The sequence below is a fragment of the Lethenteron reissneri genome, chromosome 27, assembly GCF_015708825.2.
Source record: "Lethenteron reissneri isolate LAM-NWPU_2019-01 chromosome 27, ASM1570882v1, whole genome shotgun sequence".
NCBI lineage: Eukaryota > Metazoa > Chordata > Hyperoartia > Petromyzontiformes > Petromyzontidae > Lethenteron > Lethenteron reissneri.
The window spans coordinates 18,420,931-18,493,019 of record NC_083805.1 but is presented as its reverse complement, the minus strand read 5'-3'; the positions used below and the strand labels follow the sequence as shown (position 1 = coordinate 18,493,019).

The window sequence follows — 72,089 nt, the reverse complement described above, 5'->3', positions numbered from 1 at the left end:
CTGAAACATTTTCCAGGGAATCATGTCTGCATTTAGTACAATACTTGTGGCCAGAATGCAAACTAAAACATATTCTGATAATATATACATTGTCTTTGAAACTGATTATTCCACACCAGACAGCTTTCTTTCGAGTCTAGTCTCAAACGGTGTTAGATCATAAAAAGTAATGGTACATTATAATATCAGTATTATGCACTCTACTCACATTCTACTGCACTTTCACAAGGCAGCAGTGCGAGACAAGGTTTGAGGAGCTGCTGCACTCCCAGTCCGAGTTTTTCTCAGTGATGAACCCCAGCACCTCCGTGATCTTAGTGGTGCCCTCAGTCTACATTTATGTGGGGGGGTTTATTTTTAGTGGAGCCTGATACTCAATTTTGGTCTCTCGCCTTGCACATGGCCTACCACAGATCACCACCACGCTAATACTGAGAAGTAAAAAAAATCGATACAAGTTTATCGATTAATTTTTTTAAATGTATTTGTGACTATGAATGGGGTCTATTTGGCTGCCTGCTGCTAGTAGGGCCAGTCTTGACTTTCCTCCTCCTTGAAGTCAGCAATTGCCTGGCGGAGGATGTGGCGTCATTGAGGTCGGTTGATGGCTTGCCCCAACCAGCTTGTGATATCCACGTCAATTATTTTAAGATATACTGTCAGTGTGTCTGTAGTAATTCCTCTGACAAACATAGGAATTCTCACTGTAGGCGAGCTGGGAGTCGACGGCTTGTTTGGTGAGATGAGAATCCGGCATCCACACAAACAATATTTGGTCCAGCGAAGTTTGTGCGTGAGGACCATTTTCTCAATGCAGGTGACAATTGGCTTCAAAGAGGATAATCGAGTTTGTCCACTGATATTCCCACTCGATGTGATGAATCTTCCAAAAGCATCGTTTGGCGGTACCTCTCCAAATTGGTTTAACCAAATTGGTTTCACATCCCTCAAGGAATATAGGGATGATGACTGCATTATACACCTGAATCTTTGTATTCTTCCGTAGGTCACAGTCAAGTGAAAACCCATTGTATAAGTTTTGCAAAGGAAGCACTTGTGTGCTGGATCCTGTGATTCATATCAGTGTCCATGTTGGCACTTTGAGAGAGATGGCAAGTGAGGTAATGTTGATCTGTTGTGGGTCATGTGCACGGCGCGAGGCAAGCTGATAGAGCATCTTTGTCTTTTCGATGTTACATAAGAATCCTAGGCTGTGATAAGCTTGTACAACAGGATCCAATGTGTACTGGAGGTCAGTCTTTGTATTTATGCGAGATTGGCACAGCCAACTGATGATAAGGAATGAATGCCTTGGATACTTTAGTCTTTGAGCAGAGACAATGAAGATTAAAATGCTGCCCATTCATTCTCTATTTGATGTCAATTCCAGTGAGGAGACCGTCTTTAATGTGAATCAGAATGACTGCTAAGAAGATAGAGAACAGTGTTGGAGCAATAACACCTCCTTGCCTGACCCCAGTTTTCATTACGAATTAGCTCCTGTTCAGTTCTAATACAGAAAACAGTGGCAGTCATCTGATCGTGAATAAGCCTTAGCACCTTAATACATTTGGTATGGAAGTCAAATATGGCCAGTACATTCAACAGTGCGTTATAATTGAATCAGAATCATAATCTGTATTTTTCCTGAAAAAATCCGATGAGCTATGAAGCTCTTTTTCAAAGATGTCCAGTAAATTGACATGAAGCCTTGTAAAGAGCCATTGTTAAATCGATGAAGACCATGTACAGGTTCTGATTGTATTCCCGACACTTGTCCTGGATTTAGTAAGCAATGAAGATAATATAAGTGGTTTCGCGTGATGGCCTTGACCTGCACTGAAATTCCGGCAATATTTTCTCTGAGAATATTCCCTGCAGTAGGAATCAAGGCAGATCAAGCAAATACCTTCATAATGTCCACATTCCAATGTAGCTCTTACTTCTAAATTATAATAATGATCGCATTGTATCAAGTCCTCCGGAACCTTGTCATTGTACCAGAGTTGAAGAATGTTTGTGGAGCATCTCTATCAGTTCTTCACCTCCGACCTTGTAGACTTTCACTGGTATGCCATCTGGTCCTGCAGACATGTTCTACTTGGCTTGAAAGATAGCACTTCTTACTTCTTTGAAGGCAGGGGGGAGGGGGGAGGTTAGCGAGAGGGATGGATTCAAATAGTGGAATCAATGACCCACGGTTCAGGATTATTTCGAAATGCTCCTTCCATCTGACTTAATTTACATTAAGGAACATTGACCAATAATTGGGCTCAATGTGGTGTGGGACCATAGGTTCTTGGACCGTAAATGGCCCTTGTAGCCTAGAATCAAGCTCCTCATGACATGTATATCAGTGTGAAGCTCGATCGTTTTGTCATTTTCTTGCCACAACATGTTTTTAATATGGATTTTTGTTTGGGCTTCAACATTGATTTCCTGGTTTGACTGTTTCTTCTGCTGGTGTCAGATGTCATTTTTCCATATACGAGGGGATTACGTTTTTTAGTCGAGCAGGTCCTGCATTTTAGAATGATTCTAATCAAACCAATCTTGGTTCGTACTTCACACTCGTATATTGGGCTAGCATCTCCGATTAGCAAGGTTGACTACATACAGTGTGAGAGCTCAACATACATAATACATATCTCGTGCTTGAGAAATATCAACCCTCATCTCAACACTGCAATGAGGATATGCCAGTCTGTGGTGGTGTATGCCTGTATTCCTGCACTGTTGAGGCAAGGGTTCATGAAACCCCCAAATATTGTGAAAGTCACTTCGTGGAATTTAGGTGCCGCACCATGACATCCCAGAAGATGGCAGTACAGCTAGTGGACTAGTTGACATCTATCTATACAGGGATAGTGTAACCCCCTCACGTGTGTAAGTTTCTCCAGGTGCTCTGGTTTATTCCCACGTGTATAAACACTCATTTATTGGCTGAAAACATCTGAATCGAAACGTCCGATGCAGGACCCTCCTGAAAAAGAGTCCCACAACTCAATGCAGCTTTCCTGGATATATAAACATAATAACGGAACACTTAAAAGCAATATCAACTGCATCACTTCCCATCCTGCCTACCGTACTCCACTGGTTATCTGCAGAAATCGTCGAACAGCCTCTGGAATCAACTGCAGCAGGTTAAACTGGAGCCTTCGCATCCACAAGAAGCTTGAGAACCCTCACGCTGGCCCCATCTCAAGTCCGATAAACCATTTTGGGACCATGCAATAGAGATGGAGATCGGCATGGGACAGTGCTGAGGTCCACAACAAACACCTTGTTGTTGCAGAAAAATACAACTGAAGAATTTCGACCTGCTTTGGAATATCAAAGATATCAATATCAAAGATATTCCAAAGATATTTCACTATGTGACTGTGGATATGGTAGCCAAAGGAACACAATTTAACTCTTGCCTGTAAAAGATGCGTTACAGAAAAATTTGAGAGTATCAGGAAAACCACCATGCTAAGTAATTATGTAGCTCATGAACCTCAAATTTCAGGTTTAGCTTTTCACCCATAATCTCGTAATATGCTAGAAGAACGGCTCAACTTTGGACATTGGTGGCACCATTTTTTAAAATTTCTAATAATTTTGCTCAAGTATATTTTGCCTTCAATGAGTTATTAGTTGCTGTGATCTTGGAATTTTGGAGCTGTCAGCCTTGCTTTCATATCATGAAATGTGATAACTCATCATGTGTTTTTAATTATTCCAAAGCAACCCTAGTAGTGTGGTTAAAATGGTATTTGTGTTGGTGGTAATGATATTGTTACTGCTAATGATGATGATGCTTACAGAGTATTAGAAATATGAGAAGATGACACCGGTCCATTATTTAATGAATGCAGGTCAGGAGTCCTGTAAAAGAATAAAAAAAAGTTAACACAGACACCCGTATCTTCATTGTACTGTGTAACAGGTGTGGGATTACCTGTGATGAATCACACGCAAAATTGATCACTCAACAGCATGTCAAAGTCCCCCTGTAGAAATTGAGAGTTCGGTACTGCATCTTGCTGCTGCATGTTACGTGTTCAGGTAAAAATGTCACGTGAATTAGGGAATAAAGTGCACCATACAGTTGCTATAAATAAGGTGAAGGTTCACGTAATGCATAGTGACTCAGGGATTGGAACCTAAGTAACAAATTCACATTAGGCCACGCCCAGACAGCAGTTTACAAATTCATGTTGGACCGGGCTGAAGATGGGTAAGCGTGCATTGTCTTGGAGCTTAGGTGTACATTTTAAAATTAATAATATACTTGAATGATAATTATGAGACATCAACGTTAATTAACTGTTGGCCAATTGGCTAATGGAGGTTAATTTATGTATAGTTAAATTTTATATGAAAATAGATTTTTCTAATTTTATATATAAAATAGCTGTGGCATGTGGGCTGATGCTGTGTCTCTTGGTCACTGTTGCAGGCACGATATGTTATTTTAAGCATTTTTTGCTATTGCCTGATTTACCATTTTTGGCACTGAAGTGTAAAAGGAAATGGCGTCAGCGATCTCATTGTCAGTTCGAGGTGCCAGCCATCTGGGTTCCCCTTGGAAACCTCTCAACCCAAAGTCCTTACCATGCCCAACCCTCGACAATGGCCATCCATCTGCTGAAGCCATGCGGCACATGATCACCCCCCTTCGTCTCTTCCACCTCATTATGGCTGACGCCATTTCAGCACAGAGAGGCTGGTTGGTAGGGTATACCATTCGGAAACACGTGCCACGTGCACGTTTATCAGGCAGGTCGTCAGTCCCACCTCAGCTTCCACGAGTATGCATTAGTTTAATATAAAGTCAACCCAGCAATATCCCCGAAATCGTATGAAGGATTTTGTGACAAAAGAGTTAAGTTTTAACTTCAATGCCTTATTAAGTGTCCATACCTGTCAACCCCTTATCAGTGCCTACTTTATTACAGATCAATTCAGACCTTATTGGAACCCCATTCCCTTGTGTATCTCAACGTTCATCCTACAAATATACATACGTTTGCCTGTATTGAAACGGCTGTACGCCGTATGGATCTAAAAACTAAATTTCCCTGTACATGAATACGGGAAAACCATATGGGTTGACAGGTATGAGTATTCAAGTCTCTTCTTCGTAAAGGAGGACTATAGCTTTGAAGACCTGAACCTTTATCCTCCAGTCCAAATGATGGCATTGCCAGACACTATTATTGGACGTTTCCATGGCCTCTTTCCACGTATTTGGACGTCTTTAGACGTCTAGGCCTGGCTCACAGGGCCATAGGAACGCTTTGGGCGTGCAGGAGTCTTTGGACCTCTGTCCCTGAGCTCCTGTTGTCCTGAATAACACTACCTAGGTAAGTTAATCTCTTCATCACTTCTATATTTTCGCTTACTTTTACTGGCCATATAGCTTAATTCACGAAGTGACAAAATGCCTATATTTTGGCTTCATCCATCAGATCTGTAATCCCAAAGGTTTTAGTTACAATTCCAGGATCTCAAGCGCTATAACAAGGACTTCGAGAGACTCAGCAAAAATCACAGCATCTTCAGAAAAGAATGTAATTCTACCAGTAGATAGGGCAGCTATGAGTAGTTGTTAAAAATGCTCAGCCAATTCTTATCGTTCTGATAAGAGCCTTATATTGCTTGCATTGATTGAGGTCCCCTATTCCTGAGGCTTTGCGTGTAGACGTTGTAGGGCTAGGTAAGCAGGTCTAGGGTTCCCAGTCCACAGGCGACCCTCTACATCCCCTCAACCAATCACTTCTTGTCCTTTCTCAAGAGGACCTCAACTCGCCAATCAGGTTCCTGTGCGCTTCCATCTTACCATTCAGTCTTGCTGAGTGGCTCTTTTCAATGGTCTTCAGCGTCTCTACAGATGTAAAGTGCTATTTTTGGAGAGTTTCACTCCAAGGCATTATTTCAGTAGTTCTTAACTTGGGGTGCACGCACCCCCTGAGGGTGCGAGACGTGCAAGATTGTTTTAGAAGTTAAATAATCGAAAACACAAATTTATCACGGGCACGTAAATACAGCTTACTTTGTTTCATCAAACCTAACATTATACCTTTTATAAGATTGAGAACTAAAGGGTGCAGGCCGCAGTAAAAATGATAAGAACCACTGCCTTATTTGAAGGCTACCCACAGTTGACCGGGGTCTTTTAAGCTGCTAAGCACCTCAAACCTGTTCAGACTGCAATCGAAATTTCAGAGGTCTTCTAATCTCGGAGCGTCTCGAAATGAAGTATTTTTCTGAGCTTCGGTCAGATCCTGCGGGTTTATATCACCAGTTTGTGGTACGAGGTAAGAAGCTCAGTGCTCTGAAACACCCAAGTGCTTATGAGTATTTGGTGTATTTCCTTTACAGCGTTTCCCATATTGTAAATCCATGTCCACCAGTGCGAGTCAGGATGCTGAAACCAGGAACCTGCGATTCTCAGTGCCCTATCCTTTGCAAAGTCTGGCAGAATCGAGCCAATGGTGTTCTGTTTTAAAGCTTCGTGGGGACCCAATACAAATTTATAGCCAGCTCAATTGATGCCACCGAATGTGTTAAAGTCACACAATGTGGCCAATGGATTAGTGTAGAAGTGTTCCTTCTCGAGATCACTCTCTTCGGTAGGAGCGTACACTGAAATGAAAGAGATGCATCCCAAGGAGTGCCTCATTCTCACGTACATTATACCCTAATCAATGTCCTGGATCTTCTTGACTGGCAGAACCAGCCATGAGGAGATTGAAAATGCTATTATTCTCCGATGCATGCCCCCAGCACATCCAGATCAGGGGAAGGTGTAGCTACCTACACTAAGAAGTTCATCATACGCATGTAATAAAGCTCGTTGAGGCGATTTTTGGAATCCATCTTTAATTCAACTTGTATACAGCTTTTCCTTCACGCGACTGACAGGCAGCGTGAGAGGGACAGATAGAGAGAGAGACACTGCCACGTGGCAACCCGGAGCCCCGCTCCCGCGTGGCCCCCTTCCTCTGTTCGTTCCCGTTCCGACCACGTGTCGTTCGTCTCCACCCCTATTTAATACCCGGGTCACGTGGTACGTTTCCCCCAATCCTGGTTAGCCTCCATGGAATATTCCAGGCCCCCTCGTAAGCTGCCGGGACCACGCCCCTGACTCATGTCCCCATTGGCTGTGGCCAAAGCCAGCAGAACCAATCCCTTACTTACAGCTGTCACCTTTCCATTATGTCAGGGCCAAGCCCCTAGGCTTCCCCCCATTGGCTATAAACCAGGACCGGCAGAGCCAATCATCATGACGAGTTGTGATACGTCATTGAGCCGGATATATCCTCACATTACACGTACTACATCTCGCCAATGCCCGGACGGTGCACCTCGGACAGAGCGTCCACTTCCATTCTGAGGTCACGCAGCTCCCTCGCCAGTAATGGTAGCTTTCCGTCGTCTTTGACGGTTAGTAGAGTCCAGGAGCCAAATCGGATGTCCTGCTTCAGGTCTACCCTAGGGTGAAGCGTTTTAAGTGGTTGTTTCCTGAGCACCAGTTTGGCATCACAAGTCCCCACCCGCTGATAAGTGATCATTGGCGTGGGTCGCAATGGTTCACCTGGGACAGATAGTAAGAGATCTTGATCTTGGATCGTATGCTCTCAACAGACTGACTTTTAACAAAGCCGAGTTCCAGGCCTGAGCTAAACCCATAACTTGTGGTTATAGAGTTTTAGGAATCTGCTCCTCCCCCCCCCCCCCCCCCCCATCGTTGGGGGTGAAGAAGGTAGATAAAATGACATCAAATTTTATATATATTTTACATTTCACAGTGGCATGTATGACGAGTTATTCGGTTGAGCACGGTACGGTGGCTAGTGGCAGGGGGCATGAGGGTGTTGGTGAAGTGCAGCGTATGATGAGAGATGTGATGAGATGTGTCTCAGTTGTATCATTGTTTTACGAGCATTATTAACGTTTGTTTTGGGTACTTTTGGTCAATTAATATATCTATAAAGCAATTTGACTGTGATTAAAACCTTGTGATGGTAAAATAGAATTAATTTTATGGCAGTTATTTTAATTCACGTAATGAAACTTTCTCAGTACTATTGGATACAATGGACAACATAGCCACTATGCAGACTCGGATTTAGCACTGAGCTCCAGGAGTTTTGGTGTGAACACAGTTTACCCAGTGTTTTGGCAGATTCATTTGGCTGTTGATTCCGATAGGGAACAACATATATATTTTATACTCATGTTTAGCAAAATATGATTTGCCTCATTTATCTCCATATATGTAGTGCCTGAAAGTACGCGTCACACGCTGAAGTCGGCGTACACGCGCACGGCGTACAGTGGGAGCAAACGAGATCGAGGTGTTGCTGTTGCTAGGCGTGAGGAGAGGGCCAGAGATGAGTAGGGAGCAAATAAGGACACGGGGCGCTGATTGGCTGGGAGTTGTTGTTATCGAGATGTGCAGCCGCGCTGTCTGAAGATGGTAGCAGGTGGTAGGGAGTAATTAAGGACACAGGGTGCTGATTGGCTGGAGGTTGTTGTTGTCCAAAAGGAGGTGACATGATGTCTGAGGACGGTAGCAGGTGGTAAGAGGTAATTAAGGACGCAGGGCGCTGATTGGCCGAGATGTTGTTGTTGTCGCGGAGTGGCCCTGCATTGTCTGGAAAAGCATGCCAAGTGGCAGGGGGGCTGGGGGCGAGTGGCGTCGCGAGGGATGCCCCTGATTAATTGGGGATTAATTGGCTCGGGGATAAAGAGAGGGGTTTTTGGAGGAGACGGGAGTTCGCGCCTAGGAGGAGACAGAGGATGGAAGAGTCGGAGCAGCAGAGCTAATTACAGTGTTGGGTAGCAGTGGAGAAGTGTAGGGTAGCAGTGGAGAAGTGTAGGGTAGCAGTGGAGAAGTGTAGGGTAACAGTGGAGAGTGGAGAGTGTAGAGTAGCAGTTAGACGACGAAGCCAGTAGAAAGCGGCTGGAGTGTGGGAAGAGAAGCTGATGTAGTTACGACAGAGTGGGACGGCGGAGCTGATAAAGAGCAGCCGAACTGTGGCGGAGAGAGTGGAGAGGAGAGTCGACGGAGGAGTGAGGTGGAGCGAGCGGAGAGCGCGGAGAACTGTGGATTGGTGTTAGAGGAACGTTGAGCGATGTTGGATGGAGGAGAGTTGATCGAAATACGCGAAATAAAGTAAACAAGAAAAACAAGAAGCTGTCGTGTCGGTTCGAGCACTACATATATAAAAGGCAAGGTTGTGAATGTGTGTCTGTTCAAAATGTTTAGCGTACTTCCCGACATGCAACAAACTGCTAATTTGCCATGTGGGTACTTTCCAGACTGTACTGCATGCAAAACTTCCAAAAATACACTTTTTTTGAGGGGGCGGGAGAGCTCAATAATGCACATATTTTTTGCACAGCAAGTGAGCTGGGACGTCAAATCTGGCACATGTGGAAGCGTAAGGCATTGTCGTGTCGTGGTTCGCGCACTTCGCTACGAACCTGGCGACCCGAGTTAGATTCCCGCTCATGGTCAACACCAGTCTCGATTATTTTAACCGGTCCTGGGCCTCCCCTAGGTCGACTCAGCCTCAAACGAGTAACTGCTTGTGATGTGTGAACATCGCCACTGGGGAGACAAAGGCGGCTGGGCGTGGTGGATCCAAGTCTCGGGCGAAGCCGGGTAGTTAAAGCTAATGTAATAATACAATTAGATATTACATCTTCTATACGTATTATTATGATTGCATGTCAATAATATGCTTAAATTAAGTAGACATTTCCGTGGGAATTAGAATTTTTTATGTACTTTTGTTCAAATGTTATAAATGTATGTAAGTTTAACTTATTTCATAGTGTGTAACCCAGCCGTGCTAATCGGAGTTGCGGGGAATGTGTTATAATTTCGCGAGCTGGGCAAGCATTAGTAGGGTGATTGAGCAGTGTGGGGTTTTGTGGCACGTGGGCTGACGCAGAGTCTCTTGGTGAATGTCGCAGAGACATGAAGGCTCCCAGTAAGAGAACATTTCGAAACAAAGTGTTGCTGTCACGTGGCCTACTCGTGTGTGTTCCTGCGCGAAGCTGTCCGGTCATCTCAAGCAGCCGTGTGACGACGAGGAAGGGGACATGAACACAACGCAATCTTAACATCACTCGTCTCTGAATAGTCTTCATCCGGCCCGTTCTCCCGTTACGAGCACGCCGGGAGAGGGGCCAGACGGGCTGGCTACAAGGACACGATTCAACAGGTGGCATGATTACATAACGGACGTCGGTTATTAATGGTAATTTATGTTAATAGACTGTCACGTGGTTAAATAAAGAACGTCAATTACTTGAGACATTAATCCGAATGGTCTTTCATCTGATTAATTAATAGCTTAAGAGACAATATCAATGGGCCTTCATTTGGTAAAGTAAAGTATGCCATATACAACAGGAAGGTAATTTCATTGAGCTATTTACTGGTGACAAGAAAAGTACATTACATTTTACACTATGATCCAATACAACATTTCAAACATTTCAGTTTACATTCTGATACGCGTAAACAGTGATCATCAGCCATGATCAAACCACTGCTGGATGAAGTTTTTCCCAAGCCATCGCCATCTCTCACGATCCCAAGATGCAATAATCCGCTAAGCGTCTGGACACGAGCTGATTCAATTGCTTACAGATGCATCTCATTCCTTATTTGCCACTTCGTAGTCATTCTTGCTTTCGGCCATTATCCCTTTTAACAATATATGGCGACCAAACTTTGGATAATGCCGTTAACTCGCATACATTCTCTAAATTTACATGTTCATCTGTCTGCCTCTTTGTAAATCCAAGCATGCATCTCTCTATTCTTCGTATTTGGTAATGGCCATGTCCCTGTTCCTTGGGAATTTTTGCTGTACTAATATGACGATATCGGGGCACATTCGAGGTGATTTGGGCATTGTGGATTAGAACACACACTCGTGCATATGCGTGCTTGCTAATAGCAAGCACGTATATACACAGACTACAGGAACAAGTGCTGTTAGCGAGTAGCAGCACCTATGAAGGCTGGTACAGGACACGAGGGGGTGGGTGGTCAGCACAACGCCCGGCCGCCTTTGTCTCCCCTTTGGCGATATTTTCAAATCGCACCACTCATATGAAGCTGAGTCGACCTAGGGGAGGTTTGTAGTGCAGCGCGCAACCGTTACACTACCGCTCTCCATATACACACAATATATCAATATAATACCCGCCATTCACAACTAAGTGTCGGTGACATCACCAATGCACTTATGCCAGGCCAGGTGAACTTTGAGGCCACGTGAAGTGTCGAAGGCTCGCTAACAGGAGGTCTCGGGACAGACCCAGGTGCCATGGGTGGGCTGACTGAGAAGATCGGTAGATGCACCAGGTGTACCCCCTACTGTGCTAACTTCGCCCGGTGGCTAAAAGTTACAACAACCGCCGCCGCCATTCGTCACTAAGTGGCGGTGATGTCACTATGGCGCTTGTGCCAGGCTAAGTCAACAAAGACAAAGATCCCCCGTATAGCCTTAGCAGACTGTAGGGACAAGCGCTGTTAGTGAGAACCTATGAAGGCTGTAACGGTACACGAGGGGGTGGGTGGTCAGCACCACGCCCGACCGCCTTTGTCTCCCCAGTGGCGATGTTTACACACTGCACCGGGTACTCATTTGAGGCTGATTCGAACTAGGGGATGCCCAGGAACGGTTCAGACAATCGTCACTGGTATTTGCCGTGAACGGGAATCGAACCCGGGTCGTCAGGTTCATAGCGCAGCGCGCTAACCGATACACTACCACTCCCCGCTAAGTCCACACATACTCATACACACAACAACAACAACTGCCATTCGCCACTAAGTGACGGTGACGTCACCACGATGCTTGTGCCAGGCCATGTGCACCTTGAGGCCACGTGAAGTGTCGAACGCTCGCTGGCAGGAGGTCACTGGGCAGACCCAGGTGCCACGGGTCGACTGACCGAGATTACCGAAACGACTGGCTGATGCACCACCTGTGCCCCCTACTGTACCAACTTGCTGTGCTTTAGCCACCGGGTGCTCCACTCGTTGTTGTGAGCGTCGCTCCTCCGCCCTCCGTTGTTGTTGGAGGGCGACTCCTCCAACTTCCCAGTAGCGTCCTTCACGAGCCTCCTCCACAGAGGCCAATCTTGACACCGCTGGTACCAGTCATCGGCAAGTCCACTCAGCTCCACGTCCTACTGTACCACATCACTCCATCTCTTCTCTAGCCCGTGCCGCGCCCGTTTAGCCCCTTCGATCCGGCTGAACAAAAGCTGTTTAGGCATGCGGTGGCTGGGCATGCGGGCTACATGACCCAGCCAACGCAGCCTTGCCTGCCGGAGCTCACCGATGGGACTTTGCCCAGATCTTTCAAGGATTTGTGAACTCCTCACACAATCCAGCCTGGTTAAACCCAGGATGGATCGTAGGCAGGCCAGCCTAAATGTTTCCAACCGGCGAATGCTCCATTAGGGGGGTCCACGTTTCGCCAGCGTAGAGAAGAGAGGGAATGACTGTGGCTGAGAAGACCTGAAGCTTCGTGCGGAGCGATAGACCAGGTAGCTTCCACACAGCGTTACGCAACCGATGAAAAGATATTGCCGCTCGACTGATTCGGAGTGAGACCTCTGCTGTTAAACTGGAGCCGGTCATAAGCACACTGCCCAGGTATGGGGAACTCTCCACTCTCTCCACTACTGCTCCATCACCGATTGGGAGTTGTGGGAGTGGAGTGTCCGATGGTACAAAATACCCAGGCAGGTGCTTATTTTTGGTGGGGCTGATGGTAAGGCCCCACCTCTTAGTGGCACGCTCCAGTCTCAGCAGTAGCGTCTCCAACTCCTCTTCTGAATGAGCAGCTATTACCAAATCATCGGCATACATAACGTGGTTGACCAATAGGGAGCCATCCCTTGATCGCACCCGGGCATCGATCAGCCTCCCATTATATCTGTACCAAATTGAAATTCCCCCGGTACAGCTATTGAAGGCTTCACGGATTACGCGGTCAAAATAGATGTTAAATAATGTGGGAGCCAGAGGACATCCCTGCCGCACCCCAAGGTGTACAGGAAAAGGCTCTGACTCCCGGTCACGTAGTTTTACCCGGGCCCACTCACCATCATGAAGGTCCTTAATGATCGAGAGCAGAGGGTGAGGGACTCCGAAAGCAGGAAGAACAACCCAGAGCCCAGGCCTACTGATGGTATCATAGGCCTTGACCAGGTCAATAAAGCAGAGATGTAGGTCTTCTTGGACAGAAAATACAGCATCTGTGCAGGACCGCCCTTTCCTGAAACCGCATTGGGGCTCTGCAAGCCTCTCCTCAGTGTGCCTAGCAAGGCGATGTTGAATAATCCTTGCCAGGACCTTTCCCGGCACATTGAGGAGTGAGATGCCCCTGTAGTTGTTACAGTCTGTGTGGTCCCCCTTCTTAAAGAGGGGGACCACCAGGGCATCCTTCCAATCCTGCGGAACCCGTCCAGTGGTCCAGACTGTTGTTATGATGTCATATAGGGCAGTCTGTGCACAAACGCCACCCACCCTCAGCATTTCGCTTGGGAGATCATCTCTGCCCGGTGCCTTTCCTGGTCTCAGACTCCGGATTGCCCTATACACACACACATTTAAACACACTCACATATCGTTGAATACTCACTTGTAAGCCGAATTCACTGCTTCATGGAGGAACAAGACTGTTATTATTTTTTACTTTTTCAAGGCAATAACACCTGTCCTTCAAACCTCTGATGCAACCCAAATGCACCACCACTATGGGGGCAGTGAAGATTATATGGCAAGGTGTGGCTTAGAGAGGTAGGCGGAGACTATAAGGTTAAGCTCAAAAGGACTTTACAAATAATATCTCAACCAACTCGTGAAAAATACTGCCATTAAACCATTCAATAGGCAACATTTCAAGCAATTGCTCCTGATCGTCATAGAGCTACAGAAGCCCGAGATTGAAAACTAATTTCCTTGGCACTGCTTTTTGTGTTTAGTTTTTTGTTCTTCCTCTGCTCCTCCGATTAGCTTAATTGCTTATGTACCGTGCGAAATAAGTTCAACGTACATACGAGTAATAATGAATTCGTCACAAAGTAAACTGGGTATTTATGAAATCCAGGTATCCCTCTATTTACGAACGTTCGTTTTACGAAACTTCACGTTTACGCAATGGGCAAATTATGGACACTTTTTTATTGAATTTCCGCTTTAACGATATTTCACACGGAATGTGCCATCAGATCAAACAAGATAACATCTCGCTGCCGTGGCCAAATATATCCCGGGTAAGGCCCCTCGAGCTAAGAAGCTCTTTTTTTCAAAGGGGGCGACTCGGCCGGCAGACAACACCAGACATTCCACAAATACATTCACTTGCCCACCCACACACCGACCACTCGCCCATTCACTCACCCACACACTCAACTCACACGATAAAAAAGTTGATTCGTAAAAGGTGTGGCTCCGAAACTACGTGGTCAACAATCGTAACTCACAAGGAAGTAAGTCTAACATTTTTTATTTGCATTCACTAAAATCTGTCACTGTTGAGATGCTAGCTTAGGGTCATGTGTCAGGGTGTGAGTCTCCGAAAGGGGTTGGTCTAACATAGCCGAGTCAGAGAGACACTCACAGAGCCAGCACCGTTGAGATCGCACGCAGCTCTCGAGTTCCGTCAGAGTTTCGTTGTCGAGACTCCGGCGGCCGCGAGCAATGGAGCTCACAGTGAAATTCCTCTGCGCGCTCGTCTTTTTTTTGGTCACGTTCTACTTCTCAGAGGTTAGCCGAGTGACCCAGTGCACGTATTTTGTTCTAGTGTGTGTGGCCCTGTGTGTGTGTCTCAGCGTGTGTGTCCCTGTGTGTGGTGACGTCTCCGCCACTTAGTGGCGAATGGCGGTTGTTGTGTCTCTGTGTTATTCGTGCTTTCGGAGACCCTGTTGTTGTGTTTAGTTTGTTGTCCTTCACACTCACCTCCGATTAGCACGGTTGGCTACATATGGTGCGAAAGAAGTTCAACATAAAGTACATATAAACATTGATGATGCCTTGCAACATGTGTGTAATTGGTTCATGACCAGCTCCGATTTGGTAGCGGAAACCTCACTTTGAATCATGAAAGTAACATTTGCTGTGTAGTAACACTTTGTTTTGTCTTTCCCTGTGAAGGTTCTGGTGCAAGCTCCATCCCTAGACGACAAGTATTGCCCCCCAGGGAAATATAGTGCCAAGACTGGTGTGTGCTGCAATATGTGTACGGCAGGTAAATATGTCGGTACAAGCCCACAATGTGAATTATGGTTTACCTGCTTGGGCAAGTTTATTTGGGGTGGCATGGTGGCAAGATGTTAACTACCTCGCCTGCTATACAGGAGGTCGTGGTGTTCAATCCCGACCCTGATGCCTGTTGCATATTTGGAGTTTGCATTTTCTCCTCGTGATCGCGTGCATTTTTATCTGGCTCCTGCGTTTTTTTTCCTTCTACATCTAGAAACATGCGTTTAGAGTATGTGGCTGCTGAAAATGTCCACATGATAGGCCACTTCATTGAGCTATAATTTGTGTCCAGGCTGCTTTTGAACCTGAGCTACAAAGCTCAGTGGGCCTTACCTGGTGAAATAAAAATTGTTTAGTTATTTTTTTCGTAGTTTTTCGTAAAAATTGTTAATGTTTTTTCCCAAACGTATTTTTATTGAGCAAACGATTCGGGTACACACAGTGGAGCATGCTTGGAAATTACCACCAGTATTATAGACACAATTCGATGGACAATGATTATTACTCGTAATAAAGTTTTTCAGTTAGATTGCATACTTAAAAATATGTCGTTAACCCACCACCTGACAGAGCCAATTAGTAAGGTTTGTCACGTAAACAAAACATGCCACTTAGTTACTGCTTCAGCATACCAGTTGAGTACTGTGACGTTTCGCTGGTGATCACAACCAACTTCATCGGACAATTTTCCAGAATTAATCTTACTAATGTCCTTTATCGGGTGGTGATGGTAGGTTAACGACACATTCATATTTACGCGATATAACCCAAAAAACACTTTTTATATGAATAATATTGGTCGCGAAAGCCTACGTGTTAAAATGGTGATTACCAACGTAAATGAGATAACCCTTTAGGGCAGCACCTTTACGTTTTACACTACAGTTGCCAAGAAAGTGCAGCAGCACTTAATTTGCAATAACTTCGGCTCAAATAACAATACAACCCCAGGCACGTTAAAGAGGCATTCAACCAGCATCATGTTTTGCCTGTCTCGTTTCTATTGTTGGCTGGTGTTGTCCCGTCTGATTTGTCTTGTTCGCTGGTGTTGTTCTGTCTCGTTTGTATTGTTCATTGTTGATGTTCTGTCTCGTTTGTGCAGTTTTGTTTCCTCAATAAAGAAAGAAATCCCCGTAATATTTGCATCTAATGTTTTGTATGTAAACAAATAACCCATTTATTTAAGTCCACTGTCGGATGAGGGCCTCACCAAAACCGCGTGTACCGTGGGGGTTATTTGACAAAACCTCATCAGACTGGCCAGTGCGGCTTGGTGAAGACAGGGAACATAGGTAGTGCAGCGCAACATTGGAGTTTTCTGCATTGCCCTGTATTGCGTACCATACAGCCTCACAGCCACCCAAGATTAACACTGCTAAAGCGTCTAAAGGATCCGAAGAGATCGGACACATTGCACGTGGTTTAGTCATTGGCCAGTTCCATAGAATAGGGTGCCATGGAGATGTTACCTTCCTCCTCTAGTATGGAGAAGGTCGTGGGTTCTATCCGGACCCTGACGCCTGTTGTATATTTGGAGTTTGCATGTCTCTCTCCCCGTGATCGCGTGGATTTTTCTCCGAGTCCTCCAGTTCCTCCTTGTACATCTAGAAACATGCATTACCTGGTAAAAGACATATAGTAAGTGTTTTTTCGTAAAAATAGTTCAAGTTTTTCCTTAAAAGTGTTTTTTTATTGAGCAAACGATTTGGGTACACACATGTCTGGGAATTGGCACCAGTAATATTGACACAATGCGATGAACAATTATTTTTTACCCATAATAACGTTTTTTTGTTAGATTGCAGTAATAAAAATGCGTCCTTAAACCATCACCACCCGACACAGCCAATTAGTAAGGTTTGTCATGTAAACAAAATATTCCAATTAGTTGCTACTTCAGCATATCGGTTGTGTGTTGGAAAGTAAACCCATTTACAATTTGAGTATGACGTTTCACTGGTGATCATAACCAGCTTCATCGGGCAATTTGCCAGAATTAACCTCACTAATTGGCTGTGTTGGGTAGTGGTGGTGGGTTAACGACACATTTAAATTTACGTTATCTAACCCAAATGTTTTTTTATGAATAATGTTGGTCGCCAAAACCTACGTGTTAAAATTATGATTACCAACGTTTTATGTTTTTAACCTGTCTATTTGAGTCAATAAATTCTTCCCTAGTGTCAACTTCCTTAACTGAGCTAATCCTCTAGGGCATTGGCTCTCAGAGTGTGGTCGCAAAACCTCCTCCAGGAGGTCCGCCATGGCTGTGATGCCAACCGCAGGTTCAAAATCAAAACCAGATTATTTTATTCATACGAGAGGAATTCTACGAGCGATACATCTCTTTTCACAGACGTCCATTAGGTTGATCAGAAAAATATAACAACGTTTATACCTTTTGCTTAGACATTCATTCATATTTTACTTGTGATATTTAATTACAAAAAATAGTCAGGTAAACTTCCCTGATTAAACTACCCTAACCCCAAGATGTAAATGACCGCGTAAAAAAAATAAACATTATAACTGCGTAAAAAAAAAGTGTTTACGTTCCGATAATATGAATCATGTAGTATTACTATTCGGATTTAAAGAAAAAAGTGAGTGAGGTTTGTCATGGGCTACACAAGTTTGGGAAACGCTCCTCTAGACTAAAACTAACAACGAAAAATGCTTACTTTATAATTTACCGGGTAAGGCCCAATGAGACTATGTAGCTCATTTTCAGAAGGAACCTGGCTATCACAAATGATAAACTCAACGAAGTGGCTTATCATCATATCGATATTTATAGCAGGACAATAGTAGAAATGCTTGATGTTGATTCTAAATGTGGAGGGAAAAACCGAAGGACCTGAAGAAAAACCCACACGACCACAGGAAGAACAAACTCCAAATATAAAGCAGGCGTCAGGGTTGCGATCGAACCCACAACCTCCTGCATATCAGGTGAGGTAGTTAAGATCTCCGCCTGATTGAGCCACTTTGTTGAGCTATCATTTGTGGTCAGGCCCCTCATGAAAAAAATACTAATAGCTCAGTGGGCCTTACCTGATAACATAAAAATTCGTTAATTTTAAGTCAATTTATTTTTCGAGATGTACTTACCTTTCCGATAGTTTTCACTTCTATAGCGTTTTTGCATTGGTGGTTAATAATTCTCATTATTGCTTCATTCAATCACTCATTCCCTCCAGAACCAACGCACTCGTCTCTCTGACGCTCTCTTATGACCTCCTGGCCCAGCCGTTTCTTGGGACGCCGTTGCTAGGCTGACGATGTGTCCTCCACATACCCAGATACGAATATGCTTTCAAAACGATACCAAATTATATTTTTTAAACACATGGATTTGTCTAAACCAACCACCAAACTGGGGGTGGGATGTGTATGTATACACAGTTTATATACAGCTTATATATTGTATACAATAGATTCTCATGCATGTATCGTGAGCTTAATGATTAACTCATTTTATTTATATTCGCCATTCTGTGCCTTGGTTCCGTGCATTTAAGTTTATGATTAAAAAAAATATTGTGTTTAACGCTCAGCATGGTTGGCTACGTACGGTGCGTAATAAGTTCGACATGCGTACATACAAACGAAAGGGGTTGGCTCTCTTATACCTCATTCATCTGCTGAAACCTTATGCACCTGTGTGGCGATGTTACTCAAAATAATTCAGCCACCTGTGTGTGCCTTGGACAAACCTGCGCTCAATGGGCGACATGCGCTGTGAAGTCCTTTTTGACAGAAGGAACACGGGGTCAGAAAGTGACCACAACAAACAATACAAACAATACAAACAAACTAACGATAGGAGTGCAACGTATAGGAAAGGTAAGCAAATCACTACATACGTAAAATAGATCAAGTATATAAGTTCAAATTGCAGAAGTTCATCATTGCTGAAGCTTGGGTAATGCAGCAAAACAAGAGCAAGACCAGCCCCAGACCACACCAAGACAACACATAGTCCCTCAATAAAAGTGCACTTTAAAATGTAACAATCAATACATGGTTAAGAATGAAATAACATTTTAGGTTTCATTTCAAAACATCTGTTTTCACTTACATACGCGTCTGTGTAGGTTACGTGCCTTTTACTAAACTATTTAGCTATTTCATGGGGCCTCCTGATGTAGATGCTCACCCCGAGCTCTCAATACTCTGATAGTTGCGTTGTCTTTGGGCTGTACGCCTTTTGGCGTCCTCTGGTCTAACACCATCCTCTAGTCTAACACCGATTGAGACTAGGCTCCAAAGAAAGCTGTCTCTGGTGTGGACCAATCAGTTTCAAAGACAATGCATATATTATCAGAGTATGTTTTTTTTGCATTCTGACCACAAGTCTTGTGGTTAATGCAGACATGGTTCCTTGTCAAAGGTTTCAGTTTGGTGTTTTAAAATCTTAACACATGTTTTGTTGCCAGAAAAAAAGGGGAAAACCTATTCCCAGTTTTTGTTGTTGTCGAAATTTCTACTCAAATTGACATTCCTCATAGTGACAGTGTGGGCAGACAAAGGTGTTTTTGTGACGAACTTCATACCTCGGTGCTAAATTGTACCCTGTACTTTTTGTACATAATGCATTCTACCAGCCTCGTCGTATTATTCTTGTTAGTTTATACGATGTTGACACACGGCATTGCCATTGGAAACTTGACCACGTACACAGTCGTATGTGCCTTGTTGTTTTTGTTGTTGTTCGTATTTATAGTTGTAACAAAACACTCATTACACACAGAGTGTTTGCTACAAATGAACCACAACACCTCGCTCATCTCGTCAAGGAGGATAAACCATCATCACGTGCACTCCGGTCATCCTCACAGTAGCAGTGGCTTTTGGCTGGCCATCGAACAAAGTCGGTCACTGCATCGCGCGCTTTCAGATGCGCTTCTGCAGCCATCTGGAACGCTCTTCTTTACGATAGTAGGAGCTATGCCCTTTTAAATCATCTCGATTGAAAACTAATTTCTTTAGAGCTGCTTTTTTGTGCTTAGTTTGTTGTCCTTCGGTTGGCTACGTAAGGTGCGAAAGAAGTTCAACACAACATAATACATAACCAGGTTTCTCTTGTATAACCAGTTCCCCATCGATAAGCCATTCATTGTCCAGTGGGTTTTACCTGTGGCAAAACATACCACACCTATAAATCACGCCAGCTTTAAATTATCTCACATCACTTGCCCCCACAAGTCCGTGTATGCTGTTGGCAATCGTCGACTTTGATGAAGTAATTCCTAACCTTACTTGGGCATAAACGCCATTGCTCAAGTCTTAGAGAATAAATACCTTAAATCACTTCCTGGTGTGGCGTTGTAAGCATCAGCACAGGTGAAATAAAAGTGTGCTCTTGGCTCATCATTGCCTTGCAATTCAATGTACAGTATAACACAACATCATCATTAGCAATGTTATGGCAACTTCATAAATACGCAAATTATATGTATTCGCGTAAAACAATATTTCAAAATCAGAATTCTGATTCATTATGGAGAAATCCGATTAGCCATGAAGCTCTTTTTCACAGATGTCCAGTAGGGGCACGGGTCACAGACTTACAACAACAAACAACACACAAACGATAGGAGTGCAAATTATAGGAAAGGTAAGCAAATCACTGTAAATAGACATAGACTCAACTTCACTGAGCTATTCGTAATTTTTAAAGAAGCAACCTGGCCACAAATTATAGCTCAACGAAGTGACTTGTCGTCATGTGGAAATTTATAGCAGCCAAATAATCAACATCCCATCAGCCACATAGCCTTCTGGGAGTGAAAAAATTCAACAGCATTGGTTGAACACAAGGAAACTTTGGAGTGGTTTCGGCACAGTGCAATGCCTGTAAAGACGTATGTATGTTGAACTTATTTCGCACAATACGTAGCCAACCGTACAAATCGGAGGTGCGATAAGCACGGTTGATAGTTCACCAGCATTTTTTGCTGCATGGGTATGCTTTGACATTGAACAGCGAATTGATTGAGAGAGCACTGTGGAATGTCAAAGTTACCCAACTATGAAGCTGTCAAGTGTCCACATTGCAGGGGAGAAGGAATGATAACATCACAATGGCCTGGCTTAGTTACACTCAGTCATGTCACTCACACATTATTTTTAAAGAAAACAAATACATTGTTTGTTTGTCTTCTCCAAATATATTCGGATTGTGCAATCGGCGTCATGTCATAGCCAACACGGTGGCGTGTAGCGTAGTATATCGATGTTAGCAACTCACTACTCTACGGGACGTCTGGCAAAAAACATTACCAAGCTGCAGCGTGTACAAACCTCTTTGGCACGTGTCGAGACAGGTACTGCAAAATCCGACCGTGTCCGTCCAGTGTTCGCCGAGTTGCATTGGCTTCAGGTCGCCGATCGAATACATTACACATAAAATGCTTGCCACTAATTAGCCACAATACCTTGCTGATCTTGTCCAGGAGCATATACCATCACGCAAACTCCGGTCACCCTCGCAGCTGCCTTTGGACATCTATGAAAAAGAGCTTCATATCTCATCAGATTCCTCAGTAAAAAATTAAAATAGTCTAATTCTGATTGCTGCCTTTAGGCACCCTAACGCAACGGTTCTCAACCGGGGGTACGGCGGACCCCTGGGGGCACGTGAGGTGATTTATAAATATGTGAAATTATATCATACATGAGAGTCATTGGTGAATAATCATGTATTAATCTGCCAATATAAAATATTATATTTAAATCCATATGGTAACCTGGAACGATATATAAAATAAATTCCTTGATCGTAAACAATGTGGTTTGCAATAGTAGCCAGCGAGCGTGAACGCACCGAGCAGCTTGTTAGGGTATACCTCAAACAATTGGCAATTCTTTAAAATATCGATGTTCATTATTAGTAGATTTTTTTCTCAGAACCAAAGTTGGGTCAGGCAAGGGGGGTACTCGGTTGAAACAAAATTCAACAAGGGGGTACACCAGTAGCCAAAACAGGTTGGGAACCACTGCTCTAACATGTACAGGGGTGTATGCAAGTGGTGGCCGATACACTAAGCGCTGTGATCCATTTTAGTGGAACTCAGCGGGCTCTGTTATCCACCAGAACGTTATGATCAACAATTACCCGGTTTTAATGCTGTAATGTCCAGGATTTCAGCTACTTTGCTTATAAACCTAGATTCTCCCCTAAGTACGAATCATTTTTGTTTTGTTCTCCCGTCCTGCCACAATGTAGAGCACACGGAAGTACACAGTAACCAACGCGCAATTAAAGCGTATGACATGAAACCTTGCCATCATTTGTATGTATGTTTAACTTCTTTCGCACCGTACGTAACCAACCGCGCTCATTGGAGGTGTGCGGGAAGGTCAACAAAATAAACACAACAACAATCACTTCTAATAAAGTGAGTTAGTGAAATGAGAAATTAATTTTTGGCGAGTCTTGTAACCTGGTAACAAGGTTTCCATTAAAAATACATAAGAAATATTGTTTCACTTCGTCAAGTACCCCGTTTTGTATTGCTTAAAAACAAGTTAATCCTGAAATGTAAATCGCATTCACTGATTGCATCATTTGGGCCAAATTATAATATTTGGTTAAGATTTAGTTCATGGTATACGTTTTGAATATTTGGATACTATATATTTCCACACGATGAGCCACTTTGGTGAGCTATCATCACGTGTGGCCAGGTCGCTTCTGAAAAAGACCTACATAGCTCAGTGGGCCTTAACTGCTGAAATAAAAAGTTTTAGTTTCAATTAATAATTGTAACAAAAATGTGTCTCTTTGCCTTCCAAAACACCCTAATTTTGTTTTACACAGGGAAGTTTGTCATAAGTGAGTGCACATCCAGCGGTGAAGATTCAGTTTGCGGTTCCTGCGTGGAGGGTGAAACGTTCACGGAAGAACATAACCACTTAGCAGACTGCCACGATTGCAGCTCCTGCAGTGATGGTGAGTGCAACAGGTGTGCTAGTTCATTTGTATGGTGAGCCATTGCTGGGCGCCACGGTGGCTGTCGCCTGATGAAGCTAGTGGTAATTACTGGCGAAACGTCGTACTCAGATTGTGAATGTTGTGGCTTGGCTCTCCAACTCACCGGTGTGCTGTACTGGTGACGAATTGGCATGTTCTGTTTTCGTGACAATCCTTACTAGTTGGCTGTGTCGGGTGGTGGCGGGTTTTAACGACACTTTTATATAGTAGTAGGTTTTTACCCTTTAAACTGGTACAAAACTGACACCTTTGTACAAGGCATCATGTTTGCAATAACCACAACGCAAGTAGTCAAAATGCAAACAAAAAGAAACAAATCTGATAATGGTAATGATATGCACCGTCCTTGAAGTTGATTGGTCCACACCCGAGACAGCTTTCCTTAGAGCCTAGTCTCCATTGGTGTTGGACCAGATTACACCAAAAGGCGTACAACTCAAAAACAGCGCACTATCAGAGTCGTGAGAGCTCGGGGTAAGCATTTACACTATGAGATCTCCTTTACCAGTGGAAAAATATAGTAGTAGGTTTTTACCCTTTAAACTGGTACAAAACTGACACCTTTGTGCAAGGCATCATGTTTGCAATAACCACAACACAAGTAGTCAAAATGCAAACAAAAAGAAGCAAGTGGTGGCCGATACACCACTTCAAGGACAGTGCATATCATTATCATTATCAGAGTTGTTTCTTTTTGTTTGCATTTTGACTACTTGTGTTGTGGTTATTGCAAACATGATGCCTTGTACAAAGGTGTCAGCTTTGTACCAGTTTAAAGGGTAAAAACCTACTACTATATTTTGCCACTGGTAAAGGAGGTCTCATAGTGTAAATGCTTAATCCGAGCTCTAAAGACTCTGATAGTGCGCTGTTTTTGAGTTGTACGCCTTTTGGTGTCATCTGGTCCAACACCAATGGAGACTAGGCTCTAAGGAAAGCTGTCTCGGGTGTGGACCAATCAACTTTAAGGACAGTGCATATGATTATCATTATCAGAGTTGTTTATTTTTGTTTGCATTTTGACTACTTGTGTTGTGGTTATTGCAAACATGATGCCTTGTACAAAGGTGTCAGTTTTGTACCAGTTTAAAGGGTAAAAACCTACTACTATATTTTGCCACTGGTAAAGGAGGTCTCATAGTGACACTTTTATATATTTAAGCAATCTAACCCAAAAACCTCTATTATGGATTTTACCTGGTATATAGAAAGTCGTGGATTCGATCCCGACCGTGACGATGCCTCCTGTATATGTGGACTTTGCATGTTCTTCCCGTGGTGGTCACGTGGATCGTTTTCTTGGTCCTTCAGTTTTCCCCTCCATATTTGGTTTTAGAGTATTTGGCTGCTATAAACTAAACTATCAAACTAAACAATTTATATTTTACCAGATAAGGTCTCTGAGATATACAGATATTTTTTACAAGTGACCTGGCCACAAATGATATCTCAATGAAGTGGCTTATCACGTGGAAATTTATAGCAGACAAATTATTTAAACGCGTGATATTGATTCAAAATGTATAGAACCCGGAGAAAAATCCACGCGACCAAGGGGAGAGTGGCAGGATGTCATGGGTTCGAGGTAGATAATATCTCGCCACCGCGGCAGCCTTAAAAATGTCCACGTAATAATCCACTTCGTTGAACTATCATTTGTGGCCAGGTCGCTTTTGAAAAAGAGTTACATAGCTCAGTGGGCCTTATTTGATGAAATACAAATTATAATTTATTTTGGTTTTAGTTGAGTAATGAGTCAATGTTATGGTGATCTCACAGCTCTCTCACACTCCAAGAGTCATTCTTGCGGGTTTAAACGATCTATTCAACAGCACGGATGCCTATGGGAAGATAAGAATAATACGTACATTTATTGAATGCTTTTCATCTCGGATCTCAAAGCGCTGTACAGGACAGCAGGAGCAGACACTTAAAAATAATGTCATGAATATATTTTCAAAATAATTTACTAAATTAACTAGGTCTGCATCCCCAGATCTAAGGGACCTTGAGGGGACATATGGGTGAAGCATGTCAATGATGTAGGCTGGGGCAAGGTGGTATCAGAACTTCCTGTGCACCATAAATAGCCACACGTGCTAATCGGACGTTTATATTTGGAGAAGCAGGGGAAAATAAGTGGTGATTTTTACTATTTTTTTGTAATCTGCAACAGGTGAAGAGGAGGTGCTTCCTTGTAAAAGCACACGTAACACTGTTTGCCAATGTAAGGAAGGCTATTACAGATCTACATACTCAGAGAAGTGTGAAAAGACAATGCCAGGACCAGGTAATGCTATCCGCGATGAAGAATTTGCTTTGTGTATTCGCTGAGATTCTTCAGCTCAGTTCAACATATGTTCCTTTATTATGGCCTTTTCATAATTAATAATTAACACAGAATATTGAGTATATTGGGTATATATAATATATTATACAATATAGTATGTATATATAAATATATTACATAATATACATTGCGTATATATTATACTAAATATACTCAATATCTACTTCTTTTTTGTTAATTATTCATTATAAAAAGGCCATAACTATGGAACCACCTCTAAACTATGGCTTTTTCTTTTATATGCCTTTAAAATCCGACCAGTGATCGCAGAGCTGCATTGGCTTCTGCCTGTCGAATAAATACATTATGGGGTGGAACTAATAACACACTAAGTGCTTGCTGCAATACAATACCTTGCTGATCTCGTCAAGGAGCATAAACCATGATTACTCGAACTCCGGTCATGCTCGCAGCGGCTTTTGGCTAATGACTGAGCAAAGACGGTTACCGCATTGCGCTCTTTTAGATACGCTTCTGCGGCCGTCTGGAACCTTCTTCCTTTCGATGTTAGGAAGCCACCGGAGCTATGCTTTTTTCAATCGAGTGTTTAGTTTTATTGTTCTTCCCTCGCACCTCCAATAATTATCACAGTTGGCTACGTACAGTGCCAAAGAAGTTCAACATAATACAACATTATCAAATAAAAGTGGGAGTCACTCCACTCAAGGTATATTACATGTTTTCGCCTCGCTATGTTCTGCACACGTGAGTTCCCTGAGTGATTTCATACAATTTTCACCCCTGTAAATAACCACCCGTTATCATCACTTTTCCACAGTCCTTTTTAAACGATCCTGTAAAGCCAGAGTGGACAACCATTTCTTTATTGAGGGTCGAATTGGGCTTTTAAATACATTTGGTGCAGGGGGAAGGACACAAACTAAGCACAAAAGGCAGTTCCAAAGAAATTGGTTTTCAATTTAGATTGAATAATTTAACAGTGCTCCCAGTGGCTTCCTAATATCGGAAGGAAGTGCGTTCCAGGCGGCAGCAGAAGCGCATCTGAAATCACGCAATGCAGTCTCCGTCTTTGTTCGATGGTCAGCCAAAATCCGCAGATGCTGCGAGGATGACCATAGTTTGTGTGATGGTTTAAGCTCATTGATGAGTAATCGATATTGTAATAGATATGTTGTTAAGTGTTAAATCATGAAAACTAACATTTGTTGTTTTCTTCTTCCAGGTTGGATGGTCGTTGGTCTAATTATTACATTGATTTTGATCATTATTTCTTTAATTCTCTTATTGTGTTATTTTTATCGAAAATTGAGAGGCAAAGGTATTAACCACCACACCAATAATGCTGATTATACCACGGCTTAATTATAAATCAGTTTGAAACAAAACAACATTTAGGACACTGTGTGTCATGAAAGGTTATTAAGGTCCACGCATTAAAATAAATTAAACTAAGCTTTTTTTATTTTACCAGCTAAGACCCACTGCGCTCTACAGCTATTTTTCAGAAGCAAACTGGCTGTCATAAATTGTAGCTTAATGAAGTGGCTTATCACGTGGAAACGTATTGTGGTCAAATACTCTAAACGCACATTGATTCTAAAAACCTGAGGACCTGGAGAAAAATCCACACGACCACGGGGAGAGAGACATGCAAACTCCAAATATACAACAGGTGTCAGGGTCGGGATCGAACCCACGACCTCCTGTATGCCAGACGAGGTAGTTCACAGCAAGGGGAAGAGTGATTAAGGGTTGTGGAATAAAAAGTACGGAGACACGCGACACTCTCACTCACAATCATCTTGAGCAGAAAACTGAGTTTGGCAAAGAGGGGTGGTCGTCTGGGCTTTTCAGGAGGCAACACGCTGCAGATCAGAGGGTGCTTGAAGCACTTGCAGAGGCGCTACACACATAATCATAATAATAAGATGCCCTCTCAAGAGTAGCAGACACGTCCAAGAAGCTGGGTTCTCATCCAGTAGAGCTCCCAGTAGTGATTCTTGAAGTTCAACTCCATGCAACTGCACAGAGTCCCGCTTGGGTTTTGAGTCCAGACAAACCCGAGTGGTGTTGTCTGAGGTTTATGGAGCAGGTTCCAGGCGTGGGCTCTCTACTCTTCCAAGAGATGGTCTCTGTGCTGTGCCTTTGCCACACCCCAATAACCCCACCCATTTGGGAAACTACTCAGGATTTTGTCCTAAACAAGTCTTAGTTCTATGTGCGCAAAAAAATAATACGGGAAAACATTGATAATTTCTCATACCATACTATATTGCATCCTATACTGCCTCGTGCAAAATGTCACGTGTATTTCTGGTACATCGTCACAGGAGTTCTCATTATCCGTTAATGAAGATAGCAGCCATAGAAGTTTCAAACTCATAAGATTGGCGGTTTACTAGTTTGTTGTCCTCCCCATGCACCTACAATTAGCACTGTTGGCTACATATGGTGTGAAAGAAGTTATACACACACATACAACACATAATAGTGCATTCGCAGGATTTACGAGCTCACAAATACCAGTGAAATGGGGATTGACCAATTTATATATGAGGTTAAGAACTTTATGATTTGAGTAAAGTTTATCTTAAAATGTATCCTCGTCCTCAAGTTTTCCCTCATTTAGAATTAACGTCAGGCGTACAGAGTATTTGGCTGCTCCTATAAATCTCCACGTGATGATAAGCCACTTTGTTGAGCTGATATCATTTGTGGCCGGGTCGCTCCTGAAAAGAGCTACATAGCTCAGTTGGCCTTACCTGATAAAATAAAAACATGTCCATTTATATCGTTCTTTAGATACGTCCAGTGCTCACTGAGCTGCATTGGCTTCCGGTTGCCATACGAATACATTATAAGGTCCCACTCATCACACACTACTTTGCCTGGTATGCAGGAGGGCGAGGGCTCGATCCCGACCCTGACGCCTGTTGTATATTTGGAGTTTGCATGTTCTCCCTGTGGTCACATGGATTTTTCTCTGGGTCCTCCAGTTTTTTCCTCCACATTTAGAATCAACATCACGCGTTTCGAGTCTTTGGCTGCTATATATTTCCACGTGATGATGATAAGCCACTTTGTTGAGCTATTATTTTCGATGCCGAGGTTACTTTGGAAAAAGAGCTATGTAGCTCAGTGGGCCTTACACATGTAAAATAACAAGTAGTTTTTAGTTCATGAGGCCGGCTCATTATGGTTCTGAAACTAAGGCCGGCTCATTACGGTTCTGGACTTCTACGCCTCCATGTCGATGCTTCCTGCCTTTACAAAACCCCCACCGCCGACCAGCGTGGTGAAGTATATTCAATTAATCCGCCTCCCATGATCCATACAGTGTGGGTAGCCTTGATCCAGCGGTGGATTGCCAATAAAGCAGTACATGAAAGCTCATAATTTTTTTCACGCAATTTTGTTTTTAATTTTACCTTTCACTACCGCACTGCTCACCAACTTTGTATCTCTCATTTGTATGGATACCCAACCGTGGGAAGTTTCAAATGGAAGGGGTTATACAGGAGTCTCTCTGATTGATATACTTTCCAATGTGAGTATACTTTCTTTTTTAAACCTGTTTTTATACCTAAACCGTTTAAAATTAAACAAATTATGAATCTGGAAAAAGAACTGAACGTCTAACTGAAATATTTTCCAAAGATGCACGACAAATTCTATCGTAAATCAGTCTGATTCATTGTGTTTATGACTATACAGTAGTTCGAAGTAACATTACAATAAAAAATGAAAAGCTCCTGTAAATGCATACACCCTACGTCAGTGTTAAAGATAGTGGAGTGTGTATCAAAATCACCGCTAACTTTAAAGTAATGTTTAATTTCACGCCCTGGAACTGTATTGTTCATTGAAAAGTGACAAATTTGGAGAGTACATTATGAAAAGATCTAAGAATGTATCTGGACCATTGCTCTGACCATAGGCATAATATAAATGCAGCACCTCTAAATTGGCAAAAAAGGCATTAACACTCCACTATACCTGTGGCAATACTACATTTAAATTCAGGTTGGCTACGTATGGTGCGAAATAAGTTAAAAACAAATACGTCTATTTTTTATCATACACAAGTATAATTGGTTCTTTTCGCATGATCACAGGTTGGACACTGGACGTCTAGACAGAAACTGATTTACAAGAACAGAAAAATGCTGCAGAGCTGCATTGGCAAAAACCCTCAACACCTCCTCGATGAACTGGACAGCCAGGGGACCATCTCTCACAGCGTCTACCGAGAGGTCCAGTGCACTCGCAACGGCTCTGACCGTGCGGCAAATCTGATCCAGAAATTTCTGAACGACGGTGAGACGGCCTGCCAGAACCTCTTAGATGCCCTCCACGCAACTGAAGACAAGTATCCGAACCTTGCGGACTGGCTGGACTCCCTCGGTATGTAGCTGCATTGTGGATCATGACATACAATTGCCCTTCCGCCCTCACCCCCGATAAGCACGGTTGTTTACTACGTACGGTGTGAAAGAAGTTCAACATATATACTATGCATTGCTATACACTACACTATACACTGCACTACACACTACACTATACACTACAATATGCTACTATTCTAAATAGAAAATAATTTCTTTATAAATGCACTTTGTGTGTAGTTTGTTTTCTTTCCCCCGTACCTTCGATTAGCATGGATGATACATACGGTGCGATACATTTTAAACATACATACATGGTTGCGGTGGGTTTTTCATGGACTACTTTAGAATCCGAATATTTATGCTGGAGGAATCTGAAGAGCTATTAAGCTCTTTTTCCAGATGTCCAGCAGGAGCACGGGGTCAGAAAGTTACAATAACAAACAATACAAAGGAATGGAAGGCGTGCAAAGTATAGGAAAGTTAAGCAAATCACGAAAAACAATATGTCCAAGGAGTTATCAAAGCCTTCTCCAAGTTTGCACACAGATTCCAAAGAACACAGGATGAGATGTTACTATCCTTTGTGCAAGCACTTCCAAGAGTTCATGAACAGTGAGCCTGGTGAAATTTGGGGAGCGCATCGTCAGTAGTGAACCTTTGGTTCCTAGGGTGTTTCGGCCTTTCATACAATACACCCTCCCCAAAGGCGGCCAGCGACAGGGTGATCAATCCTACGCTTGCGTCCCATTCCCAATTAGGCATAGGAGTTGCCTTGTTGTTGATAGCCAACATCCCATGGGACTATTTATGGCAGGGGCGTCCTCCTCCCTGAGTCAAGCATTGTTGACTGCATACCTCCTGGCCCTCTCACTTTGGGGCCCAGCTGGGGTCTTTCCTCTTCATCCAGAGCCACTGACTGCTGCCTTCTGCCGCCTCCGATACAGCTCTGATTGCCGAACGCTGGCTCTGGCCCTTAATTCCCAGGTCTCTAAGCAGTCTGGTTGTAGATGTTGCCACAAAACCTCTGCAGCCCACCTCCACTGGTCGGACTTCTGTGTTCCAGCCATGATGCCGTGCTTCGGCAGCTGGATCGGCATAGCGCAGATGTTTTCGCTCATAAGCCTCATCTACTGAGTCCTCCCAGGGTACTGTGAGCTCAATGATGAAGACCTTCTTGAGCGAACGGGACCAGAGCACCATGTCAGGTCTTAGGGTGGTGGTTGCGATCTCCGGAGGAAACACAAGTTGCCGGCCAATGTCAGCTAGCATTTTCCAGTCGCGGGCCAAGCGCAGCTGGTCTCGCTCTATTGGTGTAGAGCCGCTCTTCGGTGGTTTAGCCCCTTCGCGGACAAAGGTCGTCCGTAAGGGGTGTGATGCTGCTGGGGGTGGTAGGGAGTTGGTGGCAGCTCGCTTGTCCTCCAGGGCGGACGCAAGGTTTTTAAGGACTTGGTTGTGATGCCAAGTGTAGCGTCCTTGGGTGAGGCTTGTTTTACACCCTGTGAGAATGTGCCTGAGGTTGGCTGGCATGGAACAGAGGGCACAGTCTGGATCTTCACCATACCATTGGTGAAGATTAACTGGTGTTGGAAGGACGTCATATGTTGCTCTGATGGAAAAGCTCAACCGCCTCGCTTCCATGGCCCACAGATCCTTCCAGCTGATCTTCCTCTTCTCCACACTGTCCCATCGAGTCCACTGTCCCTGGTTGGCAAGAGAGACTGCCTTGGCCCACCTTGCAGCCTCCTCCTGATGGCGTACTTGCTGCACTACCATCTTCCGCCGCTCTGGTGCAGTGGCCTTACTCCAAGCAGCACGGCTAGTTAGCCCAAGGCCTCCTCTCCCTTGCTGAACATGACCCACAATGTCAGCATGTCTGAGGGCTGCTGTTGCCTCCTGGACTGCTTTTCCTGGCCTCCATTTGCGCCCAGTTGCCAAGGTCGGCGCGTTGTTGCTCACCACTGGGTCTCGAGATTCATTCAGTGTCATCTGGAGCCTGGTTTTTGCACACTTGAATTCCTCGGTTAGACTGGTGAGGGGCAGCTTGAGGATACCATCTCCATAGAGGCCTATGGTGGTAAGGCATCGTGGAACTCCGAGCCACTTCTTTAAGTAGCTCGTGACTCCTCTTTCCATCTTCTCCACTGTTGAGATTGGAACCTCATACACTGCTAGGGGCCACAACACCCGGGATGGAGACCAAACTGCAGACACCAGGCCTTTAACTTTCCAGGTAGCTGGGTGTTGTCGATGGACTGTAGGCCACTACTAATGTCTTTGCGCAGCTGTTGCACCTGGTCTTTGTCCTTCAGGCTTGCATCATACCACCTTCCAAGGCTTTTTACCGGCTGCTCAGACACTGTTGGGATTTGGTCATCTCCGATGAAGAATTTCAGGTCACAGAGTACTCCCTTCACAATCGAGATGCTGCGTGACTTGGATGATTTAATCTTCATACGGGCCCAGCTGATGTTCTCTTCGAGTTTTCTGAGCAGTCTCCTGGTGCATGGGACAGTGGTGGTCAATGTTGTAATGTCGTCCATGTAGGCTCTGAGTGGAGGGAGGCGAAAACCAGAGTCGACTCGCTGTCCACCAGCAACCCATTTTGAGGATCTGATGATAACCTCCATTGCCATTATGAATGCCAATGGAGAAATGGTACATCCCGCCATTATACCTACATTCAGGCATTGCCATGAGGTGGTGAACTCTGAGGTGGTGAAGCAGAACTGCAGATCCTGAAAGTACGACTTCACCAGGGTTGTGATGGTGTCCGGTATGTGGAAAAATCTGAAGGCAGACCACAGGAGTTCATGGGGCACAGAGCCAAATGCATTGGCGAGGTCGAGGAAGACTACATGGAGGTCCCTTTTCTCCACCTTGGCCATTTGGATCTGGTGCCAGATCATGCTGGAATGTTCCAAGCAGCCAGAGAACCCTGATATTCCTGCCTTCTGTACAGATGTATCGACGTACGCATTCCTTTGCAGGTACTCGGCCATCCTCTGGGCAATGACCCTCAAGAAGATTTTACCCTCGACATTCAGTAAGGAGATTGGGCGGAATTGGCTGATGTTCACTGCATCCTTCTCCTTGGGGATCAGAACCCCGCCTGCCCTATGCCACACTTTGGGTATTATCTTTTTTTGCCAAGCTGTTCTCATAAGCCTCCAGAGGAACCTCAGGACGTCTGGTGCGTTCTTATACATTTTGTACGGGACTCCATTTGGCCCCGGGGCTGATGCTGTTCTTGCCCCTCGAACTGTGTTTTCCACCTCTTTCCATGTCGGAGGGCTGGTCTCAATATGATGTTCCGGGGGTTCAATGGGTGGGATATCTGATGGGATGGCCAGATGTTCATGTCGCTTTGAATCAAAGTTTGTTGTTTTCAGGTGCTCTTCTAGGTCTTTCTTTGTTGTTTTTAGAACTCCACTTTTTTCCTTCGTGAAGAGACTTTTAAGGAACTCGAAGGGATCTTTATAGAATCGAGTTCTAGTTTGTTCTTTCTTCCTTCTGCGTTTCCGTAGGTTCTCTGCTCTACGGAGGAATGCCAACCGGGTTTTGATGTCAGCCTGAAGTGCCTCTATGCCCTCCTTTTCCACTTCCGAGGCTTTCTTCCACTGTTTCTTAAGCTGTCTCCTTTCTTGAACGAGGCGCTTGATTTCTTGTTGCCTCCTGGAAACTGGTGGGGTTGGAACCTTTTTCCCGCCTTTTGTCTCTTGCACTCCAAAGCGTTCTGCCCCGTACTCATAGATGATGTCTCCCATCCTCTCCAACTTCTTCTCCACTGTGCCTCGAAGTTTCTCGAGGGTCAAGGTAAGGTCAGTATTCACTGTTTCCCACAACTTCTTGTCACTGGCGCCAGGCCACTTCACATACGGTCTGTGCCCTGGTAGTCTCCTCTCGACTGCAGGTCTGGGAGGCTGGGTGAGTTCCACTCCTGTTGTTGATTCAACCTCAGTTGTTACTTCGGTGCTTGAGTTTACGTCCTCCATGACAGTGGTACTGATGCACTGCAAACTATGGTTTGTGTCAAGTTGCTGTGCTTCATTCGACTGATTTGATGGCTTTCGCAGAAAGTAATCAATGCGAGGCCTCTGTCTCTCTTTACCCAAACACCCCTTCTTCCCCTGGTGGATCCTCAACCCATGGTGTGATGTAACTTTCCTCCAACCACAGACACATACCTGCATCTGTTTGTGGCCTGCTGTTGCAGCGGAACTTGTGACAGTTGCTGTGGTGTTCTCTTGTGCTGTGCTCTCATTACTCGTAGTCGTTTCCGGTCCAGTCGTTACCATGTTGTCAGTCGATGAGTCATCTTCCGCCCCCGCTCTCGCAGACTCTAGGGGTATTCTCGTATGTTGACTTTCTGTAGCTAAAGCGGGTGTTTCCAACATACTGCGAAGCATGGGAAACTACAGAAATAGGAAGCTAACCCATGACTGTCCCAGTGGGGTCTATTCCCTCCTGTCAGTCGTCTCTCCGTGCCGCCACAAGGACTTTCCCCTGATGTCAGCTGATCTTTCTCAGCAGTCACTGGACAAGTCCAGATATTCAGATTCCAAAGAACACAGGATGAGATGTTACTATGCTTTGTGCAAGCACTTCCAAGAGTTCATGAACAGTGAGCCTGGTGAAATTTGTGGAGCGCATCGTCAGTAGTGAACCTTTGGTTCCTAGGGTGTTTCGGCCTTTCATACTATACACCCTCCCCAAAGGCGGCCAGTGACAGGGTGATCAATCCTACGCTTGCGTCCCATTCCCAATTAGGCATAGGAGTTGCCTTGTTGTTGATAGCCAACATCCCATGGGACTATGCATGGCAGGGGCGTCCTCCTCCCTGAGTCAAGCATTGTTAACTGCATACCTCCTGGCCCTCTCACTTTGGGGCCCAGCTGGGGTCTTTCATCTTCATCCAGAGCCACTGACTGCTGCCTTCTGCCGCCTCCGATACAGCTCTGATTGCCGAACGCTGGCTCTGGCCCTTAATTCCCAGGTCTCTAAGCAGTCTGGTTGTAGATGTTGCCACAAAACCTCTGCAGCCCACTTCCACTGGTCGGACTTCTGTGTTCCAGCCATGATGCCGTGCTTCGGCAGCTAGATCGGCATAGCGCAGATATTTTCGCTCATAAGCCTCATCTACTGAGTCCTCCCAGGGTACTGTGAGCTCAATGATGAAGACCTTCTTGAGCGAACGGGACCAGAGCACCATGTCAGGTCTTAGGGTGGTGGTTGCGATCTCCGGAGGAAACACAAGTTGCCGGCCAATGTCAGCTAGCATTTTCCAGTCGCGGGCCAAGCGCAGCTGGTCTCGCTCTATTGGTGTAGAGCCGCTCTTCGGTGGTTTAGCCCCTTCGCGGACAAAGGTCGTCCGTAAGGGGTGTGCACACATATAGGACGTAAATCTATATTGTCTAACATGAAAAAATTCTAATCTTACATGTTTTATTTGTGTGTGTCCTGACAGAACGTAAATCCATTGTGGTCGTTGAAGGAAGAAATATGCGTCTCGTCCGCAGAAATAAACTTAATCTGAAGCTGTGGATCAGCGACGACCCAGACTCCCTCCTAGAGGAGCTGGAGAGAAAATTGATCATTCGGAAGGAAGTCTCCGACGAGGCCAAAAATCAGCACAATTCTTTAGAAGCCACCGGGTTCCTACTCGACCACATTGTTAGCTGTGGGGAGGAGAGGTGTCGGGAATTCCTCGATGTGCTTAAAACCATACTCAAGTATCCAAAAGTTAACAAATGGATGAGCATCCTCGGTAAGTACATAAGTGTGTACGAGACCGCCACGGTGGCGAGATGTTACCCACCTCGCCTGGTATACAAAAAGTCGTGGGTTCAATCCCGACCATGACGCCTTTTGTATTTTTGGAGTGTGTATGTTTTTCCCATGGTCGGTTAATTTGTCTCCAGGATTTTCTATCTATATTTTGATTCAAAGTACGTTTTATTTCTGACCTGATCCAGTTTTGCGATCCCCAAGATTGATCACGCCATCCTCATTTACACAACGTGTGCTCCTCCCTTGATTTAAACCCTTTCCCAATCCGATGACGTCCGTGTTCGTTATCAGAATAAAATAACGTGATTGGTACCGAGGCTCCCACAAGACCATATGAGACGATGTGTGGCACAGTTTTGCGCCAGTTATCATAGAGTGTGTTCTTGTCGCTACTGTTCTCTGCAGTGAGTAATGAAGTATTTAAAACAATGGTACTGCTATGCCTCTCTAAATAAAATTAATGCTGAATCGCTTGCGTATTCTGAGATTTGGCGGTGAACGTGACACTCACCCTGAGACTTGCAGTCATCTCGGAACGGGAAAGGTTTAAGAGTCAAATGTTCAGACCTGTAACGTATATTGGAGCTAAATTTAAAAAATATATATATATTGAAAGGTAAACTGCACTTTGCTAAGATAATGAGCAGATTTTCAATGCATTCTACCACGTAAACGGATAGATTTGACTTAAAACGTCCGTTATTGCAGGAATTCATATTCTTTGGTTCTTTCGATAAAGTCATGTAGATAGAAAAAATAACAAAAATCAAGTGAATAAAAAATACCACGACGTTTCGATCGCAACACAAACGGTCGTCATCAGGAAAAGGGGTTAGCCTCTAAAGGCAAACAGAGTATAAAGGTTTGGAGATGGGTGTAGCCCAAGTGTATCAGAAGCACTAGCAGCATGTATGGGCAGCATCACGTTAGGAGCAATACTTCTGCCAAGGCTGATCATTATTTTAATGCTGCTGGCTCACACGAAATTGATTTCTCTAAAACAATGGTACTTTGCAATCCGACTGGCTATCAACAAAGATTCGTTCATGAAGCCATCCATGTATACAGACACAGACAATTTCAAACGAGAGGATGGTTATAGACTCAGCAATCATTGGAAAGATGGCATCAACCACTTTGGGTCAAGACTTGACTTGTTTTCTTGTCAATCAACCTCCACTGTCAACAGTGTGGTGTGTGGAGTCGGGTGCAATGATTTCCTGGCGGCCCTTTTCTGCATTGGCATTGCTGCTGCATTGGCATTGCTGCTGCATTGGCATTGCTGCTGCATTGGCATTGCTGCTGCATTGGCATTGCTGCTGCATTGGCATTGCTGCTGCATTGGCATTTGCTGCTGCATTGGCATTGCTGCTGCATTGACATTGTTGCTGCATTGGCATTGTTGCTGCATTGGCATTGCTGCCCCGCACATGCTGCTGGTATTGCTGATACACTTGGGCTACGCCCATCTCCAAACCTTTATAAACAGTTCGCCTTTAGAGGCTAACCCCTTTTCCTGATGATGACCGCTTGTGTTGCGATCGAAACGTCGTGGTATTTTTATATTCACTTTATTTGTATGATTTTTTTTCTATCTACGTGACTTTACCAAAAGAACCAAAGAATACACATAAACTGTTGTTGAAGCGGCAATGAAGCTAGGTCGCAGCAGCAGCTTTTGTCTGTCCATTTGTAGGGGTGTTAAAGAGAGGGCCCGTTATGCATGGCAGCCTATGGAAAACAAACACAGTGGGCAGGGCTACGTAAGTGCACGAGGAGGTGCCCTCTACGACGTCCGAGCCAGACACCCTGGGGGGGCTGGTTCGAACGTTATGATCCCCCGGGGCCCCACCCCTCAGGGAGGGGTTGGGTATAAAAGGGGATGTTCAAAGGGCTCGAGTCAGTTATGTTTAAGCTAAGGGAAGAAGACTGAAGACGTCTTAGATAGAGCCCTGGACTCCCCTAGTTCGATGTCCTTTTCAGGGCCGGACAGGACTGAGCCAGCGGCGTGGTCCCGAAAGCCAGAGCCGGTGCTCTTGTAAGAGCTGGTCTGGAACTCCGGGTACCGGGCCCGACTTACCAGTGTCGGGCCAGTTAGCCTCCCCTAGCCCATTAGTGGAGGATTCGGGGCTAGGACAGAGTTAGCTAGGGGTGTATCCCGAGTTATACGGGTGAGGGGGCCGATACCCCCTCGAGTGTGTATATGCCCACTGTCGTATTGTGAAATAAATATACGTGTGCCTCAACCTCGGCGTCAAGCGTCTTCACCGGTACTTCAACTGGTGTCAGAAGTAATTCGAACATGGACACGCGGAAAACAGCACGGGCAAAAGTACCGCAGGAGGAAGACACTGCCGAGATCGTCGAGCCCGAGACGGCTCCACAAGACATGGTGCAGCCGGGGCCTGACGCCTCCTTACCGGGGCATCGAAATGAAGAGGGGCCGCAGTCAGACGCGTTACGGCTGGCTCACGGGAGGCTGGCGGAGCTGCTGTATGCCGCTGCCGCCACGCTGGAGACCATCACGCGATTGGGGGCCGGTGATCCAACACGGGGCGAGGCGAGCCAACGACCAGGGCGCCTTCCCGCCATTTCGGAGCAGTCCGAATTTGAAATTCCCGCCATCGACGCTACAGCTGTTCAGGGCGTGGCCAGCCTGAACATCCGCTCCGACATCGCCGTCGCTGGAGCTGCAGCGTCATCACCGCCGGAGGGTGCGTCATCACAACCGCGACAGGCGATCCCATCGGCCGTTCGCACCGACGCACAGCCGAGTGGTGGTGACATCTGCCTGCGGGAGTCTACAACAACCACTGCGCTTCATCAGAGACTGCCCCCGCTGAAGGAGTTCATCGGCGCGGAGGGAGACTGGGCCGGGTTTCGCCGACGTTTCCTCGCCCATCAGGAGATGGCGAAATGGTCCGATGAGGAGGCTCTCTGCGCGCTGCCGGCGCTCCTCGACGGCGACGCGCTCGCCGCACTCACATCGGCGCCGAGAGAGAAGCGGTCTACATTACCGATGGCGCTACAGCTGCTGGGCGGGGTCTATGGACCATCAGCCGAATGCCGACAGCAATTTTACGACCGCAAGCGGGGTGAGAAGGAGTCGCCCCTAGCATACCGGACGAGCCTCCTGGCGATGGCTAAGTCGGCCTTCCCTCGTATGGACGACGACGGCGTGGATGCTATGGTCACGGAGAAAATCCTCCTCCTGGCAGACGACCTTGACATCGCTGTCATCGCGCAGGAGGACGCGGAAATGACATCGCTCCAGGCGGCGCGGCTCCTCCACGCAAACCTCCTGTCGCTCCGGCGGAAAGCCAGCAGGGCATCGGCGGGGCGTGTGGTGGCTGCAGCCACCCTTCCGACGGAGGAGCTCTACGCCGTCGACCACCGACAGCAACAGGCGACGGGAGCACGGTCGGGCCAGGACGGGTCGGGCCGTTCCGACCATCCGTCACCTCCGACGCCGCTCCCGCGGTGTTTTAACTGCGGCGTCCGGGGCCACGTCGCCTCGGGGTGCCGCTCTCCTCGTCAGCGCGGGACGACACCTCAACGGGACGACGGGCCTCATCACAAGCTCCACCATCATAACCCGGCGAGTCGCGGCACCCCACATGTTTGGCCCACGCACACGCCCGTCACGCACTCAAACACCGCAACGAGAGGGGGGCCGATATCGCGCACCATCGCACCATCACGCACCACTCTGGGTACTCATATCGAACCCGGCCAGTGGTCCGTGCTGGCCGATCGTGTGGTAGCCGCATCGTCGGGGTCGTCGGCCGTTGTGGGGCACATCGACGGGGTTGAAGTGCGCATCCTGGTCGATACGGGAGCATCGGCGACCATTATTTCGGAGTTAATATACAATATTCTCCCTGTCCAGAGCCGTCCTTTGATGCCTGTTAACGTACCATTCTATGCGGCTAACGGGGGCTCACTTGGCATCATCGGACAAATTCGGGCCCAAATTTGTGTTGGGGAAATTAAATTGTCTGGGCCGATTTTTGTTTCCTCCTCGCTGGCGGTTCCCTTCATCGCGGTCCTCAATGTGGGCTCGCAGACGGTGGTGGTCCCACAGGGAACCGTGCTTGCTCACGCAACGCCGGTGCCATGTGAGGAAACCGTCGCAAATCACGTCAGCGTTGTCCCTGCGCCGCGACCGCATTCGGACAGCGATGAAGGGTGGCTCGAGGCGCTTTGTGTGGGATCGACGGACCTGTCAGATTCAGAGCGTCAACAACTTAAAACACTACTGCGGGAATTTTCCGACGTTTTTAGTCGGAATAAATACGATTTGGGTTGTACTCACCTGCTGCGTCACCATATTGACATGGGTGACAGCGCGCCAATTCGCCAAAATCCGTTTCGGTTGAGTCCCGCCGAAAAGGACCATGTCAAATCGGCTATTGATGACATGTTGGCCGCCGACATCATTTCTCCTTCCACCAGCCCTTGGGGAGCGCCGATCGTCCTGGTTAAAAAGCAGGACGGATCGTTGCGGTTTTGCGTTGATTTTCGGCGCCTTAACAAAATTTCAGTTGCCGACGCATACCCGCTCCCTCGGATGGATGAATCGCTGGACGCCTTGGCGGGAGCGTGATTCTTTTCCACACTCGATTTACTTTCGGGATTCTGGCAGCTTCCTCTGGACGATGATTCAAAGCCTAAAACTGCTTTCCGTACACCGCACGGCCTGTTCCAATTCAACCGGTTGCCGATGGGCTTACACTCAGCGCCGGCAACTTTCCAGCGTTTGATGGAATTGGTTTGGGCTGGATTGCAATGGGAGTCGTGCCTCATTTATTTGGATGACGTTATCGTCTTTGATAAAACTTTTGACGAACATCTCCAGAGGTTGCGGGCGGTTTTCCTAAAGATGCGGGCTGCTAATTTGAAATTCAAACCCCAAAAATGCCATTTGTTGCGCGATTCGGTGCGTTATTTGGGGCACATCGTGGGACGCTCAGGTATTGCTACCGATCCCGCCAAAACGCAGTGTGTCAGCTCCTGGCCGACTCCCACCTCGGTGGGAGAGGTCAGGAGTTTCATTGGGTTCGCGTCGTATTACCGACGGTTCGTCGCTGATTTTGCGACAATTGCCAAACCCCTGCACGCTTTAACATCTAAAGGGGTTCGGTTCCACTGGGGTCAAGAGGAGGAGGCTGCTTTCTGCTCCCTTCGGGACGCTCTGGTAAAAGCCCCTCCCTTGGTTTACCCCGATTTTTCTAAGCCCTTTTTGCTCGACACCGATGCGAGCAACACGGGTATTGGGGGTGTGCTTTCCCAGGTGGTTGATGGCGTGGAACGGGTGGTCGCGTACGGTAGTCGGGTGTTGTCTCCTGCAGAGCAAAGATATTGTGTCACCCGTAGGGAACTGTTGGCAATTGTCTATTTCATCCAACAGTATCGCCCATATCTGTACGGTCGGCATTTCACCGTCCGCACAGATCATGCGGCACTACTGTATGCCCTGCGAGTTCAACAACCATCGGGACAGTTGTCTCGATGGTTGGAGGTTCTCCAGGACTTTGATTTTGAAACCACCTACCGTAAGGGCGTTCGCCATACGAATGCGGACGCTCTGTCGCGCATGCCAACCACCTCGGAATGTGCATGCCTCCTGGGGTCGGGACGTTGCAGGCCTTCAGGGGACGCATCGGTTCCGGTCTTGGCAGCCACCGACGACGACGAAACATTAATTACTAATTCGATCGAACAACAGGGAAGAGATTCCCTGTTGGGGTTGCCCGTCACTGAATGGGGGCGCCTCCAGATGGAGGATACCTCCCTCCTCGGGTGGCGTCGTCGCGTCGGGGGTGCTGAGCGTGTGAAGGGTGATTCGGATGCATGGGAAATGGTGCAAGGTCTGCTGATGCATTGGGACGGGAAATCCCAGCGACATCGGCTGGTGGTCCCTTCTGGGTTGCGAGGCAAGGTGGTGTGGGCCGCGCATGAGCGCCTATTACACCTGGGGACCCAAAAGACTCTTGCACTGCTACAACTTGATTTTTTTTGGCCTGGCATGACGAGGGATGTTGGGGATCTATTGGGATCATGCCCTCGGTGTGCGCAACGGAAACCGCCGGCGCGGGAGTCTAACCCGCCCTTGCAATTGATCAAAGTGTCCAGAATAAATGAGCTTGTCGCGCTGGACATTTTGGGCCCATTTCCCGCCACCCCCAGGGGCAATAGGTATTTGTTGACTGGTGTCGAGTATTTTACACGCTGGCCTATGGCCTGGCCCCTTGCCAACCAGTCGGCAGCAGCCATCGTGGAGGCCTTTGTTCAGGGATACGTCCTGGACAAAGGTGCTCCGGAGCGGCTGCTGACCGACCAGGGCAGAAATTTTTCCGGTAAATTACTCAAACAAGTCTGTGACCTCCTAGGCACGAAGAAAATTCGTACCTCCCCGTATCACCCGCAAACTGACGGGATGGTCGAGCGCCTGCATCGCACCATTACGTCAATGATGTCACAGCAGGTCTCGGACTCACAGACTGACTGGGACCTGCATATTCAAGGGGTCTTGGCGGCATACCGGATGGCACCCCATGCAGCTACGGGATTTTCCCCCTTTTACCTCATGTACGGTCGCGAACCCGACCCGCCTGTTCGCGCCCAGCTGCAGATCCCCGAGCCGCAAGGGAAAACTAAATTGGCTGACCACGTCAAATTTAATCTGGCCAAATTAACAGAGGCGCGGGATGCTGCAATGCTAAACTCGGACTTCCGTCAAAAGGCGAATGAGCGCCTCAGGCTGGGTCGGGCGCACATGATACAGTGGAAGCCGGGGGACAAGGCATGGCTGCACTGTCCCCAAGTGCCACTGGCTACCTCCTCTAAGCTCGTGCAGCCGTGGCGGGGCCCTGTGGAGGTGGTCGAAGTTTTGCGACCACACTGCGTGCGCATTAAATGGGGGAAGCGGCGATGGTTCGTGCACCCCTCTAGGTTAAAACCCTTCGTTGCGGTACACAAACCCACTTCACACATGCGTGGCCAAACGTGTGGGGGGTCGACCGACTCATTGGGTCCGTCTCCGTCGTTCTCACCTAATGCCTTGCCGGCCGTGCCACCTCCAGGTGCATCAGGACTGACGGGCTCACGCCCGACCACCCCTCCTGGGGATACCGACGGTCGCGCGGCATCGGATGAGGACTCACTCCGGGACGGACAATTGCCACCTGACGGTCCGCCACCCGGGGTTACCCCGTGTGAGGGGCCCGCGGCAAGGACGCGCGCAAAAATGCGCAGACTGTTATGAGGCCGGAAGATGTGTACATAGGTTGTGTTCATCGTGTGTTGTGTGGGTGGTGTGTTCCCTGCCCATTGAATGTACATATGTTGGGTTCATTGTGTGTTGTGTGGGTGGTGTGTTCCCTGCCCATTGAAATGTACATACGTTGGGTTCACCTGGTGTTGTGTGTATGGTGGGTTCCCTGCAAATTGTATATAGGTTGTTTTTTTACGGAATTCGTATTTATTCAAGGGGGGGTGCGTCGGGTTGTTTTCTCTTCTTGCTGTTGCATTTTGTTGTGTTCTTGTTGCTGTTCTTGTTATTGTTGAAAAATAGTGAGGCACACGCGCGGTCAAGGGGTAAATGCACTTTTATTGTCATTTTTGTATGATGGCAGCCGGGACGGCTGAAAGCTATGCGGGGGGGGGGGGGGGGGGGGGGTGATGTAGGGGTGTTAAAGAGAGGGCCCGTTATGCATGGCAGCCTATGGAAAACAAACACAGTGGGCGGGGCTACGTAAGTGCACGAGGAGGTGCCCTCTACGACGTCCGAGCCAGACACCCTGGGGGGGGCTGGTTCGAACGTTATGATCCCCCGGGGCCCCACCCCTCAGGGAGGGGTTGGGTATAAAAGGGGATGTTCAAAGGGCTCGAGTCAGTTATGTTTAAGCTAAGGGAAGAAGACTGAAGACGTCTTAGATAGAGCCCTGGACTCCCCTAGTTCGATGTCCTTTTCAGGGCCGGACAGGACTGAGCCAGCGGCGTGGTCCCGAAAGCCAGAGCCGGTGCTCTTGTAAGAGCTGGTCTGGAACTCCGGGTACCGGGCCCGACTTACCAGTGTCGGGCCAGTTAGCCTCCCCTAGCCCATTAGTGGAGGATTCGGGGCTAGGACAGAGTTAGCTAGGGGTGTATCCCGAGTTATACGGGTGAGGGGGCCGATACCCCCTCGAGTGTGTATATGCCCACTGTCGTATTGTGAAATAAATATACGTGTGCCTCAACCTCGGCGTCAAGCGTCTTCACCGGTACTTCACATTGAACAAAGATGGTCACCACATCGCGTAATTTCAAATGCGCTTCTGCGGCCGTCGGGAACGCTCTTCCTTCTTATAATAGGAAGCCACTGGAGCAATGGACTTTACATTATTTATATTAATAACTATTTTTTTTGGAACTGCTTAGTTTGATGTCCTTCCTACGCACGTCCGATTAGCGTGGTTCGCTATGTATGGTGCGATAGAAGTTCAACATAGATCATTCTTGTTTTCTCCCATGAGCAGTGGTTACCTTGCCATCGATTGTGGTGTAGTATCCAGAGTCCATTCCTGCTCCCCGGGTCGAGTTTTTCTGGATATTCATGACAGGTTTTGCAAGAACGGGGACCATGTGGCCTCTAAAGCCCACTTACTTTTTCTTAACGGTCAATGTGAAACAGAAGATTAGTGCTGGATTAAAGTCACATTGGCAAATGTGACTTATAACTTTGATCCTTACCTGTGTCGTAGTGATAGTTCACTGTCCACGTGCCATTTTATTGAGGGACTACTACTGCTGTGTAGTATCTTGGTGTGGTCTGGGACTGTTTTTGCTGTTGTTTTTGATGACTTGCCCAAGTTTGATGAATCGACTTATATACAGTAATTAATATATTTGGAATGAATTCATATTCATTGACTTGCTTCCCTTTTCCTCTATTTTTCACTCCTATCGTGTTTTGTATTGCTTGCTGTTGTAACTTCCAGATCTGCCCATAATGTACATCTGTGAAAAAGAACATCATAGCTCATTGGATTGTTCCCTTAGTCTAAATACATATTCGTAATCTGTTATATTCCCTAATCCACGTGTTCCTCTACCTGTCCATTCTTCTTCATGTACTTTTTTATTTGTATCAGTTGTCCATGTTTCTGACACATTTGCTTTGTACAATTTATGATGTTAACATAAAATATCTAACATTATACTTTTACTTACCCAATAGAAATGAAGGCAGATCTTTACAGAGAAGAGAATAATTTGCACCAAGGTAAGGTTACACCATCTTATTAAGAGAATAGACCCCTCAACACCGTGGGGCGCCACGGTGGGTAGGATATGTTAACTACCTCGCCTGGTATACAGGAGGTCGTGGGTTTGATCCCGACGCTGACGCCTGCTGTGTATTTGGTATTTGCATTTCTCTCTCTCCCCCCTGGTCGCGTGGATTTTATTCAGGTCTTCCTGTTTGTTCCTCCATATTTAGAATCGACATGCGTTCAAAGTCTTTTACTGTTATAAATCTCTACATGATAATCCACTTGATTGAACTATAATTTGTGGCCATGTCACTCCTGAAAAAAAGAGCGATATAGCGCAGTGGGCTTTACCTGGTAATATATTTAGTTTTATTGTTTTTAGTTTAGATAGGTCTGTGTAAGCAGAAGTATATAAAATAAAGAGCCTACATTTTTAATTAAGTCAGGTTCTCGATGCGGCAGACTCACTTCTCTTCATGCAAGTCTACTGGCCACTCTTTCTGTACGGCTTCCTGAGACAAATTCGCATTGAGATGCTATGTTAATCCCATATTGTACGGTACTGCATTGTTTGCGAATACAACTTTCTTGCAGTGGAGAAGGCGAGGATCGTGGTCGTTGACGGCAATGCGCTATACATGATCCGTGGTAAAAAGCCTGAACTTAAGAAGTGGATTGGCAGTGAGAGCTCCTCATTTACTTTACTGGACAAGCTGAAGACAAGGCGACACATCTCAGAGCACGTCCACTCTAAAGCCGCTGGGATGGTCACAACGGATCAAGCCGGATTCCTGCTCGATCACTTCATCGATGGAGGAGAGAGGAAGTGTCATAGCCTGTTGGAGACACTCCAGGAGCTCAGAGAGCACTACCCACAAGTTGACAAGTGGCTGGATTCACTTGGTACAGGAACGCACTTGCACAATATTTAATATCAGTGCTAATTTATGTCGAATGTATGTTGAACTTATTTCGCACCGTATGTAGCCAAGCGTGCTATTCGGAAGTGCGGGGGAATGACAACAAACTAAACACATAAGCAGTTCTAAATAAATTTGTTCTCAATCTATACCACCCCATCTCTAATGAGATGAGGCGGTAATTCAGGTCATTTGGTTATGATATTCAATTCTAGATTTGAAGTTTTCGTGACTGCAAGGATTCATATTCTTAGGTTTTTTTCGGTAAAGTCACGTAGGTAAAACATTAAAATTAATAAAAGTAAAATAAAATAAAAATCACGACGTTTCGGAGGCAACACAGCTTCTGTCTTCAGGTGGAACCGTCAGAGCCACGACAGCTGTATCAAGTAAATGAGAGATTACAAGAGCTACCACTCCGTATATATATAATGGTTGGAAAGGGGGAAGGGCCAAGTACGGCACACTTTTTATTAATATGGTAAGGTGAGGCTTAAGAGGCTGAGCCTTTGTTATGGAGAGGTACGGTTTGTGACTAAGCCTGGCCTACATAACAATAGTGTGAAAAAAGAAACAACTAAACATGGTAAAACAAGCCTGGCTGTCTATCAATAACCTGTAATAGTTGTCTGTCAAATAAGATGGTCCAAATAAGTGTAGCTAAATCTTTTTTGCATGGTTAATCACATCTTTCCAATGATTACTCAGTTTGTAACCATCATCACGGTTGAAATTATGTCTGTGTTTGTATATTTGTACTAGCTGTACTACCCGGCTTCGCCCGGGACTTGTATCCACCACGGCCGGCCGCCTTTGTCTCCCCAGTGGCGATGTTAATACGCTACAGCAGTTACTCGTTTTGCGGCTGAGTCCCTCCCTCACCACTCTCCCTCCCTCACCACTCTCCCTCTCTCACCACTCTCCCTCCCTCACCACTCACGCACGGCCGCCTTTGTCTCCCCAGTGGCGATGTTAATACGCCACACCAGTTACTCGTTTGTGGCTGAGTCGACCTAGGGGAGGTTCAAATAATCGTCACCGGTGGTGGCCGTGAGCGGGAATGGAACTCGGTTCGCCGGGTTTGTAGCGCAGCGTAGCGTTAACCACTACACCCACCGCTCCTCACACACCACACACGCACAGACACACACACAGACACACACGCAGACACACACAGACAGACACACACACACACAGACACACAGACAGCACGCTAACCACTACACTACCGCTCCCCACACACCACACACGCACACACACAGAGACACACACAGACACACACACACAGACACACACACACAGACACAGACAGCACGCTAAGCACTACACTACCGTTCCCCCTACACAACACACGCGCGCGCGTCCATAGGTACACATACACGCGCTTGCTGCAGACACACACGACTTTCAGGGTGCGTACGGCAGTAAACGACTGAAATAATAAAGCGGCAATGCTGCGCAAGGAACGCCTTAGACCTGCAACACATTTGTGTAATGCGAGCGTAAACACACAAACACATACAAACACATACACACACATACATGCAGACACACAGACAGACACATAACACACATACATATACACACATACATACACAGAAAGACATACACACACATACATAGACACACACATACATACACACAAGCACATGCACACACGTTCATACACACATACATACAGACACGCAGACATACACATAAAGACATAGAAAAAACCCCACATACATACACACACACATACACACAAACACATACATACATACACACATACATAGAGACACACAGACATACACATAAACACATACACACATACACATGACCCGGCTTCGCCCGGGACTTGGATCCACGATGCCCGGCCGCCCATTTGTCTCCCCAGTGACGATGTTCACACACGACAGCAGTTACGCGTTTGAGGCTGAGTGGACCTAGGGGAGGGCCAGGTCCGTTTCAAATAATCGTCAGCGGTGGTGGGCGTGAGTTGGAATCGAACTGGGGTCGCTCAAGCAGCATAATGACTATTTGTACAAAGAACATATAAAGAATCGATTATAATAACCAGGCTACAGTCCACATTATAGACTGCCAGTACACGCAGTCAGCTTCATAAGCAGGCTAGAGTGTACATGATAGAGTGGCAGTACGCTCACCGAGCTTAATAAGCAGGCTACAGTGTACATGATAGACTGGCAGTACGCTGACCCAGCTTAGTGACTATTTGTACAGTGAACATTTAAGTAATCGATTGTTGGCGCGTTGGGTTTAAAAGTAATATTAATTGCACACATTGTGGTGGGGGTGGAGTGAAGAGTAGGAAAAACTTTGATGAATTTACCTCAGAGTGGCGTGGTGGGTGTCGAGGCCTAGTAGCGTGCAGAGCCTGCGGCCTCGCCAAAATTGGCCACCCGGCAGAGGCAGGGTACGGGTGGCGTTCCTTCCCCCCCCCACCTCAGCGCGCCAACAATACTGTGTAATGGCTATTATTTAATTATTTACGGAGCCTATGAAAGTGGCGAAGGCGTGGCTAGCCGTTGGCAGGGGCAACCGCCGTCCAATGAAAATGCAGCCCTTGGCGAAGCCGTGGCTAGCCGTTGCCAGGTCTAATGAAAGCGGCGAAGGCGTCGCTAGCCGTTGCCAGGGGCAACCGCCGTCCAATGAAAGTGTGTATGGTCCGAAATCCACACACACACACACAGACGGACAGACAGACATTCACGATTTTATATATATAGATGGCTTCGTGTACAAACCTTTGATGGTAGCCAGGAGGTTTGCAGAGCACCTTGGTCTCGGAAAAGACAATTTCATGAGAGCCCACCGAGTTGTAGCAATGATCGGCAATGGCCGAAGAATCCACCAGAAGGAGCACAAGTCAGATCTGAAACACGGCAGAACTGATTCTTCGGCCGTTGCCGATCATTGCTACAACTCGGTGGGCTCTCATGAAATTGTATTTTCCGAGACCAAGGTGCTCTGCAAACCTCCTGGCTATCATCAAAGATTTGTACATGAAGCCATACAAATATACAAACACAGACATAATTTCAACCGTGATGATGGTTACAAACTGAGTAATCATTGGAAAGATGTGATTAACCATGCAAAAAAGATTTAGCTACACTTATTTGGACCATCTTATTTGACAGACAACTATTACAGGTTATTGATAGACAGCCAGGCTTGTTTTACCATGTTTAGTTGTTTATTTTTTCACACTATTGTTATGTAGGCCAGGCTTAGTCACAGACCGTATCTCTCCATAACAAAGGCTCAGCCTCTTAAGCCTCACCTTACCATATTAATAAAAAGTGTGCCGTACTTGGCCCTTCCCCCTCTCCAACCATTATATATACGGAGTGGTAGCTCTTGTAATCTCTCATTTACATGATACAGCTGTTGTGGCTGTGACGGTTCCACCTGAAGACGGAAGCTTGTGTCGCCTCCGAAACGTCGTGATTTTTATTTTATTTTACTTTTATAAATTTTAATGTTTTACCTACGTGACTTTAACGAAAAAACCTAAGAATATGATATTCAAGTTTCATTTATTAGGTATAGCCCTGTGAGCCATGCGGCTCTTAAGTCAGGTGCAACCGCAACAAACAAAATATGAACACAGAACATCCCAAAGCGACGACGCACAACAGAAATATCCTAGAATAAACCAGAAAATATCGCCCCCAAAAAAGAACGTATTAAAACGCTGTGTGCAAAAAACACAATGTGGTGCAAGCCAACAACAACCATAAAACAATGTAGATTAATCATATGTTTTCTGCAGCCCCCACCCGGCCCTGCGCACCACAAACCCTCCCCCCTCTCCCCCCTGAACTCCTGCAGCCACGATTCTACAAAACCCCAGCCCCTCCCTTCCCGCCACAACAGCAGATCATTCTTTCTCACCTGATGATGGACTATTGTGTTGCGACCGAAATGTCGTGTTCTTTTATTATTATTTTCTATCTACGTGACTTTACCGAAAGAAACAGAGAGTAAGTATTCATAGGCAAGCTGGTATTGTAGTTGGCATATGATGACGTCATTTTTTACGACAAACCCCGCACCAGCGTGACGACAACAGTGATGAATGTACCGCAGAAAACAACTCGCAGATCGTGGTTGTGAAAGAGGGGACGAGAGAGATAATCACCAGGAGCCACGATGATCTGAAACAGTGGATCGCCAAGGACCCCTGGGTCCTGCTGGATGAGCTGGACAGCAAGTGGTACATCCAGCGGCACGTCTACAACACGGCCAGAGACATCAAGGACAAGGGCGAGTGTGCCGCCTTCATTCTCGAGCACTTCATCAGCGGAGATGAGGAATACCAGAAGCTGCTGGTAGCTCTGAAAGCCGTGCATCGACATTACGATGATGCACTACGTACTTGGCTAAGCTCTCTAGGTAAGTGATGCTCTAGGTAAGTTTTTTTAAACCATCACACGAACTCCGGTCGTCCTTGCAGCAGCGGCATTTGGCTGGCCATCGAACAAATATGGTCACAGCATCGCATGTTTCCAAATGCGCTCCTGCGACCTTCTGGAATGCTCTTCTTTCTGCTATTTAACAAGCCACTGGATCTATGCACTTTTAAATAATTTCGATTGACCAGAGGAAGTGTTAGACAAGAGGACGCCAGATAAAAGGGGAAAACCTACTCTCATTTGCAGAGAGTAGTTTCATTGCCAGGGTGAAGAGTAGAGGGGGAAGCAGACAGCTCTGTCTCGACCTCCTCCCCAACGAAAAACTCCCAGATCTTATTCCGTTTGCCATAACTGAGGCCGTGGGATGTGTGTATAGGATATTGCACATGTCTATGAATTGTCAGGGAAATTTAACTTTACTCATTACCCTAAATAGAATGTCTCGTTCAACTCTATCAAACGCATTTTCCCCATCCAGCATCAAGGCATGTGCGGCGAGATTGTGCCTGTTAGTAATCTCTGTTGTATTGACGAGGGTCCTGACGTTTTCAGCAGAGTCTCTTTTTTTGACGAAACCCGTCTGAGCTGTCCATATAATCGCTGGGAGAATCCTTTTCAGTCTATCAATTAAAGTTTTAGCTAATACCTTATAGTCTGCATTTAACAGAGATAGTGACCTCTAGCTATCCACCATATCTTCTGGGGAGCCTGCTGTTGTTTTTTCCAGGATTTTTTATAAGCTCCCGTCTCCATAAGAGAACCTCTATGTACACTTTAAGTGTGTTCCATAATATTTGAGAAGAGAGGCAAGGATAGAGCAGAATGAATCTGAATACATTCCTCAGTTTCCTCTCTGATTTCTTAAACTGTTAATTGTCCTCTAAGAATCGACGGTCTAGTGATGAATAATTAGTCATTATCTGCTTTCGTGTGGTAACAGGGGCCTTGAGATAAGATAGTAATAATCGATTCTGGAAAGCATCTTATAGGTTCTAGAAATGTGAGTAAAAACTTTTTCAGTAGGGTGGAGGGTCCTCCAATGGTCTGTCAACTGGTGTTGAATGATTGGTTCAGTGAGTAGAAGCTGCTGTGCCGCGTTTTGGTCAGAAACAGGTGAGTGCGATTTATCAAGAACGAGATCTTTAACCAGTTTCCAATTTCCTCCTGCGAGAAGGTCCCCATTCCTTTTCTCAATCAGAGCCGTGATTAGAGTAACACTTTTGAATTGACTGGGGTGGGGGGTATAGACGTTCAAAAGGGTGACATCCTTGCCCGACAATTTTCCTACAAGATATATGTACCCCCTTCGGGGTCTAATGTGAGCATTTCTTGGGTCATTTATATCCTTTCATTAATGAGAATAGCTAATCCTCTCGTTGAGTGAGATGCGTTTCTTGCAGGAATGCAACATCAGCCTCATGCTTGCCTAAAACATGAGAAGGGTACGCTGTCTCATGATAGGGTGGTTCAGGGCGTTTACATTGAGGGAGACTTTTTAGTTTGATCATAGAGGGGGGTTTTCTTCAAAGTTACTGGGGGTCAGGAAAGCGCGATCCAGTGTGTGTTGTTAGTCATATTTATTGGCAGTCATTTCAGAGGGTGGAGGCTTGCTTTGGCTGTGGACCATCGCTGCATGAAATAAAAGGGATACAGGGGGATAAAATACAACCGAACTACGCACAGTCGAGTCCCACCCAAAAGAAAAACCCTTGGGTTCAAAATGTGGAGCCCCCAACAAAACCTTGGCTTTTGGTGAGACTCGAGTGCAGCACCTAACTTCGTATCTTAATTTAATAAACAGAATACAACCATCAATATAGGTCGATGGATAGCAAAGTGATCTTGAAGAACAAATAAAGGCGCCCATTGCATCATCATTCTCAATGCTTTTGTAGGGCTGTTACAGAGGGGCTGTATGTGTAGGGCTGTATGCATAGGATCACACGGGTAACAAACACAGTGGGCGGGGCTCCGTGAGTACACGGGGAGGTGCCCGCAACGACGTCCGCACCGGGCGGCCTGGGGGGCTGCCCGGGGGGTTGTGATCCTCCGGGGGGTATAAATGTGGATGAGCCGGAGAGCTCGGGGGGGAGTTTAGAGTAAAAGTAGGGAAGACAGAAGATCGACTAGCTAGAGCCCTGGACTCCCCTGGGACGCCGCCCTTGTCAGGGCCGCGCAGGACCGAGCCAGTGGCGTGGTCCCGTGAACCAGAGTTAGTACTCTGGGACTCCGGGTACCGTAGCCCGACTGACCAGTGTCGGGCCAGATAGCCTCCCCTAGCCCATTAGTGGAGGACCAGGAGGTAGGTCAGGGGTAGCTAGTAGAGTATTCCCAGCTATCCGGGTGAGGGGGCCGATACACCCCTCTAGTATTGTATGTCCGCAGTGTGACTACTTGTACGAATAAACACGTGTGCCTTACAACGGTGTCCAAGCGTCATCAACGGTACTTCACTTTGAAGAAACAGGAGGACACAATGGGCGGGGGTTGTCAGGATGGGGTAGTAAACAGGCCCGAGCCCTTGATATTGTTGAGACTGGAGTCAAGGGAAAATGGAAGTGGTGAGGGAAGGGGCTCAAACAAAGAAATCTGAACATATGGTAATGATAAGAGAGCTTTGTATGTAGCTCTAATCAGGGGATAAGAGGAGTATGACAAGGGTTAAACAGGAAGGGAGAGAGCTGGATGTAGACTGAGGGATGAAGAACACGAAGTGGATTTGAGGGTATCCCGCTCTCCTGGGCATTAGCCCAGGATGACTCCGTTACTCCCTGCCTGGTCAACTAACTGAAGCAATGGGGCAGGCAAAGGGAGGTTATATGGGAGGAGACCTCTGATTGGGGGGGGGAGGGGGCACCCGGAGGGGGCAGGGCTCACAAATCAGGGAGACTATGGGGAAAGGGACACAAAACTGTACAGAAGTTGAGGTAGAAAAAAGCGATTAGGGAACCGTACCAAGAGGGGGTAGAAGGGATAAGGGAGCAAGGGAGAGAAGGAAAAGATACACCGACAGGGTTTCAGATATGGAGCAATCAAATATGACGAGGCGAGGTATTAAGTGGGGGACAACAGAAGGTGGAGGATGTGGAAAGGGGCAGGAGGACAAAGGAGGGGAAATAGAGGTTGGAGTAGATGGACAAAAAGACTGAATCCGTACCGTTGCACAGATCCACGTTAACACTCACATGGGAACTCTCGCTCTTCCTAGTCTGAATTTTGTGCATTTCCAAAGAGAATGGGTAAGTTGGTTTGCTCCTCAATCTGCCGCTGTGTGCGTATCATGGACAGGGGTGGCCTCGGACTGACCCTCAATGACCGTGTCATGTCAGAGATATAAATATATGTAACAAATGCGTGCAATTTTTTTTTATGTTGTTCGTGGTAGCTGGTGCTTCTAATTAATGGGTAATTAATCGTCATCAAAAGAAGGAAGAAGGTAACTGGCACTATTTGGACACATGTAGTAGGATGGACAACAACAGCAAACTTAAAAGTATGTTCTTCGGAAAAATGGAAGGAATCGGAAAGAGAAGGAAGACCTAACAGAGAAAGGCTTGACAACGGTATGAGAAGTGATTGGTGCCAGAAATAGGTGGTACTACTTTAACATATTGGCACAAGACAGAGGAAAGCAAAAAACAAATGACGAAATGTGCAGGGGACACCTACGGGCTGTCTGCCCATGGATGGTGATGATGATGATCGTGGTCATCAATATTGCCCATTATATTATTTGCGAGATGAATACTTATTGCCACCATTTGCTGCAATCTTTTCCAGTGAGTTCTATCTAATTACATATACTTGAATGTATGTTGAACTTCTGTCTCACCATACGTAGCCAACCGTGATAATTATTGGTGCAAGGGAAGGACAACAAACTACACGTAAAAATCTACAAAAAGAATTGAGTTTTCAATCTAGATCATTTGCAAGTGCGTAGCTCCAGTGGCTTCCTAGTATAGGAAGGAAGAACGTTCCAGATGGCTGCAGAAGCGTATCTGAAAGAACACAATGCGGTGACCATCTTTGTTCGATGGCGAAAAAATAGAAGGTTTGAAGGATGAGCGGGGTTCATGTGATGATGTTTTGTGCTTCTTGACGAGATCAGCGAGGTATAGTGGTTAATTTGTGACAGCACTGTGTGTGTATGTGTCTCTTTTACAGGACTTACAAGGGAAACCAACAGCACCAATCCCCCAGGTAAGATAAAGAATTATCTGTGCATAGTCCTTTCAACATAACCACACTAGGAACAAGATCCTAGTGGACCCCAACAGCATATATGATAGAAAAGCCACTGTCAGCATTGTCAGGGCTGGCCAGAGTTAAAGTAAAAGTGAATCCCTATAAATTATAGTGACAAGAGTGGATAACTAAAAGCAACTGCGAGGATGAATGTATGCAAATAATTGAAATTATTTCTCACCGTACATAGCCAACCGTGCAAAAGGTTCGGGGGAACGACGACAAACTAAACACAAAAATAGATCTTGATTTGAAGCTTTCGTGACTGCAGGAATCCATACTCTTTGGTTCTTTCGGTAAAGTCACATAGAAAAATCATAATAGATCACGATGTTTCGATCGCCACACAAGCGATCATCCTATTTTCTACGTTATTTTACCGAAATAACCAAAGTGTACAAAAATCGATTCTAAAGAAATTAGTTTGTCAATATAGATTATGTAAAAGTGTGTATCTCCAGTTGGCTTCCTAATATCAGAAGGAAGTGTGTTCCAGGCGGCCGCAGACACGCATCTGAAAGTGCGTGATACGCCGACCGTCTTTGTTAAATGGTTAGCCAAAACCCCCTGTGATGATGAACGGAGTTCAAGTGGTGATGCTTTCTACTCCTTGATGAGACATGAACCAACAACAGAAAATGTTCCACTTGTTTGCAGAGGTTAACAACTTTAAATCCAAAGGCCCGCGCTGGTTTATAACAAAGTAAACATAAAATACGTTCCGTTTGCTTCGCAGTGGATATTTAAGATTGTTGACGTTGTTAGAATTGAGTGTGCCATTTTGTGCCACAGTCAAACTACAAACTTCGAAAATTGACAGTAAGACTTTTGATAGAGAGAACTGCTGGAAGTATGGGGAGGATCCTTGGCTTTGCTTTGTGAAGGTTAAGGGAGGTGTAACTGTGTGGCAGGAACTCCTAGACTCAATGCAACCCAAAATAAGTTGGCTGATACAAAAACTTGTAAGATGGTGGTCAGGGCTATATACGGATAGAAGGTAAAACTTCATCATGATTTGATGTTAGGGCAGGTGTTCGTTAAAATGTTATTTTATTATTCTTTATTATGAATTTATTCTTATTCATCGTTATGCTCTCCTGCATATACACTTAGACCATGAATGGGGTTAGCACAGTAGGAAACTTAGGAATCAATCAAGGTGTGATGAGCGTGCAGGACTTGGAATATTAATGTTATGCAGCTTTGGTGGCAGTCTTAGGCACTGAGGCTGGACAAAGTTAATCACGGCAGCTATAAATAGGACTCCTGCAGCAGGATCACCAGACCGGATATGAAAAGCAAAGGTTGAGGTAGTAATCTACTTTTTGTAGTTAGGCATCAATCTCCATCATGCGGTGGGTTGAGAAGCAGGCCAAGTGGCTTATTGCTTTGGCATGGCAGGCTATTGATGTGCCATAGAAACCATTTTGGAAGGCAATAGATGGATTTTAGTAGGAAAAAATGTTATTGCTTTCTGTAATATTGTATGGGTCAGAGATTTTAACCAAGTGGCTTGTAAAGGAGTTGTTGACATTGAACATATGTCTAAGACTGATCCTGGGAATTTAGTGCCGATACAGGATTAGCAGTGCCGTAATGTGACAGAGACCACGGTTGGTGAGTACTGTAGATATGATTGTGCAGGGTGTGGGATGGCAGGTTACCGAGACAGGAATTAATAAAGGTCTCCACGAGTCTTGCCAGTATCAAAGTATGAGACATAAACATTGGTTTTACCCTTCATGGAAATAAAATAGGCGTTAAGATGTTAAAACACCAAATTTTTACTTTTTGCAAGGAATCAAGTTTGCATTAACCACACACAGTACTTGTGGCAAAACATGCAAACAAACATGCTCTGATAATATAGTACAGGTCAATCAGTTTCAAAGACAATGGCAATATTATCAGAGCATGTTATTTTCCATGTTTTGCCATAAGTACTGTGTGTGGCTAATGCAAACTTGATGTCTTGCAAAAGGTTTTTATTTTGCGTTTGCGCATCTTAACACCTCTTGTTTTATTGCCAGAAAGAATAAAACCCAGATATTATTTTTCACATGAAGACCAGGTTGGTGAGATTACTGTTAGGGCAGATGTTGGGAGGTCACGTGTCTACTTTGCAGCAGTTGCGGGATTTAGCAGGTAGGGAGTGTTGACAGATTTGACCAAAATTATATCTTGGATTGTATCCGAAATTCCATCTTACAGAAAAAAAAATCGTGGTCGTGCCTGGGAACGCTGAGCACGTGATCCGCGGCAATAAGCCCGATCTGAAGAAGTGGGTCGCTAGTGCTAGCTCCCCCTCTACTTTGCTGGACGAGTTGACGAGGAGGGGACACATCGCAGGGCACGTCTATTCCAAAGCCACGAGGATGGCTGCAATGGAACAGGCTGGCTTCCTGCTCGACCACTTCATCGACGGAGGAGAGAGGAAGTGTCAAAGGTTGCTGGAGACACTCCAGGAGCTCAAGGACAAATTCCCCGAGATCAAGCAGTGGCTCAGCTCTCTCGGTATGTCATTGCTTGCTGCTCACGCCGCTGCTGCAGGAAAGGCCTCCAGGAAAGGGAGCTCTGTAGTTTACATGTTCTCCTCATGGTCACGTGGATTTATTATCTGCGTGTTGAGAATCAACACGCATTTTAAGTATTTGGCTGCTTTAAAATTTACGCGTGATAAGACGCTTCATCGGGCTATCATATGTGATAGCCAGGTCGCTTCTGAAAAAAAAACTATATAGTAGCTCAATTGGCCTAAAGTTGTAAAATGTAAAAAAAACTCTCATTGGTGAAGCGGAGGCCCAACACCTATTATGCTACCACCCGTGCCCAGTCACTGTTGTCACTGTAGCGCCTATTGCAGTAACATAAATCACTTAGGCATGTGACGATGTTTGTTTGACTTCTATATGGCAAGCGGTAGTGGAGTGGTTAGCGTGCTGTGCCACACCTGATTACTCGAGTTAAATTCCAGCTCACGGCCAACACCAGTGAAGATTATCTGAACCGGTCCTGGGCCTCCCCTAGGTCGACTCAGCCTCAAATGAGTATCTGGTGTGGTGTGTAAATATCACCATTTGGGAGACAAAGGCGGCCGGGCGTGGTGCTGGCCACTAGAGGCCGACCGAAATTCGGTTTTGGTTTCGGCGCCGAAATTTGGCAAATGGCCTCTTTCGGCATGCTTTCGGTTTCGGCCAAAGGTTATTTTTTTACTTTCGGTCTGGTTTCGGTTTCGGCCGAAACTGATATTGACTTTCGGTCATTCGTCAACCGAAGATAATTTTTTTTAATATAATGCTAGTGCTACGTCTATCACTCTCCCTATTGGTCGGTCAGTTGGCGCTAGGCAATCCTATGCGATAGGCTGCAAACACACACATGTCAGCAGCAGCAGCTTGGGAGCGAGGTTACAGCCGCAACCATGGTCTGCTAATGTATATACGACCAGTCAACAGATGGCAGCCTGTCCGGCTGAATGCGGAAAAAACTGTTGTTTCTTAACTACAACATTCGTTTGTTTGGATATAATTACTAATTAAGTAACACAAGATTTGATATTTAGCGACTCTTACTGCAGGCTCTGAATTATTAATTCTAGATTTATTTTTAATTAAATTAGCATTGTATCATGACATATTTCATAAATCTTTTGTTTGGTAACTTCGTTTATATACCTTTCTGTTTTGGTCTCGGTCGAAAGTGTAGTTAAACTTTCGTTTTCGACTTCGGTTTCGGCCGAAAGTCAATTTTTTACTTTCGGTCTGGTTTCGGTTTCGGCCGAAACCCGAAATTCAGTTTCGGTCGGCCTCTACTGGCCACCGACCTCGTGTGCCACAGTGTCGGCCTTCATTGAGTGCTGATAATCACTAACAGCACTTGACCCAACAGTCTGTTACAGGCTTTGTTTTACTTTCTAAACGTATTTAATGTTATCTTTGGCCTTCATTCATGGAAAGGGTTCCTCACTCTTGGTCTATCTCTATGCATTGAAGTCGGATGAATATACGACCGTCTAGAATGCTCTTTCTTCCGATATTAGGAAGCCACTGGAGCTATGCGCTTTAAAATAATCTGAATTGAAAACGAATTTCTTCAGAACTACTTTGTGTGTTTAGTTTGTTGTCCTTCCCCTACACCTCAGATTAGCATGGTTGGCTACGCACTGTGCGAAAGAAGTTCAACATACGTACGTACGAATGTTCAGCGTTGGCTGAAAGTTACATGCATCTTTAACCAAGCACAACATGTCAATATGTAAACATATTATTTTACTGCGCCACAGAAAATAAGGCAGCAATTGTGATTGTGGAGGAGGGAACGCGAGAGAGAATCATCACCAGCCGTGAGGATCTAAAGAAGTGGATCACCAAGGACCCTTGGGTCCTGCTGGACGAGCTGGACAGCAAGTGGTACATCCAGCGGCATGTCTACAACACGGCCAGAGACATCAAGGACAAGGGCGAGTGCGCCGCCTTCATACTCGAGCACTTCATCAGCGGAGAGGAGGAATTCCAGAAGCTGCTGGTAGCTCTGAAGGCCGTGCAGAAACAATACGATCAAGGGCTACGCAAGTGGCTAAAAGCGCTGGGTGAGTGATAAAACAGAGAAGTCTCGAGGAGGTGGCTCAGATGTTTTTCCGCCATCTGTGATTCAAACGAGGTACTCAACTTTAGTGGCTCACCACCAATGACTGACATAGAGTTCTATAGGTTCAGACAGAGTTCCCGGGATTATTATAAAGTCCCATAGATTTGCAGATATATCTCAATAAAATTTGGCAGGTTTGTTGACTCTCAAAAACTTTAAAGAAATGTTGCCCAGGAGCTTTTGCAACATATGACCTCATGGTACAATAATAAATATAATAACCTCTATCTTGATTTGAAGCTTTCATAACTGCAGGAATCCATACTCTTTGGTTCTTTCGATCAAGTCACGTAGGTATTATTTTATACCAAAAGAACCAAAGAGTATAATAACCTCTATTTTATAACACGCCTTTCATTTTTAAGTATCTCAAAGCGCTGTAAATTAAAGTTAAACTACACTCAAAAGTGTAGATAAAATATCAGCGAACTAGAAAGCTTATAGCAATATCAATGACTACATTCGCAATTACAATAAAATGAGGAGCTACGAATTATAATACTTACAGAGTAATCCAATTAGACACCAACATAGTATGTTATAATATAAAGTTACTGGAAAAGCCTGTTGTACAAATAGGTGAGTTTTAAGATGTAATCCTGGACCCGAGGAAGAGGATTCCACAATTACGAAGCCTGGCTCCGGGAGGCTCCATCTCCAATAGAACATGACAGTCTTGTTCTTGGACTGATGAGTAGTGGACCAAAATCAGCTGATCTAAGTTTTCGCAGTGGTTTATAAAACTTGAGCAGATCGGCGAGATATTTAGGAGCCAGCCCATTGAATGCCTTAAACGTGAGAAGCAGAATCTTCAAGTCGATTTTGTACTTTACAGGGAGCCAGTTCAAATCACAATGATTTTGATCCCATTGAATTTTTTTTGCGCACGTTCAGCGCAAAAATAATAATCTGTCATCGACATGTGTCAGGTTTGTTTAGAAATGTGTAGCTTTTCTACCTTTTTTTTTATAGAAATTGCTTTTAAAACCATTTCCCACGCATGAGCAATGCACGGGCGTGTTAATCTATACGCGGACCTCACTTAGCGCGACCACATACAAGGCTGATCTGTAACATAACCTTACCATGTACTGTGTATACTGTCGTTAAGGAGCATAAACCATCGCAGTGACTTGTGGTTAGCCATTGTATAAAAATGGTCACCACATCGTGCACTTTTAGATGCGCTGCTGCGGCCATCTGGAACGCTCCGCCTTCCGACATTAGAAAGCTACTGGGGCTATGCACTTTTAAAACTAAATTGTAAACGTATTTCTTTAGAACTGCGTTTTGTGTTTAGTTTGTTGTCCTTCCCCCCGCACCTCCGATTCGCGTGGTTATCTCTGTATGGTGCGAAATCATGTCAACATGCATATGTAACATAGTTAATTGCACATGATGCAGGATATCATAGGAATCCAATGCCGATGTAATTGGTGATTTAATGAGAAAGTACAAGAGGTGAGGGGCTGAGTTATGGGTCTCCACGTGGGACCCGTAAATTGGAATTTCAAAACTGTTGAGCCTGTGTGTCAGACCTATCACCTTCTCTTAACACAGATTTGAAAATAATTTGCTTTCTTTTTTTTCTTCTCATAGTTATCCTACTACAGACCCATGACGTTATGTTAATGTAGTTTTACAAAACCATATAATTATGAACATAATCTGAATATGTTGTACAGAAACGGTGGACATTTGTTTCATATTTGGCAGTCAGTCATAGGCAAGGGAGTCAACTGCACGGATGGTTATGGCAATGAAGTTCCAACTATAGGGGCAGCAGACTTGCAGTAGAAATCTCTCAGTGAGCTAGGTATAAACTGAACTGTAAACTATTTATGTTTTACCACGTAAAGGACAACTGAGCTATTTATCTCTTTTTTAGAAGCGACCTGGCCACAACTTATAGCTGAATGAAGTGGCTTATCATGTGGATATTTATAGCAGCCGAATACTCTAAAAGCATGTTTCTAAATGTGGAGGGTAAAATCGGAGAACCCGGAGAAAATCCATGCAACCATGGGGGGAACATGCAAACTTTAAATATACAGCCGGCATCAGGGTCGGGATCGAACCCACGTCTCATGCATTTAAATGTAATGAATCTGATTATTTTCATGTTTTTGTCTCTGTGTTGCAGGGCTTCCATTTTCACCAGGTTCTCCAATTTCGCACGATGAACCTCTGGCAAATCCAGCAAGTTGTTATCATGAGCCTGCGTTTCATTTTTAATGACAAAGAATCCTTCAATAGCACTACAATTACCCACTCGTTCACAAGACCCCAGTGAAGACCAAAAGAGAGTTTCCACGGCTGATGAATCATCATAATTGATCTGCGCAGCCATGATCTGCGCACTTGTAGGTGAAGGACTTTCCAATCCATAGCTACATCTCATGATTTCGCAATTCAACAACCCATGAGGCTGACGCTTACGAGTTTAATTCATCATTCCGTCTCCACCATTAACTTCGACCGCTGACTATCATATCTTTCCACAAAGGCTCCATATTCCAAGCGCACTTTATTAACCCTCTCCAGGGCGCTACGGTGGCTGGGAGATGTACCTCACCTTGTATACAATAGGTTGTTGGCTTTATGGCGACCCTGACGCCTGTGTAAAACTAAAAACTACTTTTTGTTTTACCAGCTAAGGCCCACAGAGCTATTTATCTCTTTTTTTAGAAGCAACCTGGCTATAACAAATGATGGCCCAACGAAATGGTTTATCACATGAAGATTTACAGCAGCCAAAAACTTTAAACGCATGCTTATTAATGTGGAGGAGAGAGAAACATTCAAACTCCAAATATACTGTATATACTGTATATTTTCAGTTTGTGTGTTCTCCCCGAGGTCTCGTGGATTTTCCTCCGAGTCCTCCGGTTTTCCTCTCCACATTTTGAATCAACGTCACACGTTTAAAGTATTTCGCTGCTTTACAGTTCCATGTGATAATCTACTTCGTCGAGTGATTATTGGTGACCAGGTTGCTTCTAAAAAGAGCTGTACAGCTCAGTGGCACTTACCTGATATCATACATTTTTTAAATAAATAGTTACATTTGTATTACTTTGCACACCTTTCAAATATTGTTACATTTCCAAGATCAACCATCCATTTTTCTTATCCATATGGCAAAGTAGGTAATCTATTATATATTGTTGCCTCTATTATAACCTCCAACAGATCAACATATTGTTTTGCATTAATGCTTTGTTTTCTCTAAACGTCCCCAGCAGATGTACCGCGTAAATAACGTGCATTTGCAATTAACGTCGTCAATTTAAAGTCCTGATCTTTATTTGTCTTTACCGCAACAACGTACAGCCCACCTTTGTACTAGTATGGAAATTCAGACAATGGACAGCAATACCACCACTGCGATTGGCTATGCCGACGCCACGCAAACTCAATCATATCGAGCTGTGACGTAACGTCACACTACAGTGATGTATGCTGGTTTGACTGATAAAGTCTGCACGCAATTGCCTTTGAAATAATTTGATAAAGTTGCTTCTGTATTCACATTTCCAGAGGAAATAAATGTAAAACCATGGAAAAGTATTACACTGTGATATGCATTAGGCTTCAGCCTAATCGCAGGAGGCAAAACGATACTTAAATAATTTTAAAAATGTGCAGCATGTTTTTTGTCATCTTAGACTAAGGTGTAGTAGGGAAATACAGTTCAGTTACCTCTATCCCTGCAAGAGGGTGCCAGTGAGCTCGAAAGCTCTAAATGTGGGATTCCTGCGTTAACTGCAGAAGTTACATAACGCACAGACATTCTCATGAGATTTCAGTAGACATTGACTTGCAATTATACTTTTAAAATCGTTGTTTTATGTATACACTAGCTGTACTACCCGGCTTCGCCCGGGACTTGTATCTACCACGGCCGGCCGCCTTTGTCTCCCCAGTGGCGATGTTAATACGCTACAGCAGTTACTCGTTTTGCGGCTGAGTCCCTCCCTCACCACTCTCCCTCCCTCATCACTCTCCCTCCCTCACCACTCTCCCTCCCTCACCACTCACGCACGGCCGCCTTTGTCTCCCCAGTGGCGATGTTAATACGCCACACCAGTTACTCGTTTGAGGCTGAGTCGACCTAGGGGAGGTTCAAATAATCGTCACCGGTGGTGGCCGTGAGCGGGAATGGAACTCGGTTCGCCGGGTTTGTAGCGCAGCGTAGCGTTAACCACTACACCCACCGCTCCTCACACACCACACACGCACAGACACACACACAGACACACACACACACAGACACACAGACAGCACGCTAACCACTACACTACCGCTCCCCACACACCACACACGCACACAGAGACACACACAGACACACAAAGATACAAAGACAAAGTTCGCCCGTATAGCCTGAACAGACTGTAGGGGCAAGTGCTGTTAGCGAACACCTATGAAGGCCGGAACGGTACACGAGGGGGTGGGTGGCCAGCACCACGCCCGACCGCCTTTGTCTCCCTAGTGGCGATGTTTACACACCGCACCAGGTACTCATTTAAGGCTGAGTCGACCTAGGGGAGGCCCAGGACCGGTTCAGATAATCGTCACTGGTGTTAGCCGTGAGCGGGAATCGAACCCGGGTCGCCAGGTTCATAGCGCAGCGCGCTAACCGCTGCACTACCGCTCCCCACAACACAGCACAGACACACACACACAGACACACACACACAGACACAGACAGCACGCTAAGCACTACACTACCGTTCCCCCTACACAACACACGCGCGCGCGTCCATAGGTACACATACACGCGCTTGCTGCAGACACACACGACTTTCAGGGTGCGTACGGCAGTAAACGACTGAAATAATAAAGCGGCAATGCTGCGCAAGGAACGCCTTAGACCTGCAACACATTTGTGTAATGCGAGCGTAAACACACAAACACATACAAACACATACACACACATACATGCAGACACACAGACAGACACATAACACACATACATATACACACATACATACACAGAAAGACATACACACACATACATAGACACACACATACATACACACAAGCACATGCACACACGTTCATACGCACATACATACAGACACACAGACATACACATAAAGACATAGAAAAAAACCCACATACATACACACACACATACACACAAACACATACATACATACACACATACATAGAGACACACAGACATACACATAAACACATACACACATACACATGACCCGGCTTCGCCCGGGACTTGGATCCACGATGCCCGGCCGCCCATTTGTCTCCCCAGTGACGATGTTCACACACGACAGCAGTTACGCGTTTGAGGCTGAGTGGACCTAGGGGAGGGCCAGGTCCGTTTCAAATAATCGTCAGCGGTGGTGGGCGTGAGTTGGAATCGAACTGGGGTCGCTCAAGCAGCATAATGACTATTTGTACAAAGAACATATAAAGAATCGATTATAATAACCAGGCTACAGTCCACATTATAGACTGCCAGTACACGCAGTCAGCTTCATAAGCAGGCTAGAGTGTACATGATAGAGTGGCAGTACGCTCACCGAGCTTAATAAGCAGGCTACAGTGTACATGATAGACTGGCAGTACGCTGACCCAGCTTAGTGACTATTTGTACAGTGAACATTTAAGTAATCGATTGTTGGCGCGTTGGGTTTAAAAGTAATATTAATTGCACACATTGTGGTGGGGGTGGAGTGAAGAGTAGGAAAAACTTTGATGAATTTACCTCAGAGTGGCGTGGTGGGTGTCGAGGCCTAGTAGCGTGCAGAGCCTGCGGCCTCGCCAAAATTGGCCACCCGGCAGAGGCAGGGTACGGGTGGCGTTCCTTCCCCCCCCCACCTCAGCGCGCCAACAATACTGTGTAATGGCTATTATTTAATTATTTACGGAGCCTATGAAAGTGGCGAAGGCGTGGCTAGCCGTTGGCAGGGGCAACCGCCGTCCAATGAAACTGCAGCCTTTGGCGAAGGCGTGGCTAGCCGTTGCCAGGTCCAATGAAAGCGGCGAAGGCGTCGCTAGCCATTGCCAGGGGCAACCGCCGTCCAATGAAAGTGCGTATGGTCCGAAATCCACACACACACACACACAGACGGACAGACAGACATTCACGATTATATATATAGAAAACCGACATTTTATAACTTGGACACCTCTACATTTTGGGGGAATTAACATTTTAACGTTATTATATTTCAACGTATGTGGCTATAAAGGTTTGTACCTGGAGATGTTAACGTTAGGTAAATTCAACTATGCGATTTACGGTATGTGTATTTTGGGTGTATTCTGTTGAAAGTGCGCCACTGATGCCACTATACAGAATGTTCTGTGTGTATGTGTGGTAAATGCACAATATTTAATGTTGACCAATTCCAGCGTACGTGTATTCTCAAAATAACGTTGGCGGATATACCATGCCCTGCATATAATGGTAATGTTTTGGTGACCACGAATATTTTTTATGAAGAAAATCACACTCTTGATGTAAACACATTCAACACCGCGCAAGACAATAGTGATGTGTTGCTTGCTGCATCTTTACGTTACGCAGAACCATAACGAATCGGGTAATCCCATTGTAGTACTGCACTGCACATTCGCTACTTGCATTGCATTGTATGTTCCAAAAATGCCTGTTTTTTGTAGTGGCATCAGTACAGTGACCCTTCTCTATTCGCGAGTTCTGGATTCTTGAGTTTTGATGATTCGCAAGTTACTAAATGTATACTAATTCCTATTTGCGACTCGCCGGACTCCAGTATTTACGAGCATACGTAGTCAGACCACCGACACTGGGGAGGTGCGCGCAGAATCTAGTGAAACTGCCAAGATTAAAAACGTAACCCTCGCGGATAGAAAGGGTTTTATTGTACTATATTTTATAATGAAATTCAAACAACATTACAAGCTTTTTGGAATAAACTAATATGTGGCCTAAACCAAAACTTACATGGATCATGGTTTTTGTTGTGAAAAACACATGTTTTAAATCAACATTACAAGCTATAAAGCGGCATTTGTGGAAATTTCTGTTTGCAAGGAAAATGTATACACAGGGGCACCCAACCACTGAATTATCATGGAGTTTAGAGGACACACCATCCAAGAGCTTAATTCGTTATTTTCTGCAAACAAGTTTTCCAGTTGGAAGCAATTAATGGGTGGGGATAACATTGGTTTGAAAGTTGTAATTCTATGATAATTTTTGTTTATGAAAGAATTTATGCATTTTCCTCGAATTTTGTCCGCATTGTTTTATCAGTGTAGTGTAACGGGACAAATACACCATGTGGTCACTCACAGTGTAATCCTCTGTCAGCCTATGTATATATGTGTGTTGAACTTCTTTCACACCGTACGTATCCAACCGTGATAATCGGAGGTGCAGGGGGAAGGACAACAAACTAAACACAAAAAGCAGTTCTAAAGAAATACGTTTTCAATTTAGTTTTAAAAGTGCATCGCTCCCGTTGCTTCCCCATTGATTTGATTATTTATTTACCCCATTCGTTCACTCCGTGTTTGTGCTGAAGTCCAAGCCATCCAACACATTACCAACGAACGCTCCATACATGCACATCCTGAAATCAATTATCTCAAGTTATATTTACCAACTAAAACAAGTATATCAATGATAAACTAACGAAAATGTTGAGCAAAGTTGTAATTCCAACTTTAGCTCAACACGACGCTTAACCACGACAGTTTTACAGGAAATTAACCGTTTCACAACCATTGTGCATCTTCAACAATCACTTAAGCACTACCTTAACGTGATGAACTCTCAAGCCGATTGTCAAACTCAAGTGACAGAACTCGGCACAAAACACCGACAAAAATAATAAAAAAAAATAATGGACAAATCTTAAAACCAGACAGCACACCAAGATGGCAATACTTAGCACCTCCCACCGTACACAGCACAACATTATAGAGCCCAAATGAACCAATTGTCAGACCAAGCAATTGCCTGTATAAACAGATGTCATATAACTACCTCCGAAATTAAGTTTTAATCTTTATCCTCATTCCCCCCCCCCTTTCCAACACGTCGTCATCCATTACATTACGTAACCAATTTAATTCGATGGATTGTTTTGCATTATTGTTAATGACTGGGCTGAGACCATGAACTCACTGGCACTGAAGAAGCTGGTTTAATCACAGGTGGATGTCTGGATTTAAACCCAGGATCTAACTGCCTACTCAATGCTTTGACACGTATTTATGTATGTTGAACTTATTTTGCACCAGCCAACCGTGCTAATCGGAGGTGCAGAGGGAAGGACAACAAAGTAAACACAAACAGTTATTTTTTTTATTATTAGGCTTTTATTTAAAAGAACACGAGCCCGTTATAACCCGTCGTGCAAATCAAGTCCATGAGTGAACAGTCGCGAAGAGCCGTCCCGACGCAACTGAGCTCTATACAAGAGAAGGGGGAAGGAAGTGGTTGGAAGGGGGGGGGCCCGCTGCCCAAGTTGAGTGAGTCCATCAACATTTTAAATGTGGAGGGGGGGGGTGGAGGTAAGGAAGTACTGTATAACCAAACTAATGAGGAACGTTTAGAGTATCAGTGAGGGGAAACGGGAGAAAGGGCAGAGGAAGGGAAGAAGGAACGTTTGAGCGTTACCGAGTTCCACTCTCTTTTATCTGCTGAGAGGGGAGGGAACCCCTCTTCTCTGGTCCCAATATCTCGGTTCACCAATTAAACAGGCTTATTTTAAACTCGCCATGAAAGGGGACCACCTATCCTCGAATTCTTTCTCCTTTTCCGTTACTTTTGGCTCAGATACTCCATGTCTAGTCACGTTTCATCACCATATCTGGTTCCTGAACCCACAGGGTTTCTTCGACCGTTGGAGAAAGATGTGTGCTTCATATGTTGTTGAAATAGCTTATACAATGTCCAAGTAGAGTTTCAAAACATCTGGGCAGTACCAAAACGTGTGAAAATATGTTTGTATCGTGCCCGGTGTGCATTGTGGGCAGTCAGGCGAGCTCTCCGTAAACTTCGCCCTTTTCTAATTTGTCAGGGATGCTCCGTGTATAAATTCAAACTGGATTAACCAAAGTAGTAGGGCTCTTGGCCAGATTTAGGGGTTCACCAGATCTCTAACCAAATCTACAGCGTTATCTCATAGGGCACAAACCTGTTCCACAGCTTCTTGGTCACTCATCTACTGGCGGAGTATCCCTCTACCCAAAGTCGAAAGACCTTAGACAGTATATCGTTATCCTTAGGTGTCTCTAATCAGCAAATGAGTGAGTCCATGCGTCCCGTTTTCTGTCGGCAGAGTTTGTTATAGCGTCTCTGATCTGGAGATGTAAAACAATTTAAGAATGGGAGATGTCATAGGCAGCCCGCAATCCATCAAAAGACAGTACCCAACCGTCCGTGTACAATAGATGCTCAACTCTTTCCATGCCAGCCTCCCTCCAGTTATCTATTTTATGACCTTATCCCCCACCTTTAATGATGGGGTACCCCAGAGTGTCGATGCTCTATGTAGTGGGACTGAAAGGGAACTTTGCGGTCCTTGCAACCTGTTCGTGTCGAGGCAACTGACCATAGTGGCTGAATTCCTCATGGTCTATCTTTATTTCTGGCCAGAGCATACCCCTCTAGGGAGAACGGCTTGACCGATTCCTCCTCCCAGCTTTTCACAATCCCTCACTTTTTCAGGTCGAGCTAGCCCTTCACATTGTAAAGGCCCACAGCTTAATGCTATTTCTGGAAGTTCGGGAGGCCTATAGACCCTAATCTGCTGGTTGAGTGAGAAGGGAGTGTCATATACTAGATAACTTGCAGTTCTAAATAAAGGAGGAGATTCTGGAATTTAGCGACTTAAAAAAAAAGTCCTGGGGATCTGTGTCGGCATCATTCGCAAACAGGTACAGTATCTTTGGAAGAATCATAATTTTAATAAAGTGTGCCCTGTTGTGAAAAGAGAGGGGGACGTCGATTCAGGCGGCCAGCGAGGCAGTGACTTCATGAAGCAGGGGGGTAATTATTTCGGAGCTGGCTCAGTGAGGAGGGAACCATAACTCCGAAGTATTTAACGTGTGATGAGGACCACTTGAAGAGCATCAAGTCTTCCTGGGTTTTAGGAGTAACTAAAGAAAAGGGCCATTACCTCGGATTTTTCAGAGTTTAATTTATATCCTGATGCCTTCCTGTTGTCCGCCACGATGCATAAGATGGCGGGGATTGATGTTTCCGGTTTCCTAAACATAATTAAAACATCGTCCACATAGAGGTTTATTTTATTCTCAACCGTACCATATGCCACACCCGTGATTGAGTGGTTCGTCCTCGTGCTCTCAGCCAAAGTTTCCATTGCGAGGCTAAGGAACAGCGATGGAGGGGGGACCCCTGCCTCGTTCCTCTCTCCAGCGCAACGTTATGAAACATTCCATTTGTTACAACCGAGGCCATCGGGTCTGTGTAAAATAAGCCCACACACATCTGTGAATTGGGAGGGGAACCCGAATTTGTCCATTTCCCGTAACAACAATGCCCTTCCACTCTGTCGAACGCCTTTTACATGTCTACCATGCAGGGAAGTTATCTCTTGTGGCTAGCTCTACAGCATTGAGAAGTCGCCTCTATGTTTTCCTCTGCCTCCTCTTTCTCGCTGTTTAGCTCTAAGTGAGTGGACAGGGTGGGGGGGCAGGAGATGCCTGGAGTAGGAGGAAAGGACGAGGTTCGGACGATGATGCTGATGACGAATTGGCTTGGGACCTCGGCTGAACCAGTCGCGCCCTGGCACAGAGGAGCAGTTGTTGCGGCAGTGCAGAAATGCGCAATGGGAAGAGCGCAATGAGCGGAATGTGCCCGAACCTTCCACCCACCTCGTGTAACCAGCATCAGCATCATCAGCAGCATCATTATTAGTCGCAACATCAGCATTATTATCAGCAGCACCATCACCAACATCATCAGCGGTATCAACATCACACACCTACACACATGTAAAAAAAACAACAGCCTCTGTTTACCATTCAGTGGCAATGATGTCACCACAGAGCTTGTGTTAGGTTAGGTGCACCTTAAGGCCACGTGACGTGTTGAAGGCTCGCTACTTGCAGGAGATTACGGGACAGACCCATGGGTATATTGAGATGACTGGCAGCTGCACCAACTTGCTGTCCTCCCCACTGTGCCACCTACACACACACTTACAAAAATAAAGATCCCTTCGATAATCTTAAAGAAAGCTGCGGCAAGTGCTATTAGTTAGCACCTATAAAGGACTTCATGGCACATGAGGAGCCGGGCATGGCCAGCACCACGCCCAGCGCCTTTATCTCCCTAGACGCGATCTTTACACACCTCACTAAGAACTTATTTGAGACTGAGTCGGCCTAAGGGAGGCCCAGGACCAGTTCAGATAAACGTCACTGGTGTTAGCCGTGAGCGGGAATCGAACCCGGGTTGCCAGGTACTTAGCGGAGCACGTAAATCCGCTTACACTACCGCTCCCCAAGCACATCAACTCACCTCCCCATCAACATCAACAACCGCCATTCGCCAATAAGTTGCAGTGACGTCACTACGGCACTTGTGCCAGGCTACGTGCATGTTAAGGCCGTGTAAAGTGTCGAACGCCTGCTGGAAGGAAGTCACGGGGCAGACCCAGGTGCCATGGGCTGACTGACTGAAATGACTGGCCGATGGACCACCTGTGCCTCCTACTGTGTCAATTTGCTGTGGGTTGTGGACGTCGCTCCTCTGCCCTCCGTTATTGTTGGAGGGCGACTGCCTCCAACTGCCCAGTAGCATCCTTCACGAACCTCCTCCACAGAGGCCTATCTTGACACCGCTGGTACCAGTCATCGGCAAGTCCGCTCAGCTCCACATCCTCCTGTACCATTTAACTCCATCTCTTCTCGAGCCCAAGTCGCGCCCATTTAGCCCCCTCTATCTAGCCCAGGGGTCCTCAAACTTTTTAAACAGGGGGCCAGTTCACTGTCCCTCAGACCGTTGGAGGGCCGGACTATAGTTAAAAAAACTATGAACAAATTCCTATGCACACTGCATATATCTTATTTTGAAGTGAAGAAACAAAACGGGAACAAATACAATATTTTAAATGAAGAACAAGTAAAGTTAAATCAACAAACTTGCCAGTATTTCAATGGGAACTATGGGCCTGCTTTTGGCTAATGAGATGGTCAATGTCCGGTTCCATATTTGTCACTGCTAGTCGTAACAAGTGATGCAAGTGTGCATCCGTTAGTCTAGATCTGGTTGGAGATTTCAAATGTTTCATTCTGGAAAAAGTTTGTTCACAGACATAAGCGCTGCCAAAGATGGTTGCCATTTTGAGTGCATGGTTCCTGAGATGAGGATATGTCTCAGAGGGGAGAAATGCATAGAAATTATGAAGGCTGCTTGACTTGAATGCGTCTTTCAGAGAGTCACAATTCTGCAGTTCAGCCAGTTCCATTTGGTAAATTGTATCCACATTTTCAATGTCAATAGACAATGGGTTACGGAAAAGCTGTATGTCCTGTTCATTGAGATGAAGCTCTTTAAATCTAAATTGGAACTCCTTTTGCAATTTTCCCAGTGAATCCACACATGTTTTGTTTGGGAATGCAACCAATGTTTTTTCCGCTAACAGATTTTGAGTTGTGGGGAGATGGCAGAAGTTTTCCTCCTTCACTTGTTTGATGAGGAGGCCTAATTTTATTTCAAATGCTTTGACATGTGATTGCATATCACAGATGAGCTTCCCCTTTCCTTGAAGTTGCACATTGAAACTGTTGAGTAGCTCTGTTACATCTGTCAGAAAGGCAAGGTGC

At 45.5% G+C, this 72,089-nt stretch overlaps 1 protein-coding gene across 1 annotated transcript; it reads left to right on the top strand.

Annotated features, from left to right (window-relative positions):
• Positions 1 to 14,554: 14,554 nt before the first annotated feature.
• LOC133348680 (uncharacterized) lies at positions 14,555 to 66,365 on the top strand. The gene is made up of 15 exons (XM_061561624.1): positions 14,555 to 14,803; positions 15,191 to 15,284; positions 23,124 to 23,255; positions 25,474 to 25,587; positions 26,831 to 26,926; positions 29,103 to 29,155; positions 29,724 to 30,012; positions 35,461 to 35,760; positions 45,004 to 45,048; positions 45,632 to 45,940; positions 50,053 to 50,358; positions 54,546 to 54,581; positions 56,838 to 57,140; positions 58,909 to 59,214; positions 61,417 to 66,365. The coding sequence occupies exons 1-15, from the start codon at positions 14,738 to 14,740 to the stop codon at positions 61,506 to 61,508; spliced, it is 2,541 nt and encodes an 846-aa protein (XP_061417608.1). The 5' UTR covers positions 14,555 to 14,737; the 3' UTR covers positions 61,509 to 66,365.
• The last annotated feature ends 5,724 nt before the right edge of the window (positions 66,366 to 72,089 follow it).

Coding starts and splice junctions, on each gene's coding strand:
- LOC133348680 (XM_061561624.1), top strand. CDS start 14,738: ATGGAGCTCACAGTGAAATTCCTCTGCGCGCTCGTCTTTTTTTTGGTC. Junction 14,804..15,190: donor TCACGTTCTACTTCTCAGAG/GTTAGCCGAGTG, acceptor TTCCCTGTGAAG/GTTCTGGTGCAAGCTCCATC. Junction 45,941..50,052: donor CAAGTGGCTGGATTCACTTG/GTACAGGAACGC, acceptor AATGTACCGCAG/AAAACAACTCGCAGATCGTG.